The 72,089-nt window shown below is 40.6% G+C and overlaps 2 protein-coding genes across 3 annotated transcripts; one reads left to right on the top strand and one right to left on the bottom strand.

Annotated features, from left to right (window-relative positions):
• Positions 1 to 13,412: 13,412 nt before the first annotated feature.
• On the top strand, positions 13,413 to 44,297 carry LOC142139822 (uncharacterized). Its single transcript, XM_075197690.1, has 18 exons — positions 13,413 to 13,907; positions 14,369 to 14,577; positions 14,672 to 14,732; positions 14,810 to 14,905; positions 15,056 to 15,220; positions 15,384 to 15,509; positions 17,482 to 17,702; positions 18,241 to 18,275; positions 18,370 to 18,631; positions 34,500 to 35,034; positions 36,026 to 36,234; positions 36,399 to 36,459; positions 36,542 to 36,637; positions 37,078 to 37,242; positions 38,529 to 38,654; positions 42,027 to 42,247; positions 42,512 to 42,546; positions 43,871 to 44,297. Exons 1-18 carry the CDS (start codon positions 13,413 to 13,415, stop codon positions 44,011 to 44,013), a joined length of 3,261 nt encoding a protein of 1,086 aa, XP_075053791.1. The 3' UTR covers positions 44,014 to 44,297.
• Positions 44,298 to 50,567: 6,270 nt separating this feature from the next.
• Positions 50,568 to 58,398, bottom strand: LOC142141053 (uncharacterized). 2 transcript variants are annotated; one of them, XM_075199139.1, is made up of 2 exons: positions 56,647 to 58,398; positions 50,568 to 52,279 (listed from the first exon to the last, which is right to left on the bottom strand). In XM_075199139.1, the coding sequence occupies exons 1-2, from the start codon at positions 58,037 to 58,039 to the stop codon at positions 51,693 to 51,695; spliced, it is 1,980 nt and encodes a 659-aa protein (XP_075055240.1). In that variant the 5' UTR covers positions 58,040 to 58,398; the 3' UTR covers positions 50,568 to 51,692. The 2 variants fall into 2 exon arrangements, with proteins under 2 accessions (XP_075055240.1, XP_075055239.1); XM_075199138.1 differs by having other exon boundaries at positions 52,186 to 54,243.
• Positions 58,399 to 72,089: the final 13,691 nt, after the last annotated feature.

The raw sequence follows: 72,089 nt of genomic DNA, 5'->3' as shown, positions 1-72,089 counted from the left end.
GGAGTACGTCTCCAAGCCCAAAAACAAGCTACCCGCGGCAGTGAAAAAAAACCTGCAACTTCACAAAAAAAGAAGCCCAATTCCGCTTGTTATAAGTGGAATTGGCAACTATGGCAGTGAGTAGCAGATCAGCAGCAGTGGAATGTTCTAGACATTTCTAGCTCATAATAAACCATAAATCTTGAAAGCTGATATCTATCTATATGTGCTCTCTACAACTTTCTTTAACAGGTCAATGAAAGGCACCTATAAATTAGCATTACAGCATTACAGGCTGCATTAGCTGTAGTGATAAACAATTACTGGGCTATGGTATAAGCAAGGTTTTTTCCTGATAAAGTGTGTTACATGTGAAGTATGACAAGACATCATGGGATGGCAGTTGAGTAATTGAAAATTGTTTTTGATTTGTTTAGCAAATATATGAAGGAAAGGAAGAACAGTTCTCTGGTTTTTATTTCCAGTTCAAAATAAAATTAAAGTCACAAATTTTCAAATATTGTTGAAACAAATCCTCATGGGTGTCCCAGTATATGAAAAGACAAAATAACAGATAAACATTATATAGTGTAGTATTTAGGATAATATTTAAATCCCGGTAAATATGACCTTTATCGGTGCTATATCATACTTGCCAACTCTACCGGAATGTCCGTAAGACTCCCGAATTCCAGGATAGGTCTCCCGGAAAAATATGGCAGCCTCCTGCATCTGCCCACTTCACTAGGAAGTGGGCAGAATTAGAGTCAAAATGCCGCGATTCTTTGTTTTACTTTGTTAAGTATGATGATGCCGTAAAGGCCGTTAGTTAAAAAAGTTTATAGCATCTCAAGAAATTTACCTTGCTCCTCTTTATTTTCCCTCTTTCACGCTCTCTTCTCTTCTTCCTATCTCTTTCTTTTTTTTTTTTTGGTTAGCTTTGAGAGTGCTGGTTTGGTTGATTTGTTTCCATTGAAGCTGTATAATATGTAATACAAGATCATGCCAAAGACATGTTTGGAACAATTGCTTTTTGCTGATTATATACTCCAACTCTCTGCAACTCTTTAATATTCTGCTTTATACTTTATATTGTTGACAATAAAATTTAGAGTGTAATAAAACCTTTTGACATTTTTGATATTAGAGGTCCTGATGGGTACCGCTCTACCTCTTTCACAGCGCACATTATATATATATATATATATATATATATATATATATAGTGGCAATGGGACAATGGGAGTGGTTTGCCACAGGCCTCTAATAGTGGAATTAGCTATGGTGCTAACTGTCTGCAAGTAAAAGGCTGAAGACCAAGTTATATACAGGTGTAGCACTGGGCTTTAGTTCAGTAATGTACAGGTCAGAGACATGTTGTAAAGTAAATGTAAAAAGTAATTTACTTGCATGCTTTAACGTGTTTGTATCCACAGAGCTGATAGGGGTGGCTGTGCTGGTTAGGCGTTACAGAACACCTGAGGAGGAGTCATCCTTTAAAGACAAGGTGGGAGTGTCGCCTGTCAGTCATTCCAAGCCTGTGGGAGTAGACATCTGTATTTAATCCTGGAGTTGTGCTCTTGTCAGGGGTGACTGACGCTGAACTAGTTGGCCAGTCAGTAGTGAGCTGGGCTATGTCTAGTTAGTGTTTAGGGTCATCAGGAGGTGCAAGTAAAGGTATTGCTTGCTGGTGTCATCCTGACAGAAGTGTTATTTATTGTGATGCCAACAATAAATATGTTTGATTTAAAACAAGAAGTTTTGTGTTGCTGATGTCTACTGGGTATTCTTGCAACAGAAGGTGACAAAAGTGCCATGAGAAAGGGGTGTTTTGTTACATTATATATTTATATATATATATATATATATATATATATATATATATATATGTGTGTGTGTGTGTTGGCAGTGTTGGTAACGGTGATACATACTTAAGAAGTATGTGAATTTAATAATGCATTTTTACAAGATAACAATTTAGCATGGACTGCAACTGAAACCTGTAAAGTTATTTTATAGTGCGATATACTTTATAGTATACATATCCACACTTATTCATAATTGCTATGTAACAATCATAGTTCAAGGTCAAAGTAACAAGAAATGAGACCATAAATTGGATGTCAATTGCAAGTTTCCAATTATGTATCAGTAATTTAATTTTAGTGGTAACAGTTTCCTACTGATATTTAGAGGGTATGACAAAAAAATAAAGGTCATATTCACAGTTTGTGATCTACAGGGGCATTGGAAGTAAATTATGAATCCCACAGGTTTCCCAACACCTTTTGCCATCCAGCATAAATAAAAAAAGGAAAAACATTAAGATATTATAATAAGACGACACAGTTCTTCGCAGCTCTGTAGAGGAAAGACAGGGGAAGCAGGATATACATAAATCAGGGACATACAAGGCAGACAAAATAAATGTAGTCATTAAAACAAAGGGCTTGGAGGACCCTCCCCATTAGACAGTTCACATTCTGAGTAGAAGAGGGCACAGCTAAAGCAAGAGGAGCGAGTGTGGCTCAAAATGGAGATTGGCATGGTTGTGAGGGTGTATTAGTGGGAATAGTATAGATTTGAATGCTGAGGGAAAGCCTGATTGGTAGGGAATTCCATAGGTAGAGAGCAGCATGGGAGAAATCTTGTAGGCAGGAGTGAGAGGTGGTTACCAGAGACGAGACAAGGAGTAGGTCACAGGTAGTTCTAAGAGGGCATATGGAGAGTATTTTTATATGAGATTTGTGATAAGGGGTGGTGTTGTTGAGGCTTTGTAGGTGAGGGGGAGTAATTTGAATTGGATTCTGGAGGACACAGGGAGCCAGTGTAGGGATTTTCAAAGTGGTGCAGCAGATGTGGAGCGGTGAGAGAGGAAGATCAGTCTTATGGGTGTTGGGAATGCCAGATAGCAGAAGGTTGAGTAGTCAAGATGGGAGATGATGAAAGAATGGCTATTAGTTTTGGTAGCATGTTGAGTAAGAAAAATGGGGGTATTCTGGAAATGTTTTTAAGGTGGAGTTGACAGGACTGGGAGAGAGTCTGGATGGGAGAAATAAAGCAGAGAGCAGAGTCAAGTGTAACACCAAGGCAGCAGGCTTGGGAGACTGAGGGAATTGTGGTGTTATTGACAGTGAGGGAGATTTGATTGGAGGTGGTGACTCTGGCAGGAGGGAGGATAATAAACCCTGTTTTGGACATGTTGAGCTTTAGTTAGCGTTGTGTCATTCATGTGGAAATAGCTGAAAGACAGTTGGTTACACAAAATAATGCAGAAGGGGACAGGTCAGGAGAAGAGATATAGATTTGGGTGTCATCAGTGTAGTGGTGTAATGGAGGCTGAATGAGCGAATTAGTGCCCCAAGAGAAGAGTTGTACAATGAAAAAAGGGCAAAGAACAGGGCCTTGTGAGACCCCAACAGATAGTGGAAGTGGAGGGGAGGACGTGCCAGATGTAACACTAAAGGAGTGGTTCGATAGGTAGGAAGTCAACCAGGAAAGAACTGTGAATGCTGTGAAAGGTGTATAGGAGGAGAGGGTGATCAACAGTGTCAAAAGCAGCAGAGAGGTACAGGAGAATGAGTATGGAGAAACAACCTTAGACTTTGCAGCAAGTAGATCTTCCGTCACTTTTGCGGGAGCAGTTTCAGTGGAATGTTAGAGATGGAAGCCTGATTGCAGAGAGTCGAGAATGAAGTAAGAGGAGAGAAAATAAGACAGGCGTTTGTACAGTATTTTCTCAAATAGTTTGGAGGCAAAGGGGAGGAGAGAAATAGGGCAGTAGCTGGAGATACAGTAAATTATTTGGTGCTTTTGTAGTAGTCTAGGACTGCTGAGCAAGGAAATGATGTGGGATAATGTACTCCTCAACTGTAAATTGTATTGTCATTAGAAGTCACAGAGGAGCCTTGTGACCATATAAAACACAAGGCTTTATGCTGAGTGGTTTTATACAGGCCACATCAATGTTAGATATCATAAATTATAGTAAGAGGTGCCTTATTCTTTACAATTCAACCTTTTTCTAAATAAACATTGAAATCATGATCACAACTCACCAATTGGAGATAATGAAATCACAGCACATGTTTATACAGTTATTATTTACAGGAGTTTATACATATATTGTTGTGGTTGGGACTTAATAACATAAAACACATGAATATGTAAATGCTTATTCTCCTCCCCAGGACATAAATTATGAATATATTGTAGAGGGGTTAATTTACTTTTTTCCTTGTGCACTTGCTCTGATCCATGTAAGCTGGATATTACACGTAAAGGTGTTGGTCTTGTCACTTAGTAAGGAGGTATCAACAGGGTATTTTTATAGTGAGTTAGACTGGAGGGCTGTGTCACAACTTGGGAGCTGATGTTTTTGACACAGCGCTGCAGGGGTAGGGGGGGTGAATTCTTTTGAAAGCCACAAATGGGATACTAGCTGTGAAGTTCAGCATATCCTATATATTAAAATAGAAGAGTACATCAAAGTCCATCAAAGATATAATGTTCATATTCAGTGTTCTCCCTAGAAAATTTTGCCATTTTGATATTAAGTAGTAGCCGGGTGGCGGCGACTTTGCAGTAATAATGAAAAGTTGCAGGTCATTGCCCAGGAATGGTCAGACTGTTTGTCAGTGATCTGAGACACACTGCTGGCTATAGTGCTCACATAGTGGATGTTCTAATAGGAGAAACAATGGTTTATTCCAGTGGTTCCCAAAGTGGTTCCCAAACTTTTGCAGTTCGCGACGCCCTTAGAGTCTCCATAATTTTTTCAAGGCACCCCTCCAAAATAATTACCGAGATCCCGTTTTATAAGTAGTTGGGTCAAAAAAACGTAATAATTATTTAGGTCAGGACAGAAATACTTATTTAGTTGTATGCAAAAATAATACACATAAATCCAAGGGAAAAGAATATTTTTATATATTTTTTTCAATTATATTTCTATCAAATAATAATTTACAGCTAACTCACACTGTGCCCCCTTCATCCGCACACTGTACCCCCTTCATCCACACACTGTGCCCCCTTGATCCACACACTGTGCCCCCTTCATCCACACACTGAGCCCTCCTTCATTTCCACCTCTCACTCTGTGCCCTCCATCTCCATTCATCTAACTCTGTGCCCTCCATCTCCATTCATCACACTCTGTGCCCTCCATCTCCATTCATTACACTCTGTGCCCTCCATCTCCATTCATCACACTCTGTGCCCTCCATCTCACTCTGTGTCCTCCATCTCACTCTGTGCCCTCCATCTCCATTCATCACACTCTGTGCCCTCCATCTCCATTCATCATACTCTGTGCCCTCCATCTCACTCTGTGTCCTCCATCTCACTCTGTGCTCTCCATCTCCATTCATCACACTCTGTGCCCTCCATCTCACTCTGTGCCCTCCATCTCACTCTGTGCCCTCCATCTCACTCTGTGCTCTTCATCTCCATTCATTACACTCTGTGCCCTCCATCTCCATTCATCACACTCTGTGCCCTCCATCTCACTCTGTGCCCTCCATCTCACTCTGTGCCCTCCATCTCCATTCATCACACTCTGTGCCCTCCATCTCCATTCATCACACTCTGTGCCCTCCATCTCACTCTGTGTCCTCCATCTCACTCTGTGCTCTCCATCTCCATTCATCACACTCTGTGCCCTCCATCTCACTCTGTGCCCTCCATCTCACTCTGTGCCCTCCATCTCCATTCATCTCACTCTGTGCCCTCCATCTCACTCTGTGCCCTCCATCTCACTCTGTGCTCTTCATCTCCATTCATCACACTCTGTGCCCTCCATCTCACTCTGTGCCCTCCATCTCACTCTGTGCTCTTCATCTCCATTCATCACACTCTGTGCCCTCCATCTCACTCTGTGCCCTCCATCTCACTATGTGCCCTCCATCTCCATTCATCACACTCTGTGCCCTCCATCTCACTCTGTGCCCTCCATCTCACTCTGTGCTCTTCATCTCCATTCATCACACTCTGTGCCCTCCATCTCACTCTGTGCCCTCCATCTCACTCTGTGCTCTTCATCTCCATTCATCACACTCTGTGCCCTCCATCTCACTCTGTGCCCTCCATCTCACTCTGTGCTCTTCATCTCCATTCATCACACTCTGTGCCCTCCATCTCACTCTGTGCCCTCCATCTCACTCTGTGCCCTCCATCTCACTATGTGCCCTCCATCTCCATTCATCACACTCTGTGCCCTCCATCTCACTCTGTGCCCTCCATCTCACTCTGTGCTCTTCATCTCCATTCATCACACTCTGTGCCCTCCATCTCACTCTGTGCCCTCCATCTCACTCTGTGCCCTCCATCTCCATTCATCACACTCTGTGCTCTCCATCTCCATTCATCACACTCTGTGCCCTTCATCTCCATTCATCACACTCTGTGCCCTCCATCTCACTCTGTGCCCTCCATCTCACTCTGTGCTCTTCATCTCCATTCATCACACTCTGTGCCCTCCATCTCACTCTGTGCCCTCCATCTCACTCTGTGCTCTTCATCTCCATTCATCACACTCTGTGCCCTCCATCTCACTCTGTGCCCTCCATCTCACTCTGTGCCCTCCATCTCACTATGTGCCCTCCATCTCCATTCATCACACTCTGTGCCCTCCATCTCACTCTGTGCCCTCCATCTCACTCTGTGCTCTCCATCTCCATTCATCACACTCTGTGCCCTCCATCTCACTCTGTGCCCTCCATCTCACTCTGTGCCCTCCATCTCCATTCATCACACTCTGTGCTCTCCATCTCCATTCATCACACTCTGTGCCCTTCATTTCCATTCATCACACTCTGTGCCCTTTATCTCCATTCATCACACTCTGTGCCCTTTATCTCCATTTATAACACTCTGTGCCCTCCATCTCCATTCATCACACTCTGTGCCCTCCATCTCTATTCATCACACTCTGTGCTCTCCATCTCCATTCATTAAGCTCTGTGCCCTCCATCTCCATTCATCACACTCTGTGCCCTCCATCTCCATTCATCACACTCTGTGCCCTCAATCTCACTCTGTGCCCTCCATCTCACTCTGTGCCCTCCATCTTCATTCATCACAATCTGTGCCCTCCATCTCACTCTGTGCCCTCCATCTCCATTCATCACACTCTGTGCCCTCCATCTCCATTCATCACACTCTGTGCCCTCCATCTCACTCTGTGTCCTCCATCTCACTCTGTGCTCTCCATCTCCATTCATCACACTCTGTGCCCTCCATCTCCATTCATCATACTCTGTGCCCTACATCTCACTCTGTGTCCTCCATCTCACTCTGTGCTCTCCATCTCCATTCATCACACTCTGTGCCCTCCATCTCACTCTGTGCCCTCCATCTCACTCTGTACCCCCCATCTCCATTCATCACACTCTGTGCCCTCCATCTCACTCTGTGCCCTCCATCTCACTCTGTGCTCTCCATCTCCATTCATCACACTCTGTGCCTTCCATCTCACACTGTGCCCTCCATCTCACTCTGTGCCCTCCATCTCCATTCATCACACTCTGTGCCCTCCATCACACTCTGTGCCCTCCATCTCACTCTGTGCCCTCCATCTCACTCTGTACCCCCCATCTCCATTCATCACACTCTGTGCCCTTCATCTCCATTCATCACACTCTGTGCCCTCCATCTCACTCTGTGCCCTCCATCTCACTCTGTGCTCTTCATCTCCATTCATCACACTCTGTGCCCTCCATCTCACTCTGTGCCCTCCATCTCACTCTGTGCTCTTCATCTCCATTCATCACACTCTGTGCCCTCCATCTCACTCTGTGCCCTCCATCTCACTCTGTGCCCTCCATCTCACTCTGTGCCCTCCATCTCCATTCATCACACTCTGTGCCCTCCATCTCACTCTGTGCCCTCCATCTCACTCTGTGCTCTCCATCTCCATTCATCACACTCTGTGCCCTCCATCTCACTCTGTGCCCTCCATCTCACTCTGTGCCCTCCATCTCCATTCATCACACTCTGTGCTCTCCATCTCCATTCATCACACTCTGTGCCCTTCATTTCCATTCATCACACTCTGTGCCCTTTATCTCCATTCATCACACTCTGTGCCCTTTATCTCCATTTATAACACTCTGTGCCCTCCATCTCCATTCATCACACTCTGTGCCCTCCATCTCTATTCATCACACTCTGTGCTCTCCATCTCCATTCATTAAGCTCTGTGCCCTCCATCTCCATTCATCACACTCTGTGCCCTCCATCTCCATTCATCACACTCTGTGCCCTCAATCTCACTCTGTGCCCTCCATCTCACTCTGTGCCCTCCATCTTCATTCATCACAATCTGTGCCCTCCATCTCACTCTGTGCCCTCCATCTCCATTCATCACACTCTGTGCCCTCCATCTCCATTCATCACACTCTGTGCCCTCCATCTCACTCTGTGTCCTCCATCTCACTCTGTGCTCTCCATCTCCATTCATCACACTCTGTGCCCTCCATCTCCATTCATCATACTCTGTGCCCTACATCTCACTCTGTGTCCTCCATCTCACTCTGTGCTCTCCATCTCCATTCATCACACTCTGTGCCCTCCATCTCACTCTGTGCCCTCCATCTCACTCTGTACCCCCCATCTCCATTCATCACACTCTGTGCCCTCCATCTCACTCTGTGCCCTCCATCTCACTCTGTGCTCTCCATCTCCATTCATCACACTCTGTGCCTTCCATCTCACACTGTGCCCTCCATCTCACTCTGTGCCCTCCATCTCCATTCATCACACTCTGTGCCCTCCATCACACTCTGTGCCCTCCATCTCACTCTGTGCCCTCCATCTCACTCTGTACCCCCCATCTCCATTCATCACACTCTGTGCCTTCCATCTCACACTGTGCCCTCCATCTCACTCTGTGCTCTCCATCTCCATTCATCACACTCTGTGCCTTCCATCTCACACTGTGCCCTCCATCTCACTCTGTGCCCTCCATCTCCATTCATCACACTCTGTGCCCTCCATCTCACTCTGTGCCCTCCATCTCCACCTTTCACACTGTGCCCTCCATCTCCACCTTTCACTCTGTGCCCTCCATCTCCATCTGTCACTCTGTGCCCTTTATCTCCATCTTTTTTACTCTGTGCCCTCTATCTCAATTCGTCTCCACCTCTCACTCTGCCCCCTCTGTGTCCCGGGGGCCAGGAAAAGGAAAAAAAACAAAAAAAAAATACTTACCAATCCGGAGGCGCCCGGGACCTAGCATCCTCCTCCCTCCTGCCGCTTGTCACTGACTGTGATGACGTCACGCCCGACATTCAATGAGAAGCGAGGAGGGAGGATGCTGGGTCCCGGGCACCGCCAGATTGGTAAGTATTTTTTTTTCTTATTTTTTTTTCACTACCTCGCGGCACACACTTTGGGAACCGCGTATTTAATCTATTATTATAGCACTCTGTTGGGCTCTGGGTGGCAAGTAAAAACGTGTGGAGCACCTGGAAAATAGGTGCTGGGGAGAACACTGATATTTCATACTGGCATCAAAGTCTGCATTGATGTATAATCAGTGATTATAGGCCCCTAACACATGTGGAAATTATATACTAACTCCTTAGTGAAGGTTTGATAATAACATATTGTCCTCAATAATATGCTTAATATTGTCATATTCCATGTGTCACTTTGTGTAAATTTGTGATTGTTTGATTGGAGACAAAATCATATTCCTAAATGTGATCTTTAAGAATTCCCCACTGAACTTGTGTGAGCTGTGTAAAACATGAAATGGTGTTGTAAAACCCCATTGGCATACACAGCACTCTTCTAGTTACCTCACAGGATAAGAGGACTAGGCTGAAAAAGCATATTTATAAGATATATTATCACACATGGTTATATTCCTGGATGCCAACTGTTTGAGGAATGGTCCATACTTCTGCATCCTCAACACATAGGAAATTGGGCAAAAAAATGTTTTTTTCTATTTCTTTATATTGTTCCTTTATAAAGGAACTTTGCATATTATTAAACTTGCCTTGAAAGTCATTGCCATTTTAAATTTCCCCTGCAAAGTCGCCGGAAATCGTCGACTTGCAGAATCTGCTGGTTGATACATTGTATCAAAAGTGTTTAAAAATGTTGACTACATAATTGAGAATCGTTTGGAGAACAGGTTGAGAAAGGCTAAGCAGACTGTCCCATTGTAAAATCCAGTTGAGTCATTTAAGTATAAGTGTGTTTTATTTCTCAGTAAAGCATACATACTTACATCTATATTTGTGTCATACTAACATTACCATTATAGTGTATCAGTATAAAGTCTGAACCCAACCCAAAAGCATACACTTTGAGTGCCTATTTTCTGTCTTACACATACAGTATGTAGCAATTAAAGTGTGTGGTAACCGCATGAGTAATGAACTGATAATTTAGAATTGTTGTGGATTATACTGCACTTGCATTGTCAGACTTATTTTAAATGGGTCGTCATGATCATATGTTAAAAGTTGTTTCATCTTTTTATTTTGTTTCATCAGACTACAGTTCTTTTAATGTGGCTTCTTTACCTCAATCTTAAGTCTTGGAAAATTAAAACAAAATTCTTAAAATACAGTCTATACACTCATTACACTGAGCGGATACCAATGCGTTTATAGGGAGAAGGACATAAGGTCATATGCTTTAAATATAATCCAGCAACAGCCCATTCAGCATAAAGGGTAAGAGTGACTTACAAGGTAATGGGTTAAAATCAGTACAGTGCAGTGGCACCTATGATATCATATACCACTATTCCCAGTCAACTGTAATTCAGAGCTTATGTATCCCTCACTCATGAAACTAAAATAAGTTGTAATAATAATAATCGTAGCTTAAACTAGTAACACAAGGGATTATATAGTGTACAAGTTAACCCGTGCATGATACTCATGCATTCTAGTCAAATCAAGCTACTTAAGGTGTTAAAAAGGTTCTTGTCATCTTCATCACCACACACACACGCCGCTAGGCTTTTATATATTAGATAATGCTAAGAATTTAGTAGGTCAGTGTAGTATATAACTTCGCCCAGCAGGTGGCGCTGCAGCTTGAGCACTCTGTCACCGGGTAGTTTTTTACACACACACACACACACACACACACACTAACACAGCATGTGTGTTCATGAGGTAAAATTAGCTCACGAAAATGAGTTTGAGCCCTCAACTCGTAAATTTAGCCTTTACTACCCCTCCCACGGGGGGAAGGGGGGATGATGGAAGTTAACTGACTTCACTATTATAATTTTTTTGTCAAATAATGTCAGTATACCAAATTTCAGGTCAATTGGATGAGCCCTTTCTGAGAAAATAGTTTTTTACACACACACACACACACACACACACACACACACTAACACACACTAACACACGCCGCTAGGCTTTTATATATTAGATAATGCTAAGAATTTAGTAGGTCAGTGTAGTATATAACTCCGCCCAGCAGGTGGCGCTGCAGCTTGAGCACTCTGTCACCCGGTAGTTTTTTCCACACACACACACACACACACACACACTAACACACGCCACTAGGCTTTTAAAGATTAGATAGCAATCATGTGCTGCACTGTACTGTATCCATATTACACTATATAGTAAATTAATTATGAATGAGTAGATGTCCAATTGAAAATCCCAGTGTTCTTAGCTTGTACAGTAGATGTAGAGCGCTATTATGCAACAGGGACACCACTTAGAAATGGCTGCAGAAGGGCGTAGTTTTAGAGAGGGAAAGCCAATCAGAAGCTGCATTGTCCTCCCAATCATCAATCCCCTCCAAAGCAACAAGCTGCCAGGGTTTTCAGCCGAAGCTGTGAGCATCAGGAAATGGGTAGGAGCTAGTCCATTGGACATGGTAGTGCAGCTTTAATAATGAAGTAATAGTGATCCCTAAAAAACAAATACTTATAAATATTTTAATATTGTTCTGAAGATACTTAGTGCTTCACCAAAAAGTGTTTTATATTTAATGCATACTATATATGTGAATAAGCTTTTGTTAATTACTGTATATAGTGAGAATGCTACTAGTTGCGACTAGTTAATTTGCAAAGTAGATGGATAGCATTTTTAAAACTCCTGCTGCATGGCTGATATCATAATATTCACTGTAATGAGCTAGATAGTGGGACTCTTTGAAAACTGCTTTCAATAATAATAACTGATTCACATTATACTCTACTGTAGTTCCACAGCTGATTCAAATTAATTTTCAAATGTTATAACTTATGATGTCAGCCAGGCAGTGGGAGGTTTGAAAAGTTCTTTGAATCAGCTATAGAACTAATGTACCTAGGGGTAGATTTAACAAATCTTCGAAAAAGGAAAAGCGGAGGTGTTGTCCATAGCAACCAATCAGATTGTAGCTATAATTTATCTAGATCAGCAGTGGGCAACAGCCAGCATGCAGAGCCTTCTTCTGCAGGCCCCCTTCTAGCTGCACCCCAATCTTATGCTCTGCTTACTAAGCTGACTTATGCATCACATGACCTCCTCTGCACAGCGCAGGGAGGTCACACTGCATACCTGGATGAGGAGGACGGTGTGTACTGTGCGCACACATGCGGCCCATCATTGACCTAGTATATTCTAGAAAATGATAGCTAGAATCTTTTTTCTTTATTCTATCTTCTTGAAATTATCAGGGGACATTGCAATCCATTGAAATACAGTATATACAGTAGAGCAGTACAGTACAGCATTTAAATCCTTTGTGTCAGTAATTTATATAAGTTGCACTCATCGATCTATCCAGGTCTGGCCATCTCTCCTGATCACAAAGAGCAAAATTGAGTTCCCCTGTAACACATAACCATGCTGACATACGCTTGCATGAAAAAGCACAAGTTGTCCCAAAAAAATATATTATGTGCCTCAATGATTTTCCATTTTGTCCATTTTGCTAAATTACCTCTTAAGACTTTCCTGGAACTAAAGATAGTAACCATATGAATGTTTTTGCCCAATAAAGGGAAGCTTCTAAGAATATGATTACATAATTTGCTTAGTAAAATATCATAGAGTATATGAGACAAACAAAAAACATAAAAATAGCAAAGTAAGCCAACACATGTCATAATTTATGTTAAGTTTAATGAGGAAATCTTGATATTGTGTTTTTAATTATTCCTTATAACTTATACTAAAAATTAAAATCCTGTTTTGTAGGTGGTAAAATTACTAACAGTGAAAATGTTTTAACATTTTTATTTAGAAGGTGTGTAGCTGTTTCATTTTCTACAAATGATGGAACTCTGAAATGCAATGCCAGCACTTTAATCTAATAAAACACAATGATAGGGTATTTTCATATTCTAGAACACTGCCAAACCCACTCACTAAATATAAAAGGAGACAGTGGCTACATTTCAGTACTTTCTTAAGCTTGTACTGCAGTCAGCTCCATCAGTATTTTGTGCTGCCATGTCTCACCAATCCACTCGCAGTAACTCTGGCTACAGAAATTTTAGCTCTTCTTCTATGCCAAGGAATGTGAGCAGGCACAGTGTGAGCTCTTCAAGAAGAAATGTTAGTGGTGGTTCATTTTTACAACCACACTACAGCAGAAGTGCATACAATGTTGGCTCTGGAGGAACACGAAAGATTTCAGTTGCAAGTTATCATACTGGAATGAGTGGACATGGAGGGGCTGGTGTCGGAGGTGGTTTTGGTTCTGGTATGGGAGCTGGTTTGGGATCTGGCTATGGCTTGGGAGGAGCTGGTTTTGGGGGCTCTAGTTTAGGTGGCGCAGGCTTTGGTGGAGCTGGTGTAGGACATTGCATTACAAATGTCACTGTCAACCAAAACCTCTTGACACCACTCAACTTGGAGATTGACCCAAATATCCAGAGAGTACGGAAAGAGGAGAAAGAACAAATCAAGACTCTAAACAACAAATTTGCCTCTTTTATTGACAAGGTATGGTAAATAGTAGACACTCTCTTAGCTTTATATTAGGGGGCATTAAAATATTATGCAGGAATTGTAACTATGATAGAGTTATTTATAAACATATAAGTTTATAAATATATAACATCATATAACATCTGAGTTACTGTGCTTACTATTTACTGTACTGTGCTGTCTCCCATTGTATTGTAATTTGCTTGTCCCTGTACGGCGCTGCGGACGCCTTGTGGCGCCTTATAAATAAAAATTAATAATAATAATATAATAACTGTACATGCCAGATGTCAAAAAAGCGATAAAATAATGGTGCAATTTTGTTTTGTACATATTTTGTTACATTGCTTCTAACTACCTTTGATTATTTATAATGTTATATGCCCCACTTCAAGCAATACATACACATTATGACAATGTTTTGAAATATTAAGTATTAAACAACATGTTAAAGATTTCCCATTTCAATTTTATAGGTTCGCTTTTTAGAGCAGCAGAATAAGATGCTAGAGACCAAGTGGGCTTTCCTGCAAGATCAAAAAACTGTGAAAAGCAACATAGAACCCCTTTTTAATTCGTACACAAACAATCTCAGGAGACAGTTGGATACTTTGGGATCTGAGAAGTCACGTCTAGAAGGAGAGAAGAAAAACATGGAGGATTTAGTGGAAGACTTCAAGAAAAAGTAGGATGGTTCCTGAATGTGTCATAGTTATTAAAGCGCCATGTACAACCAGAACACAGATATTACAATGACTTATATCGAATTTTATTCACAGGTATGAAGATGAACTCAATAAGCGTACAGCTGCAGAAAACGAATTTGTAGTACTTAAAAAGGTACTGAATGTACACAATTTAAATAATTGGCAAGCATGGAACTAGATGTATAAGATAATCTATACTTCTTATTGCAGGATGTGGATGTGGCTTTCATGGGCAAGACTGAATTGCAAACTAAGGTTGAGTCCCTGACCGATGAAATCAACTTCAGGAGAACTGTGTATGACATGGTAATAACCTGGGAATAAAACAAAAACATAATGGTTAGGATGCTCTATGAAACAGATAGGTTCAGTATGATACAATGACAAGTTATTTTAACAGCTATTTTTGTCATGTATACAAAATTCTGATCTCTTAATGTAATTTAATTTTTACAGGAGATTGCTCAGCTTGAGTCTCAGATCTCTGACACTTCGGTCATTGTGTCCATGGATAACAGTCGAGACCTGAATATGGACAGTATCATTGCTGAGGTCAAAGCTCAATACGAGGAGATTGCCAAGAACAGCAGAGCTGAGGCAGAAACCTGGTATAAATCAAAAGTAGGTGTACACTAGACAAAGCATTGCAAACTAAGAAGAACATACACATAACAATATACAACATTGAGTTTAGTGGCACAGCTTTAAGGCCTAGTTAGTGCACTATTCCAGTGTGTAGAAACTGTTGATGGATTAACTCAAGATTTCATATTTTTTCTTGCAGTATGAAGAGTTGCAGGTTACTGCAGGAAGGCATGGGGATGATCTGCGCAGTACTAAAAATGAAATTGCTGATCTCAACAGAGTTGTTCAAAGGCTCAAGGGAGAGATTGACAATGCGAAAGCTCAGGTAATGTTCATCTATATTTTCCATCTATATATGGAATATAAACATAACAACAATATACAGTAAAATGGGGGAATTGTTTTAAGATTGTTTTGATGACCTTCACAGCTGAAAATGTTGAGATTCCCATTAATGTCAGCACTACTTTGATCTCTAGTGGCAGAGAAACTAGTGCTACCCAAAATGCATTTACTATGCTATTGTAAAGGTCTGTTTTGCCAAGCTACACCCATATTTTAGAACAGTAATGCTGAACCTTCTTTTGCTGGGGCTCCATTTGTCAGTGTGCCATTGTGATATTTTACTCAATCTGAAAAATACCAACTCTACCAGTATTCTGATCTATTCTATCATGAAATTGTTTATGAGTAATTGGCAGCCCCAGGTAACAGTCACAGAGAGTAAATTACAACGCAAACAGAAAGTGCATTGCAAAATAAATTAATTTTGCACTACTGCTTCTATGTGAACTGCCCAGAGCACTTAAAGGTGCACACCAATTTTCTGGCCTTCTGAAATGCTAAAGTGTGATTTTCAAACAGGTGGAAAAATCTGAATATGTGCACTGTGCAAAAGTGTAACCATATCATCAATGTCCAACCTCCTGGCACTTTAGAATCTCAGATTACATTAAATAAAAATATTGATTGGTTTAGACTAATTTATTTCTTAAAATGGTCAATAGAATTGGGGAGCAATGAGAATGGGTTTATTACAGGCAACATTTTTGTATATTTGAAGCAGTTTTTTATATTGGTCAATATGTACCTAGTGTAAGTGTAATGGTGCATTTGGAAAGTAAAAAACGTGGTTACACATGGCAAATAAGGTTCATTGTGTTTCACCTCAATAGAGATGGTTTGTCAATGGAAAGATGAATATCTAAATCTAAACAGCATGCAGTTGGCATAACTTCATTTCTGCTGACATGAGTTTCATTAATTATTTTAAGAATTTAATTTCATGTTGTTAAAAAAAGAAACACTTTGAAATCATGCATACATTTCCCTTTTAAAAGCATTGCAGTCTCTAAACATTGTTACATTCTTGAAATGCTTCATTACGAGCTAATACATCAGTACTTTCACCTCTTCACCAATCCTGATACACTGTCAACTGACGCAAAATAATGCCTCCAGAGCGCTATCATTATCATCAATACCATTTATTTATATAGGGCCACTAATTCCACAGCGCTGTACAGAGAACTCATTCACATCAGTCCCTGCCCCATTGGAGCTTACAGTCTATACCCCCTAACATACAGACAGACATACATACAGACAGAAATACAACATAACAGACAGACTAGGGTCTATTTGATAACAGTCAATTAACCTAATAGTATGTTTTTGGAGTGTGGGAGGAAACCGGAGCACCCCCACACAAACACAAGGAGAACATACAAACTCCACACAGATAAGGCCATGGTCGGGAATTGAACTCATGACCCCAGTGCTATAAGGCAGAAGTGCTACCCACTGAGCCACCTATGCTATGTAATGAAGTATGTGATCAAACCCCCTTCCGGTTGCATCGTTGATGCATATCTATATAAAGTTGGTAAATGGTTTTAAAATATGAAAAACATGCACTGGTACAATTACACTCCTTCAAAGTTTTAATGCTCTCATATTAAATGTATATTTGAACAGTAGCTTTATGCTTTTACATATATGCCTGTTTTACAGACATATACAGACAATAGTGTTAATAATGTTTCTTTTGTAAATTCCTTTAAATATTGTATATACCTTAGTCTGCAAGGTCCTTTAAACTTAAGAACTGAAATGATAAAACTCATAGGTTTTCTCAAGAACTCAGTTGTGCCAGGTTATCAGGGCAATGTCAATGTATAAACATACCGTAAAAACACATTTGCTAACAGGTCACTCTTTGTTTTTTTTCACATTTATATGTCAAATGGAAAGGCAATCCCATAAATTTTGCATGCATCATTATTTTGTGTCACTAGAGAGCCAAACTAGAATCTGCCATAGCCGAAGCTGAGGAACGTGGGGAAATGGCTGTTAAGGATGCAAAGAATAAACTGGAGGATCTGGAGGAAGCTCTTCAGAAAGCCAAGCAGGACATGGCTGGTCAATTGCGACAATACCAGGAACTGATGAGTGTCAAGATGGCGCTGGATCTTGAAATTGCCACCTACAAGAAACTGCTGGAAGGGGAGGAGGGCAGGTAAACATCTTCACATCACTTTAAAATGATCAGTGACAGATTCAAAATTGTAATATGAACTAGATTAGTGGTGGGCAACAGGTGGCCCGCCAAGCTTTCACCTGTGGGCCTCCAGCTGGCTGCTCACGATCTGAATGAGGCAGAATGGGGGTGGCTGACGTTTGCGCTGCATGACCTTCTCTGCACAATGCAGGTAGGTCACGCAACATACCTGGAGGAGAAGGAGGGAGTGCAGTGTGCACTCCCTCCATCCTCTGTGTAGCTCTTTTGAAGGCTTTAGGACTGCGCATATGGCCCTCCACCTAATCAAACTTGTCCATCACCGTATTAGATAGTTGCTAAAACAGTTTTGCATAATTGACCAATGGTGTATATATATTAACATCTTAAAATTTGAAAATCATTATAGAACTTATATTATAGCAGTTTGAAAATGCCTATAAAACTGGTAATGTTTAAAAATTAGTAAAGCACATTACTGCTCAAAAGCGTGATATAATTATATTCAATGACACTAAAAGTGCATCTTTATTTTTAGGCTTTCTGGAGAATGTGGTGGTTCCGTAAAGATCTGTGAGTATTGTCATTTGTATGCCACCAATGCATATTACTGATGGTTGTGTGTGCTCATTAACTCTAATGTTTCTGTGATTCCTTTTTTATACAGCTGTTGTTACATCTACCGTGGGAGGATCAACAGGAAGTGGAGGTGGCTACTACCACGAGGGTGGGATGAGCTCCGGTGGTGGTAGTGGAGGGGCAAGTGTTAGTGGAGGTGGGAGTGGTAGCCGATATAGTGGCGGAAACGGCTTTAGCTCTGGCAGTGGTCATGCCACAAGAGGTTATAGCTCTGGGCCAGGATATGCATCTGGAAGCAGTTCAAGTATGACCAGCACATCAAGAACCACCTCCTCAAGTTCAAGGAAGATGTAATCTTATTCTGTATTCATCCAGTTATTGAATGAAAAATATTTCTGATTTGCTGACTTCTTTAGCATATGAAACTATTTTTCTGCTTGATCACCTATTTAATCTTAATCAAAACATGACATGAGTGAATAACCTGTCAGCCAGTCAAAATAATCACCATACAGCCACAACATTTTCTCACACAACTACACTGAGAAATGCTGATCATTAAATAAATATTACATATTAGCATTTTTAATGGCAGAGAAATTAATTAGCACAATATGATACTTTAAATGTATTTGTCATTTTTGATTCCATCCAAAAGTAAGTTGCATGTGAAGAACATTTTAAAAGAGCACTAATGATGGCAATTAAAAAACATTTTTTTTTAGTTGCCATATTTGTATTTATAACTTAGAGATTTTTTAACAATTAACATAATTTGCTCAGCAATTACTAATCGCTCAGTTAAGTAAATAAGTTTGTGTCGGTCTAACTTTGTCAATGGCTGTTAAAATCCATTGATGAATTTTAAGTCCTAGATTTAAATATAAATATAGCCTCAATTCCAATTACATACTGAGATTTTCATCAAAATGACTTCTTTGCCTAATTATAACTTTAGAAAAGTAAGTCAAGTATTGCATAATTATTTTTCTTGTTAGTGCCCTTGCTGAAAATGTATTTACTTCTTCTAATGATAAACTACAAAGGTATAATCAAATGTAAATATTACATGACACTACACTAAGGTATGGTATATCAGTAAATTGTAGGATTCAATGTAATTTCCTACTTTTCCGTTGGAATGGCTTTCCCAGTATAATACATTTAACACTGCTTTCTAATTCTGCACAATATTTCATACTATACTATACTTCAATTCAATAAACTTCAGTTCATGAAAATTTGCTTTGTAATGTGTTTTCAGTTTATGTACTATGTACTATACATTATCAGTTAGGGGAAAACAGCTTTTTAGAGTTAAAATGGTAGCCATTGTTGCATTAATAATTTTTATCATTTTGACAAATATACATAGTGTAAAATACACTTGGTAGTCATTTTATTAGGTACATCTTTCTAGTAATAGGTAGGACACCCCCTTTCCCCAGAACAGACTGAATTAATTGGGGCATTGATTCAACAGAACTGCCGTACACTGGATTTTTGTTTTGCTTTGCGGATCATTATCTGTAACCTCTAAAAAATGTGTTAGATCAGCAGGTTCCGCAATTCCCCATTCTGGTGTTTGGTCCAAACAACAACTGATTACACCTTGCTTATCTTTGCTTGTGCCTGACCTTTTCAATATATGTAATTACATACATGGGACACAGAAACTTACACACTCATTGGGTACAAAAACAGACATATAAACCTGCCTGTGTCCTAAGAGAAGCTGAGAATGGTGTTGAGTGTTGAATACACAAATATTAGAATTTCTTTTTCACTCTGCTGAGGGGAAGTTTCAAAATAAATTTTTACCAGAAAATCAGTTTCTGTGTTTTCATGCATAGCTCCCGCTCTATGCTCCACGGTGAAGTAGAAAGGCTGTAATGCCAAGAACCATTATGTCACTGTTCACTTGCATCCATTTTAATGGTGCATGGTCCGTCACCAGAGTAAACTCCCTACCCAAGAGGTAATAGCGGAGGGCTTCCACAGCCCATTTGATTGGGAAGCGCTAATGTTAAACAGTCGCATACCTTTTCTCCCTAGACTGAGATGGGTTTCTCCTCTCCATCCACCTTTTGTGATAGTACTACGCCCAGACCTACTCCCGAGGCATCAGTCTCCAGACTAAATTTCTTATTGAGATTGGGTGCTTGTACATAGAGCCATTCTTAGGTCCTCCCAAACAGCTTCTGCTGACCAACTAAACTGGTCTGGACAGGCTTTCTTTAGAAGCTCCATGAGTGAAGTAGTCCAAGTGGCAGAGTTCGCCACGAGCTGGCGGTAGTATCTTATCAAGCTAAGAAATGTCCTCAGTTGAGTTTTCCTCTCTGGCTTGGGCCAATTCTTCACGGCTTTCACTTTATCAACCTGGTGTTTGACCTTCCCCCTTTCAAATACATAGTCCAGGTATTTTGCCTCTGAATAGCCAATGGATTGGAAGTAAGGTCATGTGCCCTCAAACACACAGCCTCCACTTGGGGAAGATGTGATTCCCAATCCTATGTACAGATGACTATGTCATCCAGATTCCCAGTAGCAGTGATCATTACCTGCACCAGTTCCACTGCCTTAAATACCCACCCTAAACATTGCTCTTTGCAGTTCCTCAATTGTTTGCTGCTTCTGGTCACTGTCAGTACTGCTGTGAATTGGGCCTGTTGTTCTCCTGATTTTCTGACTTCTGCCTGTTCCACTGTTTTGCACCTTTGTTTATGACCTCTGTAAGCTCCAGTCAAGCCAGTGGGCATAATGATCAATTGCTAGAATCTCCACCATACAGTCAGATGAATTGGTACCTGGCTGCAACCACTTTGGAGATCTCTGCCAGTTGTGAACAAACTGCTTTACCGTTAAGAAAATGCCAATCATGTGTTTGTGTGGGTTTCCTCTGGATGCTCCAGTTTCCTCCCACACTCCAAAAACATACTGGTAGGTTGATTGGCTGCTAAAAAAATTGACCCTATTCTCTGTCTCTCTGTCTCTTTGTCTGTCTGTGTGTGTGTGTGTCTGTGTGTGTTAAGGAATTTAGACTGTAAGCCCCAATGGGGCAGGGACTGATGTAAATGAGTTCTCCGTACAACGTTGCAGAATTAGTGGTGCTATATAAATAAATGGTGATGATGATGAATCATTGAAGCACTGAGCTCTCCCTGAACTCGTTACTCTCTTCCGGGTCAATATTTTAGCTTGTACTTGCTAATTCCCAAGATGTTTGTTTGTCAGACAAATCAACATAAGCCCGCTGAGCTTCAATGCTCAAATATGGTGTCAGTTTTTCTGCCCAGACTTCTGGCTGCCATTTAAGCCTTCTGATGGACCTCTCAAAGGCCAAGAGATACACATCCACATCATCGGAGAACATTTTCTGCAACGCCCCAGACACATCACCTACTTGCCTCACTTGAGCCAGTTCTTTATGCAAAAGCTTAATTTTTTCTACATGGGCTTCTGTGACTCACAGCATTTGGGCCTGCTGTGCATGCTATGTATCGGCCACATTCATCAAAGCCCCTTCCTGCTCCGGCTGTGTAGTGGCCATATTCACCAAAGTTCACCAGAATATCCTCCATATCAGTTTCTGGGAAAGCAAAATGTTGCTTCCCTTAGCATAAATTAACAGTTTTACTTGCGAAAAGGTTTTGTGTCACCTGTAAAACAGACTCGCAACCTTCAAACAGTTTTATACCTTTGCTTTGTGAATAAAGTTTGCATCACTTATACAGATCACCTATACATTTTCCACATTTGCAGCAAGTATATTTGTGATAACCAGATTTTGAAGCACTTGCAACCATCAAATTGCTTTATACCTTTACTTTTTCAATAATGTTTGCATCATCTATACTTTTTCCACATTTGCAGTAAATATATTTTTAGTAACCAGATTTTGCACCACTTACCACCCGGGATTTGTTGGCTGGATTGACTGGATTTGTTAGCTGGGTGAACAGCAAGATCTGGCTATCTTATGAGAATCCCACATTGACATCATTTTGTGACAAGCACACCAAACAGATGATGCTTACACAGGTTTGCTGCACCACTTTGTTGCACTTTATTCAGGGTTGTCAGTGTGGTACAGTCAGCAAGTCTTGTAGTTCCATCAATCAAACAAACAAAATTATTTACAATTTTCAGTGACCCTGCTTCTAGCTAAACAACTCACTAGTTATCGGCCAACTAATTCAGCGTCGGTCGCCCTACTCACAACACAATCCAAGCTATTTATGTTTTCTCCTCCAGCTCTAACTACCTAAACTAGAAATCAATCACACTCATGTGCTCCACCTGTGATCCTGTGCTCTGTGTGTAGAGAAGTGTGGAGAACTAACCCTGTCTGCAGCATGAGCCTGCAGACTCTCAGAGAAATAATGTCTCTCCCTTAACAGTCTGTGGCAAACTGCCCTTTATGCCACAATATATATAGAGATGTGTGCTGGCCCTCATGTTTCAGTTTTGGAACCTGTTTTGCCAAAAGATCGCGAAAGGTTATGGATCTGTATTTAATTAAAAATTGTGAAAAATAGGTAAAATAATGTCGTTTTGGACTGTTTTAGCTCCTATATTACTATTAAGCGACTTAACATTAATTTCCAGTCATTTCCAGTCTATTTTATAATGATCTCTTCACAACTGCTCCAATTTTCACCAGTGTTGGCCAAAGTCTGCAGTTAGCTGTCTTAATGAAGGATTTTGTAACTTTGGCATCATTGCATTTGCTTTCTCTGATTCAATTAAAAAAATAATAAACTGCATAGTGTTGATATCTCCCTTTCATTGCACTTAAACCTCCTTCGCATGTTCAGACTTACTATTACTATAATTGAATAAATAAATTACCACACGGACACCAATGTAAATTTGGTCAGTTTTTATTTAAACAAAAATGGTGGCAGAGAGAGCAATGTGAGTCAGTTAACAACTAATTGAAAAACCAGTGTAAGGTCAAATTGGCATTACACCACTAGTCCCAGGATATAATCCTTTTACAATCTTACGGCTTACTAGTAATGGCCATAAGCTTTTAGAACTAGCAGGAGAGGTCTTTACTTATAGAAGTCGCCTTTCATGTAGAGTTGGATGCAATCATAGTTACTCGGATGCCCCCAGGACTTAACGTAGTAAAAGCTTATGAGCAGAAACCCATAGCATGGGGATAGGAGAAATGGGGCCAAGAGAACGTCCCCCCACGTCCACTCAGGAGGTAGCAATAATTTAATTATAGCCACGTGCCCTTGCTGACTGTTAGTAGCATGGAAACAGCAGCAGTGTGCGGCGTCCCCGGATGCCCTGGCGTCAGAGCAAGTACTGCCCTTCTTGGGGACTGCCTCTGCTGCAAGTCTTGGGCAGTCCCCTTCACCCCGGGGTTGGATGGGTGAATGATTTTTCAGCCCTCCCCATAAATATGTATGCGTCGCCTGGTCTGAGTCAGAAGGGCAGCATTACGGCACTGAGCATATATATAAAACAAGGTAGGGTAGGAAAGTCCTGCTCTTGGATGTCAATGAATGCTCTGGTGAAGTATTGTGTGCGTAATCTTAGAATTTTTGTAGCATGGGTGCAGACCACCTTCATCTATTCACTTTTAAAAATGTCTAACTATTCATTCATACATCTGTACATCCAATGACCTCTGTCTGCTACTGTAGCTTCACTACCTATTATGGATGCCATGTAACATTCAGAATGTATTGTGACCGTAGTCTTTGAAATTTTTAGTATGAGTGTAGGCCACCTTCATCTCTCAGCATCTTCATTTATTTATATAGTGACACCAAATTAGGTAGCTCTTTACAATTGTGTATCCTGTCTAAATATCTGCTTATGACATCTAATGACATCTGATTGTTACTGCTATTTCACTGTCCATGATTTTCACTCTGAAATTTTCCATTGCACCTTACACTAAATTTGGTTGTTGTTTTATTTATCTAATGGGCTTGCTTCAGTTGGTGGCATGGCAGATGACATATTTTGTGCAGTCGCTGCAATGTTTTACAATGTTCTACGGTCACTGAATGTCGAAACTACCCAGAAAAAAACCTTCACACACATACACCCTTTTTAAACTATAGATTTCAGAGAACGACCCTTTCAAAATTGACAAGTATAGAAAAGTAGAAAACATTAGAATATATAGCGTTTTTTTGGGTGTGCAGTAGTGTGCTGACCCTCACACAAACACCCTTTTTTTAAATATAGATTTCACTGAATAATCATTTTAAAATTGTCAAGTATTAAAAAATAGAAAAGATTAGAATATAATAATAAATAGCCTTTATTTGGGATGTGCTAGTGCTGCTGAATCTCAAACGCAAACACCCATTTTTTATTTTTTTTAAAGTTTCAGTTGTCACTGCCCCACACAAGATTATATTCAGTAGCAAAACTTTACATTTTAAAATAAATAAATCTATCTGTTTTTTGGAATCTGCTGCTAATAGTGGGACAAAAGAAGCACAATTTTCCTACACTAAATAAATATACTACTTAGTTCAGAATGATATCTAATTCAGTCTGTATATACTGTCTAGTTCTATTGTATTTGCAATGCATTAACAACAACCAGTAGCCACTAGTCCATGTAAAGTCCAGTAAAGATTGAAATTAAAAGCAATTGATGAGCAAACTTTTCTCGCTGACTAATCTCTACAGAACTGCTTTACAATACTGATACGACTGTATTGGTCTCCATGTCCCTCTGTCACCCTGGATGCTATTTCCTGCACCTAACCTCCTCCCTACACGCTGTCTGTTCTAAAATGTCACTTGAGGAAACTAGAGAGGAATACATATATATATATATATATATATATATATATATATAAAATCCTCCCTAATTTCCTCAAGTGCCATTTTAGAACAGACAGCGTGTAGGAAGGAGGTTATATATATATCACACGTTTTGTAAAAATAATTTCTGTAAATTATGCTGTGCCTCATTTTGAGTTCCGATTTTGGCGCTCGAAACCAAGTCACGACTTGTTTTCACTCGTATGCCCAACATCAGATCTTTTCGGATTTCAGCCAATCCGAACCGCTCATCTCTAATATATATACACTATATGGACAAAAGTATTCGGACACTTGACCATTACACAAACAGGGACTGTAATGACATTGTATTCATATGCTTTAATATGAAGATGTTACCCCTTTTGCAACGATAACAGCTTCCACTGTAATTGGAAGGCTTTTCACAAGATGTTAGAATGTTTCTGTGGGAATTTGTGGCCATTAATTCTGTAGAGCATTTATGAGGTCAGACACTGATATTAGATGAGAAGGCCTTGCTCGCAATCTCCGTACCAGTTCATCCCAAAGGTGTTTGATTGGGTTGAGGTCAGAACTCTGTGCGGGCCAGTCAAGTTCGTTCACACCGAATTCATCAAACAATGTCTTTGTAGTGCTTGCTTTGTGCACTGGGGCACAGTCATATTGGAATAGAAAAGGGCCTTCCACAATCTGTTGCCACTAAGTTGGAAGCATAGCATTGTCCAAAATGACTTGGTATGCTGAAGCATTAAGATGGCCTTTCACTGGAGATAACATTTCCAACATTGTCCACAATTTTCAGCTTCCCACCTCTTTCTCAACAGGAGAAAACTAGCAAAACAGTTCATTTTTTCATTTCCCATTGATTCAATGCATTTTTCCACTCCGGCACCTAAACTTCTTACTCTCTCTTGGAAGCAATGACTTATATGAATCATTTTACATAATTCGTATCTAGGATAACATTACCAACATTGTCCACAATTTTCAGCTTCCTACATGTCCATTGTCATTTCCTATTGAAATAAATGCATTTTTCCACTCCTGCACCTAAACTTCTTACTCTGTCTTGGAGGCAATGACTTGCATGAATCATTTTACCTAATTCTTGTCTAGGATGACATTACCAACTTTGTCCAAAATTTTCAGCTTCTTACTCTGAAAAACAGCGCAATACCATTATCCCTCCTCCACCAAACTTCACAGTTGGTATAATGCAGTAAGGCAAGTAATGTAATCCTGGCATCCGCCAAAACCCAGACCCACCCATCTGACTGCCAAACAGAGAAGTGTGATTCATCACTCCACAGAACACATTTCCACTGCTCCACAGTCCAGTGTAGATGTGCTTTACACCACTCCATCCGACACTTGACATTGGTCTTGAAGATGTGAGGCTTGCATGCAGCTGCTTGGCCATGGAAACCCATTCCTTTAAGCTCCCGCCACACAGTTTTTGTGCTTACATTAATGCCAGTGAAAGTTTATAACTCTGCAGCTAAGGAATCAGCAGAGCGTTGGCAATTTTTATGCACCATGTGCCATAGCAGTCGTTGACTCCGCTCTGTAATTTTATGTGGTCTTCCGCTTTGTGATTGAGTTGATGTTGTTCCTAAACGCTTCCACTTTCTAATAATATCACTTACAGTTGACCGTGGAATATCCATCAGGGACGGAATTTCACGAAGCGTCTTATTGCAAAGGTGGCATCCTATCACAGTACCACACTTGAGGTCACTGAGCTCTTCAGAACAACCTATTTTGTATCACAAATGTTTGCAAATGAAAACTGCATGGCTAGGTGCTTGATTTTATACACCTCTGGCAACGGGTCTAATTGAAACACCTCAATTCAATAATTAAGAGGTGTGGCCAAATACCTTTGTCCATTTAGTGTGAGTATATCTATCTATCTATCTATCTATCTATCTATATCTATATATATATATATATTTATTTATATGTATGTGTGTAAATATATATATCTATATATATATATATATATATACAAGTTAACCCGTGCATGATACTCATGCATTTTAGTCAAATCAAGCTACTTGAGGTGTTAAAAAGGTTCTTGTCATGCATTTGGGCCATAGCCCAGGACTCACCCACCAACCAGTCCCCACTGTCACCCCCGCAACCACCAACCACTCCCAACTGTCACTTCTCCTTCAAGAAATATATATATATTTTTTTAAAATCTTTATAAACACTTTTAACAATTAAAAAATTAAATTAACAAATTAAAAACATCTTAGCATACCAAATTTCAGCCCTTTCTGAATTTTTTTTTCCACACACACTAAGAATTTAGTAGGTCAGTGTATAACTCCGCCCAGCAGGTGGCGCTGCAGCTTGGTTTTATTTTTTCCACACACACACAGACAGACTTACACACGCCACTAGACATTTATATTATAGATATATAGATATGTATAGATATAGATATATATATATCTCTATATATATATATATATATATATATACATATATATATATATATATATATATATATATATATATATATATATATATATATACCACAACAATGAAACAAGCTACCTAATATTGTGTAGGCCCCCCTCATGCTGCCTAAACAGCTCTGACCCGTCGTAGCATGGACTACATAAAACCTCTGAAGATGTCCTGTGGTGTTTGGCACCAAGATGTTAGCAGCAGATCCTTTAAGTCCTGTAGGTTGCAATGTGGAGCCTCCATGGCTCTTACTTGCTTTTCCAGCACATCCCACAGAGGACAAATCAACACCTTGAACTCTTTTCATGTTCCTCAAACCATTCCTGAACAATTTTTGCAGTTTGGCAGAGCACATTATCCTGCTGAAAGAGGTCAGAGAATGCCGTTGCCACAAAGAGATGTACTTGGTCTGCAATAATATTTAGGTAGGTGCTACAGTAGTTCTTCTGTGAGATTAAACCAGATGGGCTAGCCTTCATTCCCCACACGCATTAATGAGCCTTGGGCACACCAATTACCCTGTTGTCGGTTCACAGATTGTCCTTCCATGGACCACTTTTGGTAGGTACTAGCCACTGCCTACCGGAAACATCGCACAAGACCTGCTGTTTTGGAGATGCTCTGACCCAGTCGTCTAGATGTCATAATTTGACCCTTGTCAAAGATGCTTAGATCCTTGATCCCCATTTTTCCTGCTTCCAACACATCAGCTTTAAGAACTGACTGTTCACTTGCCACCTATTATATCCGACTCCTTGTCAGTAATTTTAATGTTGTGGCATCTGCATGAGAGCCAAGAATGATAGAGTGAGTGGGACACACTGAGTGATGGGATATGAGTTTTGCAGGCCCTGAGTGTTTAAATGTGAGATTCATGCGCAGTGACAGATTATGATATGAGCAGATGGTGGGACCACTCAGAGCTCAGAGTACTCGAGTGAACTAAGGCTCTGGGCTGATCCATCCTAGACCTGGATTAAAGGTCTTGGTTTATGTAGGGAAAATTGTACACTAACTCCCACAATCTAATTGACTAATTGTGACTGATTTAAAAATGAGTCCACATATAATCAAATTAATGGGGGCTCTGAGAACTCAAAATCAGGGGTTGCAGATGTCTTGTGAGCCTCTGACATTGCAGTTGCCTAAGAGGCCTCTGGTAGCATCTCAGAGATCTCAGACAGGGCAACAAGTTTGTCCTCAGGTCCGAAGGCCAGGACAGTAGTTGGAATCTCTGGCCTAGAGGCAGGGACTGGATCCTCGGGACTGGAGGCAACAACATGAACCTAGGAACAAGAAAGAACGACTGGAACCTTGGAACAGGAAGCAGCGACTGGAACCTCAGCCCTGGAGTCAGTAGCTGGAACCTCGGAACTGGAGGCAATGACTGGATGCTCTGGTGTAGAGTCTGGGGCCAGACACTCTAGAAAAGAGTCTAGACACTCTGGCTTAGACTCTGGGGCCTCAAATACCTGTCCCACTGTAACAGGTATTGGAGCTGAGACAGGCAGGATTTACTGGTATTCACAGTGTGCCCAGGTGCAGGAAATGTTCCTCTTCTATAATGAAACCTATTTAACATTTATTGTATTTTAAAATTATTATAGGTGATTCATCAAAAATGCCTTTACATTATAGTCTCCAATCTCTTTCCTCACCAAGAAGCTAATGTAGAGTTGGAAAAAATTGCTACATGATCATCAGCTGGAAAACTGCTGCTCGTCATCATCCTGATAGTATCTCATTGCACCATCCCTCCAGCACCCACAAGAGATATGTTTCCTGACAGGTGTATCTGCTTCTGCCAATTTAGGTAGGATTACATGAACATGCCTTACTTTATTCCGCCTGGCTCCCCCTTCCCCCAGTTCCATCTCTCCAGTTTCCTCTCTCCAAGTGTAAGGAATTGTAACTGTAAGATGCACCAAAATCTGCAAATGTACAATCTTTGTGGTCTCACCACTACTAACAAATATAGAGAGGGTTTCCTATGCTTTGACTTATCAGAGTGAAGTCATTCTGTATTAATTAAAAGCTGACAGGTCGACCAGCCTGCCAGTTGCAACATGGCTGCTCACAGAACATGTTATCGCCATACACAGGGTTTTTTAAAAAACATAACAATGGCTTTCCAAACAGGAAACAAGAAGAGGTTCCAGGATGTAGGTGAGCAATAAAGTGGAGAACGAGGATGTGTGGGGGAGTTATTCTTTTAAATAAGGTTTTTTTTTCCACACTGTGTGTGTATATTTTACATATTGCCAACTCTCCCAAAATGTAGATATATTTGGGTTGTATTACCATTTTAATCACGTTAATGATCCCAGTCACCATGAGGGATAGATTTTTCCAAGAATGTCACATAATTTAAGATATTCTATAATATCCGAATGAGGATGTATGAGACAGGCAAGTAGCCCTATGGCTAGGACAAAAAGTGCAGGCGATAGATGGGCAGCCTTGACGGCTTCTTGTGCCCAGACTAAATGGGGCAGTTATATAGTCATTAACACAAATTTGGCAGCTGGTGCAGAGTAAAGAATCTTCACCCAATGGATAAAACCCTCTCCCATACCAAAATGGACCAATACTTATCAAAGAAAGACCCATTTGACAGAGTCATAAACCTTGGCAGCATCCAAGGACATCACTGTTCTCCTTTCATCTACCGTCTGGGTCATCTGAATGTGCATATAAAGATGTCTGACATTGGTAATAGCGGATCTGCCTGGCATAAACCTTGACATGTCTGGGTAAACAACTTCAGAAATAACCCCATTGAGAATAATGGATAAATCTTTACATCCTTGGTAATAAGAGATATGTGGCAATATGAATCTTCACTTTTAAATTAATCATACCTTTACCCAACAAAAGAGATGCTATTTCTATTTCTACATAAAAAATGCAAAAATCTCAATTTCACACATTTGCGAATGCATGATACTGGTGCTGTATTACCATTGGAGGCTTTTTGGGGTACCCTAATAGCAGACTGAGATTTCTGCCTTTTTATGTAGAAATTGAAATAGCAACTCTTTTGCTGGTTATAACAGTGTGCTGGGGGATTTTTTTTCTCTGTATTTGTTCCTATTTGGATAAACACCACTCTTTCAAGCGCCTGCTACCAACCTATAAATTGATTGAGCAACTTCCACTTCTGTATATCTTTACCTAAAACAACAAAACTATCCACAATTTACACCCTATCCCACTCAATACTAAACTAACCATCAAAACTAACCCTATAAATTAATACCAGTCTAAGAGAGTGAATAAGAGAGCGGGCGAAGGGGGGCGAGGGACTACAAAATCCTAATGTCTGTAGCAGAGCCTGTCACTTATATATGAAGTCTCAATGCTGCTACAACTAGTTAGCCAGATATTATATTATTATCTGAAATCATTGAGATAATGAAGTGGTCATTAATGAGAACAACAGAAAGCATAGTCAGATAAACACAATAGTAGTTAGGCCTCAAGAGGCCTATCCGGATGTCTCCTTTCTATCCAGTTCACCACCTCTTGTGGAGTGGAAAAGAAATCCACCACTCGCAGCCTAGATGGAAACATCATTGTGTACAGAAGCTCACGCAGCTTTCTGTTAATTTGTCTAAACTGGGAATGACCTTTCAGTACCTCTACAGCGAAATCGGAGAACAATGAAATCACAAGGTCCTTGCTGTCTGGTCACTCAAAGAATAGCATCACGATCTTTGAACAGTAACTTAGCTATGCAAGTGTGTGAAGGGACATCAGCCTGGGGGGGAAGCACTTTCCATGGCAAAGTGAGGGGAAAGCCTCTCTACTGAATTCCTGAATAAGCCATTTCTCAAGAAAAGACTCAGAACAGAGGTGAACCTTCAGCCTTCTCCATAAGGCCAACAAACCAGAGATTGTTTCTCCACAATCTACCCTCCAAGACTGTCATTTTAACTCTGAATTTACTGATCTGTGCCGTCAGGCTAGACAGTTCTTACCTACTAGGAGCCATGGTGTCCTCAAGGGTAGATATTCTGTTTGGCCTCCCCAACCGAACTGCGCATCTTTTGCAGTTCGTGGTGAATCAGTGAAAGGTCGGCCTGCACCTCTTCAACTTTATCCATGACCCTCTTTTGAGAAGAGGTTATTACTTGCAGTTCTTGTTGGAGAGAGGTGGCTTCACCCAGACACTGACAGTCTTAATCCGAAGCAGAGAGAGAGGACTGAGGCACCCAGGTACATCACTAGCAGTATTGGTAGCCAATTGGCTGGGAAATATTTCCAGCATGATCACAGCAGTTACTGCATGGCCCTTTATCCATGTTGACAGGAAATGAACTACAGACAATAGATTAAGAGTTCCTCTACCTAGCTGTTACATTTCAGGCGCCGTTCAGGAGATAGTAATATAGACCCCAGGCAATGGCCCCCAGGTCCTGAAGCAGTTGTGAAAGAGGTCTATATACATAATAATCAATCAGTAGGGTAATAATGTGCTGTACTAATCATCAGGTATAGAGTAGAGAAGTACAATAGTACTGATGGTACAAATGTAGTTTTGTGAAAAGGAGGAAAATCTATAGTTGGTTGGTCTTTATGCAGTGTGTAGTACAGAAAGTCAGCATTAAATACAGTAGAAGTTATACACTGCAGTGCACCATAATAGTGTATTAGTAATAACAAAAGAGTCTGCGCCAGCTCCTGAGCCAAAAGACCATATGAACTTGTATCAGGAAAAAGTGATGATTGTATATAGAGAGTAAGTACAGTTCAATGCCCCCACACCTGTGAGTGTAGGCGGTCAGTACACAAAATGGTGGAGAGGGAACTCTATTTTCCCTCAAAATAACCCTACCAGGGGCTCCTGGAGATGATTAACCATATTACAATCTTTAAAATGTCAGGGGGGATTTTCCCCTCTCTAAACAAATGGTCTATGTGAACTGAGTGCACTCACCACACCAGACGAAGTCTTTGGATCACTGGCGCAGCCTCTCAGAATGACGTTGCTGGAGAGATGGAACCATCAACTGCTTCATGTATTGGTATAACAATCACCGCCGCTCAGGGGACACTGCAGCACAGCATACCAGATGATGATGATAACTCGCATCTCCATAGCGTGATGATATACTTAGTAGTATATCATCATGCTTTGCGAATTCACGCGTAATTAGGAATGTATGCTGATATGCACAGTTCTTAAGATTCATGACACTAAGGGCCACTCGTAATTGCTTGTTTCTGTGTAGGCACAAATGCATTCAACTCAGCATCAGGCCAGATAAGGCTAAATAGAAGTTGTTTTTGGGACTCCTATCCAGGCTCAATTACTAGGCAGTCTAATTGTGAGCCCCTGTCCTGGTGAGCTCAGTGTGAGCTGGTGTAAAGGAACAGAGCAGGTACAGAGGTCAACTACTGCTGTACTCATAAATTGACTGCAGGAAAACGCAAACTGATTTATATCAATATGTGCTTTCACCTTAAGTCACTGTTAGTAAAAGCAGTATTTGTTGGCTCAAGGCTCTGTGCCCTATCTCACATAATCATCTTCTCACAAATATAAAACAGTTAAAAATTTATGAAGGCAGCAGTAAATTACAGAGAAGTGTCACCAAACCTAGGACAGGGTTTTTTGAAGATCCACTGGAACACCATCCTAGATCAGCTGCAGGAGCTAATGAATTCAACTGTTAATGTCATTGTCAACTGTGTTCCTCCTCTGGTGATCTGCACAGCCTCATAGGTGCCAACAGGTGTTAAGATGGGAAACAGGTGTCCTGGTTCTATGTCCAGCAGTGAGCATAATGCCAAAGAAAACCTTTCAACCTTCCATGGTCTCTTCATATTCCAATAATATCACAATATTGGCACCTTCACAAAAAATGCTAATCGCCAATGGCAGGTTTAATATTGGTGACTGATAATTACAGTAGCCAGACACACTTCCCCCATCAGTAGCAACAATAGTTATTACCTTATATATTAATTGTTTCCCACTTCTTAGATTGTAAGCTCATGTAGGCAGGCATACTATGTATTTATATCATTTGTATCATAATCCCCTTAATATACATGACTGTGTAATATGTTGGTGCTTTATACATAAAGAAAAATAATAATAGTTATAGGAGGGATATTATTACTACTACTATTACTAATAATAATAATAATAATAAAACGCTCCTGGTTCCTAGATTGTCCATCTTTGCTCAGAATCTGTAACATACTTTACATGACACAGATACACACTTTTGGGCTCCATAATATGAAACACATACAATCATGACATTTGCCTAGGGATGTGTGTGACATGTTAGAAATACATTTTATTTTAAGAAATGCTTTTGTCATTTGAAAATCATCCTTGACATTTGCAGAAAACAAATACATATGAAAATAATATTAACCCCAAGAAAAATATTGTCTTATGCATTTACGAGACAGTGATAACGAAAAAAGAATTAACGATAATAAAATACAAAAACAACAATTACCATTAAAAATAACATAATAATTAAGTGCAGGGAACTTGTTCCTTAAGCTACAGTGTCTAATTAAATTGACATTAATACCCTTTTTCTCTTACTAGACATTTTATGAAGATATAAAATTAAGAGATTCTTATTAACCTGGAGTAAGTCGGGGTTTATGTGACTTTGTATGACAAAGTGAGGACTACAGTTCCATAAAGAATGCTTTACAAGCTGACCCCAATTTAATCATTTGAGCATCATACGTGTAAATGTGCCTTAGATGAATGGTGCTCGATTACTGAGAAGTCATCAGTCTTAAGTCCTTTTCATCTCTTCTAATATCCTAGGTGTGTTGCTACTTTGTATTTTATTTAACTGTTCTATTAAATTTCGTTAGATTAGGATGATGGGAATGTAAAAATGCCAAAATAGAAGCTCACAAGATGCAATTACAGGGTCTTAGTGCACATAAAAGTAACCAATCCCACTGCTGTAGGTGTATAAAAAGGGCAACTTTCTGTAGTGTGTTCAGAGGGACTCATTCGAAGCTTGTTCTGTTTTCAGTCCAAATACCACAGATCTCATCCGATTCCTCAAAGATGTCTTACCAATCTGGACATGGCAGCCATGGATACAAGAGCTACAGTTCATCCTCAGCTTGCTCACCACCTGTAAGCAAACACAGTTCCATTAGCTCTATCAGTAGTAAGAAGGTATCCATTGGCCACAAAGTGCATCCTTCTTTTAGCAGCAAAAGTGTCTTTAGCGTTGTGTCGGGCGGACATAAGGTGTCAGCTGGAATGAAGAGCGGACATGGATACAGTTTGTCTGGAATTGGACACGGATTGAGTTCAGCAGGCTATGGATTTGGAGGATCATTTTGTTCTGCAGGTATCACCCCAGTTACCGTGAACCAAAGTCTCCTGGCCCCTCTCAGTTTGGAGATTGACCCAAATATCCAGAGAGTCAGAACTGATGAAAAAGATCAGATTAAAGGCCTGAATAACAAGTTTGCCTCCTTCATAGACAAGGTAAGTCAAACATTACATTCCATCTGGCCATTATGAAGGTTGTACCACTCCAAACCATATAGACAACTGTAAAGATCAGCAACACCAAATACTAGTCAGGTATACCTGGTTACAGTACTGCTCTGTTATATCCTTGGTCGTGTTATACTGCTCTCTAACACCATATATTACCTGCACCACTCTCTAATGTTATCTAATACCAAATATAATGAATATGGGGGCAATTGTAAATATTAAATGAGGTCTGGGAAATTTATTTCACATTGTTTCTAGAGAAAAATAAATTATGTGAAGCTAAAAGGTTTATTATAGTTCAATAATTTGATACTTGCAACAGATATAACAGCTCCTATTGTGGCTTCATGCTAGTCACAGGGACATAATGTCTGATGTATACGTGAAGGATCAGGAAACAACATGGCATAAAGCAACAGCAGGTTTTATATCTGTTGTTTATTAATCTCAATCTTATTGCTTTCAGAATTCATAGCATAATTAAAAAAATACAGACAGGATATATGGAAAGTACATTTTATATTTGTTTTATGAGATTTTCTCATTTGTGATAATTAAGTAGCCAGAGAGTCAGGATTCTGATTAGAGACATTTCTGGCATACGGCAGACACCCCCTAAAGCTGTAATGTGAGCCAGCTCTTGGCTGCAGGTTACTGGGGGTTCCCAACCAGGACCCCCAATTGCATTACTGCATTAGCACCAATGGTGGACAACAACTTTTAAAATGGGATCCTCGGATTTAAAAAATTCCCCTCTTTATGTACTGCCCCCAATGTAACAAATACCCACAAACCGAACTGGTCTGTTTATATGCACATAGTCTCTGCAGCTCACAAGAGGACTTATTCTGTCCAATCCCAAACAGAACTTAATGGAATGTTTTATTCACATAATTCCCTTTGTTGGTTGATGCTGAGTATGGAATACAAATGCATTATCACAACATTTATTCATTCACTTTTCTATCTATTGTAGGTGAGATTTTTAGAGCAGCAGAATAAGATGCTGGAGACAAAGTGGTCTTTGTTGCAAGAGAAAAAACCTGCCAAAAGTCATATCGAACCTCTCTTTGAGGCATTCATCGGTAACCTCAGGAAACAGCTGGAGAGTCTGGGGGGTGAGAGAGTTCAACTTGAAGCAGAAAGAAGGAACATGGAGGATGCAGTAGAGGAGTTCAAAAAGAAGTAAGAAAATTAGGGTGACATCAAATTCAAATGTGAAGCTGCAATTTTCCAGCTTCAAATGTTGAATGGAGTCCTATGTCCTATGTCACATACTGTGCATGCTTTGCAGAGCGTAAAATACATTGCTGTTGTACAGACAATTGATTGTATGTGTAACCCAACAGATATGAAGAAGAGATCAACAGACGCACAGCTGCCGAGAACGAGTTTGTTGGACTTAAGAGAGTATGTATTAAACATAATTAAAAGATTACACTGTAATAATGAACATTAACCACATCAACAAATAATCTCATTTTCCTTAAAGGATGTTGATGCTGCTTTCATCAACAAAGCTGAACTGCAAACTAAAGTGGACTCCTTGACTGATGAGATTAACTTCCTGCGCGCCCTGTTTGATGCGGTAAATATTTCACAACCTGTCTGCACTTCTGCTGTTGCAGAACCATATATCCAATAAGGCTCTGCACCTATTGCATTATGGGAGTCCAATAACTGACTTTTCTTATCTTGCACCATATTTTTTTTGCTAGACTTAAAACCACTATCCAAGTACTTTTAAGTGAACAGCATGGAGGAACAATGGATAACATTGCTGTCTCACTGCACTAGAGCCCTGGGTTTCAATCCGACCAAGGTGCTATCTGTGTAGAATTTGTATTTTCTAAGCATAGGTTTTTAACTAAATTGGCCCTAGTGATCAGGAAATTAGGCTGTAAGCTTCATGGAGGCAGTTGTGAATGAAATAAACACTCTCTGTACAAGGCTGAATAATATGTTGGTGGTATAAATAAAAACTACTGTACAAAAGATACATAATTAACAGACAATATTTTCCTTCAGGAACTTGCTCAACTCCAGGCTCAAATCTCAGATATCTCCGTCATTGTGTCCATGGATAACAGCCGAGATTTGGACATGGACAGTATCATAGCTGATGTTAAAGCTCAATATGAAGAGGTTGCTAATAGGAGCAGAGCTGAGGCTGAGGCCATGTACCAATCAAGGGTGAGTCTGACATATAAACTTTATTACTCATGTCTGAATTATTGGTGCAGCCCAGGTAAATCCCTTATAATCCACAATGCATGTTTTATGATTTAGCAAACTAAAAGTATTGCTTTTTATAACCACAAGTTAATCTGTCCATATTACTGCTCCCAGTTAGATTTGCTATATAAATTAATTATACATACATTTTGCAATTAGCTGCATTAAAGTATTATGGGTGGATTATATTGACGTACTACCACCAAATTCAATGGCATTCCACGTTATAGTGGAAGTGTAAATTGTGTGTAGGGAAGGATTCAGAGCAATCATGCAAAGGGTCCGTAGCGCTGTACACATAAATGAGCTAAAGAGGAAATTCAACAAGAGCAAAGTTTGCAGATTTAACACTCCCTACCACTATCTAGTAGGGGGCGTTGGGGGCGGCTGATTAGATAAGTTGCAGCAGCAATCCAATAAGCTGACTTGACAACAACTGAATCATCGAAGACTGTGTTCATGGTTTCCCTGGTTGTTAGCTTGGTATCTGTCCCTGTAACTGGCACAGGCAGTGGTAGCTACTGAACTGATAGGATCAGATAACATGTTTGGGAAGCACCCGTCTTTCTGTCCAGCATAAGACTGCGTGTAGAAAAGGCTGATTCATTAAATTGTAAGTTGGCTCAATGTTGTGACATTGAGGGGCACCAAGAGGGGGTAAGGAGATACAAAGTACCGGGTCCCTGGCCTGCCTGTGTAGTTGGAGGAGTTACCATCCTGGTGTGGCCTGCCCACTGTGTCGACTATGGATGGATCCCCAAGAAGTTTCTGTACCAGGGCCTGAAATTCCTCTGGTGACATGAGGTTATATGATAATTAAATTAAAAACTTAGATTTGACTACATTAGAACACATATTGATATATAGAGTGGACAAAATATTTACCATAACATAGAAATTGCTGGACCTGATTTTGTACATTGCTCCGCAGCTGGAGAATGTTCATAGGGTCTATTGACTTTATAATCATGTATGCTGCATGTTTATGCTGAATTAATCAAATTCATGTACTATATACAGTTGAGTAAAAAATGACCATGGCACAACAAAAGATACAAAAGAAAATAAGGACATTAATGTTATATTTTCTTCCTTATGCCCCTTTAATAGTCAAGTGGCTCCTTAGACCTATGAAAGATGCAGCACTACTCAGGATACAGCAGTATTGTCTTATGGCAAAGAGCCATTGAAAGAACAATGTAGCCCTACATCTCAGTTTGCATTAACTTATCTTTTCTGCTTAGTATGAAGAACTGCGTATGACAGCTGGAAGGCATTGTGATGATCTGCGAAACACTAAGCATGAAATTACTGAGCTTACCCGTTTAATCCAAAGACTGAAGAGTGAAATAGAGAATGTGAAGGCACAGGTAACTTGAATGCAAATTATTTATAAACATTATATTTGAGTTCACAACAAATCTGAGGTCTTTGGGTGTGTTTGATAAGGGTCAATGCACCCATTGTATTCATTCTTCAATTCTTTCACATCCAGGCATAACCAGTTTTGAAGTAGATGGAATTAAAACATTTTAGAAGGAATCTAAGCATTATAATGTTTTATAAGGGCCCTTACCTACGTCTAACACTGGCTTTCAATCCCATAATGTATACTTGTGTTTCTTTGTTAACTATGTAATGCATAATATGAATTACATAGTTAACATGTATTATGTACGCATAATATGTATGTAATACATAGTGCTTTTAGTCAATGATAGTAGTCATCTCTAACATTTCCCATCATTTGGGAATCCTCACAGTGACTGTAGGGGAACATGGTGTCCTGTTTGTATGACATTTCTCTCCTTTCTATCTTGTGTAGTAGTGTTCCTTACAGTAATTGCTGTAGAAGTCATTTGATGAGCATTTATGTGGGTGTGAGTTTATCATCGAACAACAGCAATTAAGTACTTTACTTTAACTTTATTTTTATGGTACTATAGATGTTTTACTCATGCGACACTGTGTTGCAGAATTTCTTACAAGCATTAACAAGTAAAAATATATAAATAAAACTCTTGTTTTAGTTTTTCATAGTACAATAAAGCTGAAGCAGCATATATGAAAAGTATTGTAAAGTCTCAATCTTATGTGCGATCATGAACAAAAGAACAGGGAAAGGTGGAATGGGTTGAGATGCTAGGTGAGGCGTGGGAGAACTTGTTAAAGATGATGATCTGACATTGCTCACAATGTGGCATTGATTTACCTTGTCATGCATATGCCTGTGATTCACCTGACAATTCCTGTGAAACCTTAGTATGAAATGCGGACAATCGTCTGACTGATTATGATCACTTTTCTAGATCTGAGAAAAGCTGTTTTAAGTATCAATGATGACATTTATAAGGACAGAAAAATCCAGAGGTGCAGCATACCTTCTCTATGCGCAAATCTGCTTGTTTGCTACATGGGCACATATATTGGCACATACCCTAATTTTTATTGTAAATTGTTTAAACTAATTTATTTTAATATTTAAAATAATGTAAAAAATTAAAAATGTATAAATATAAAAATAGATAGATAGATAGATAGATAGATAGATAGATAGATAGATAGATAGATATTAAGAGTTATTTCTAGAAATGGACTAAATACAAACTGGAGAAAAACCTTTTGTAATTTGAGCCTATAGTTTAGGAATTTTCAAATATGCTGGCTCAGGGGAATACTATAATTGTTATAAAGGGCCCCTGCCCCTCGTCCTCCACATACACCACTGTGAGGAGAAGCGCACACCAGTGTGCAGACTAATGGCATTGGTGTGCTTTGCGCTGCTACGTTTATTAGCCTATAATGATATACTATAACCTAGGGAACCCTAATCTGATATGTGTTGTTCTGCAGCTCTGAACTCTGTTACTGACACTGATGGCAGCTTTCACATAGCAGTGCCCTTATGTCAGGATATTACCACTTATGCTGCCTGCTTTATGCAGGAAAACACAGCCTAAAAGTGTTCCCTAGGATTATATACATGAGTGCACAAAGTGTCAATATTTCGCTCGATTTAGGCAACTGAATGTCAGTGTCCATTGTGCCCAGCATGTCCCATAGCAGCCACTTGGCTACAGTTATGCCCCTGGCTCCATTTTTACACCACTTTTTTCTGACTTCACATTCTTTAATGCCTTTCTGTATATTTATATCATCATTTTGTCATTTTTACTATATGCTTGTCTACTATTGTAGTAGTAATTTAAATATTTTTCAACAAATATTTGACAATACACTTTATGTTGTTTAGTTTTGTTATTCAGGCATTTGTCTTGCTAAATAGTCATTAAACGACAATCCCTATAGAGAAACAGCTTAAACAATTGTAAAATAAGAGTAATATGGTGTAAGACTTTTATAATCACAGCATTGTTATAACATACAGTACTATGTAATTCTCAGTCCTGCAGAGGGAGCTTCAGACTTGGCTATGAGCTCAATCACAATCAGGAATAACAAAAGTGCAGTTATTTGCAGTGTAGATTCAGACTTGTTAAATAGCCTACCAGCTGCAATGATCTGTTTTACCTGCACAATTAGTCACATCTCAACTTTTATATTTTAATCTGCAGTAGAAAAATGACAGCTGGAGTTTGTGGTCTATTGAACTCTGGTGCTCGGTGGGCAGCAATAAGATTTCCTTTGTATCACTGCATACAAAATATCCTGCAGCTTAAATCTATCAAACCAGGGTTCATTGGGAAACCCTGGTGAACCCCCTCTCCCATCTAAACTAACTAAAACCGCCATCACCGGCAGCCTAACACTGCTGACGAATGGGACATCTGACCTCATTGGCTACTGCACATGCGCAGCGAAGGTATTGCGATGGGACCCGTCGCTGGATGAAGAGAGCTACTGCTATCTCAAGATGATGTTAGTCTTTTAAGGCTGGATATGCATTTGGTAAATTTTCGGCACTTCGCAGTCCCCAAGGAAGTCTATGGGGACTGCAGTGCGATGAGTCAAAAATCTGGAGAAAACAGCATTTTTTTCCCAAGATTTTTCGCAGATTAGTAAATAGACCCCTTTGACTGGTTGATGCAGCAGCAATATCCTATTGTAAGCTTAAATTATAGATGCAATTCTGGTACAGTTTGTTTGATGTTTTCTGTTGCGGGTGCTGGCAATCTGCACATGTCCTGCTGGTTTTACTTCTGCTTTTCCATGTTAGTTCTTATTAAAGATCCCACTGAAGCTAAGGCTCCAAACTCCCTTATAATTATTGATGCTCTTATCTTAAGGAGGTATGGAATAGCTTTTAAGAAAGAAAATGGAGATTTATCTCTTGGCTACCAAATTATTCTGCTACACTAATCTATTTCATGAATGAGATATTAGTTGTCATTAAATGTATATGAGCCTTGCAAGGATGACTGGAACCTGATGACTCACATCTCACACCTGTCTTCTATCATGTCTGATCATTTCCATTGGTGATCTCCTCCATGTTATGCTTTTTTGTATATAGACTTGTAGTTTTATGATATTTAATTCATGTAGTTTATGTTCTTATTTGGCTGCTTTTAGCTATCATTGTGAAAGTTATGTATGATGAGAGTGAATTGTAAATATAAAAGGGTAACGGATACTCGACGAATATTACATAGGAGCAATACAATGTAACATTTGAAAAACAATGTAATTATATTTTTGATTTCCCATTTTAGGGTTTTAAACATTTGTAACTGGATGACAAATAATGAGATACTTTCTATATGTCCTTCTGTGTTACCTAGCGAGCTAAGCTGGAAGCTGCCATAGCACAGGCTGAGGAGCGTGGAGAGGCAGCCGTCAAGGATGCCAAGAATAAACTGGCTGAGCTGGAGGCTGCTCTACAGAAGGCCAAGCAGGACATGGCTCGCCAACTACGAGAATACCAGGAACTGATGAATGTTAAGCTTGCTCTGGATATTGAGATCGCCACCTACAGGAAACTGCTGGAAGGAGAAGAGGGCAGGTGAGTGTGTGCATTATTAATTACAATTAACAACTTAAGTATAATTTATTTTTTTTAAATGACGTAGAAGAAAGATACAAGCATATGTATACAATCTCATAATATAATAAATAAGCACCAAGTAAAAATGAAAAAAGTATTTTACTATTTAACTTTATTTAACTATATATTCTTGTGTCTGATGCCTTTTTTGTTACCATGGTGTTTGCTTGCTGAGTTAGAATTTGTTCAAACATGTTAATTAACAACTTGTTTTAATTTTAGGCTGGTTGGAGAGGGACATGGATCTGTTAGCATCTGTAAGTACATAAAATTTATGTTTCACAACAACAACAACAACAATCATTTCCAAGACTGTAAAGCGCAACGATCCCATTTTCAAATGTGTGGCAGCTAAACACAGGATCTCTTTTTAATTTTTTGTTGTAAAAGTGTTCTATTAATTAACACATTATAGTAGGAAAAGCTAACAAAGTAAGAGAAAGCTTTCATTATAATACAGGCTGATAGTCACTACATTCAAATCGCAAACCCTAAATAGAATGGGAATCATCAGCAAATGTGATATTATAGCAACAATATGTGTGCTATTCTTTTAGAGTTTATAAACTGACAACTATTACAAACTATTATTTTGTTTTGGAAACAATATTTACTGGCATACACTGAATCTGCAGATTATTATATGTATAACAACTGTCAATATTTTTTTTTATTTTACCTCATGTATCTATCTATCTATCTATCAAAAAAAATATTGACAGAGTTATACATATAATAACCTGCAGATTCAGGTTATTCACACACATATATATATATATATATATATATATATATATATATATATATATATATATACAGAGAAGTCCCATACGTTGGTACAGAGGTTCTTCATGTTCCCTTCAAAAGTCTTATAAATGAATAGTAGAATTCTCACTGAGACAATGAGGAGGATTTTGAAGGTATTTGCCAGAGACAATATGCAAATGAGTCAGACTTTATGTAATTAACATTTAACCTGTAAACCGACCAGCCACAGCACATTTACATTGGGCTGGAGGGTTTTTCTGTCTCTAAGCTGTCGGTGGCAATGGCAGCTGTCACCCACGGGTTGTTAGTGTCAGACCAAGAGTGACAGGGGACAGGAACCAAAGTCCCTGTTCCAAGTGAACTAATTTTGCTGAACAATAAAGTGTACAATACTTCCGCATTCAGCAGAGATGAATGATGGGTAATGGTAATGGGATTTCCCTGTGTGGTGGATGTCCCAATAGAAGGGTAGGCAAGGTCCTGACTTGATCTCGCCTGACACTAAAATGATTAGATCCTTTGACTACTAGAGTATTAGATCTATTGATACCTTGATCCAGGAGCGAACAGATGCCAGCACACAAGCCTTTCTCACACTCTAAAAGCCAGATGGTTAGCAGGGCTTTCGAGGAAAATACTAGCCCACACTAGACTCCCCTCCCTACTCCCTATCACAATGTTTTTTTGCTGAATTAGAAACTGGACAACATTGATACTTAAAATACACCGTTATTTTGATCCAACCATTTTCATGTAGATATTGTGTATTATCACTGACCAATTTTATTTTAAAATATGCTTGTTCAATTTCAGCTGTGGTCAGCAGCAGCTCTGGACATAGTTCAAGTGGCCAACATCACCACACAGGAGGATTCAGCTCCAGCAGTCTTTCCAAGGGGAAGCATGGACAGCATGGACAGCACGGACAGCACGGACATCATGGATATAACTGTTAAGCCCAGGACATCACGATCAGGCTACAGTAACAATAGTCAACTTCACTATCTTCTACTGTGCTGAGCATGATCATTCTGGGCTGTACTCTCTGAAATCAACTTAATTGCAGTGATCTGTTTCCGTGTCTATAATAATACTGTGTTCTACACGTGTGTGTCTTTGTTTCTTGCGAATGGGCTTTTTTATTTGTTAAAGCTTAATCTTATTAAGTACATTCTGTATTGTAACTATATATATATATATATATTTACTTCTTTTCCTTTCCCATAATAAAGTGTTAGTTAACAGCAAACCTGTTTGGTCTGGCTTTCGTATACAGTTTATAGTCAGTTAATAAAGTGAGGCCTGTCTATCAGAACTGTACATATTATATAGGCAAAGTAGGCATATGCCTAATGCCGCACTGCTCAGAGAGCAGCATGGAAACGCTTTTGTGTTAGTTTTGTTTACTGTTTTCCTGGTAATTACTTTCTATTTGCTACTTGGGTTTTACAGACACCTATTTTCCCAGTAAATTCGGTATCATAATCATCATTTATTCGTAAGGCTTCACTGAACTCTGCAGTGGCAGACAATGTGTATATCAAATCATACATAAAAACAAATAATATATAAAATCAAATAATATATGAAAACAAAATAATACTAAAAATAGAGTAAGTACAAATTAGGCTGACAAAGAAGATGAAGACACAAGACATAATGTATAGAGAGTCCTGTTTGCGAGAGCTGACAGTCCGGTGGTAGAGTGCAATGCTGTAATAAAAGGATCTAGTGAGACTCAGAGTGAAGATTGGGGTGGTAGTGCCCAGGGGGAGTAGCAGGTAGGGGTAAGATAGACTATAGCAGTGATGAGAAACCTGATACACTTCAGGGGTTGCATGGGCAGCCCTGTAAACTAAAAAAGGGCAACAAATTATCCTTAATCTCAGTAATAATATAAAACAATCCATTTAATTAAAAAAAGGATCCATCAGTAATAACATATGAGCAGGTATCTTAAACAAGTGTTACAAGCTATAACAAACAAATCTGATAATAAATCATGAAGGAAATGGAGGCTGCATGCAGCCCTAAGGTGCCTGTTGCTCATACACAGACTATAATGAAGAGGTGGCTTTTGAGAGAGTGCATGAAATATTTAAGGATAGGTGCGAATCTGGGAAGTGAGTTCCATAAGTGTGGAGCTGCACAGGAGAAGTCAAGGAGCCAGGCGTGAGGGGTTGTAATAATGGGGTAGGTGAGGCACAGTATTACATAAATTTAGAGATGGGCGGGCTCGGTTCCCCCGAGAACCGAACCCACCCGAACTTTGGGTATCCGAGTACCGAGCCAAGCAGGATCGGTACTCTCCTGCCCGCTCGGAATCCAAATTGAGGCCGAACGTCATTGTGACATCATCGGATCTCGGTTCTCGCGATACTTGAAGATTATAAATACACGCCTCCACAGCAATCCATCGCCATTTGACAGAGGGAGAGAGCAGGGTGTAGTCACAGGCTGATTAGAGCAGGGACAGAGAATCCAATATTCTGATTCCAATTGTGCTAACAAAAATCGCTAGAGAAGAGAGGAGGATAGAGGAGTTTTTTTTTTCTTCAATATTTGGCACTCAAAGTGCTTTTGGGGTGTCCCCCATAATTGTGCATAAATATTTCTGGCTGTCAAAATTACTATCTGTCAGCAGTATCTACCAAATATTTTTTAGCACTCCCTAGTGCTTTTGGGGTGTCCCCCATAATTGTGCATAAATATTCCTGGCTGTCAAAATTACTATCTGTCAGCAGTATCTACCAAATAATTTTTAGCACTCCCCAGTGCTTTTGGGGTGTCCCCCATAATTGTGCATAAATATTTCTGGCTGTCAAAAGTCATATTTGTCAGCAGTATCTACCAAATAATTTTTAGCACTCCCCAGTGCTTTTGGGGTGTCGCCCATAATTGTGCACAAATATTTCTGGCTGTCCAAAGTATTATCTGTCAGCAGATTTACAAAATAATTTTTAGCACTCCCAAGTGCTTTTGGGGTATCCCCCATTCTTTTGCATTAACATTTTTGGCTGTCAAAAGTCATATTTGTCAGCAGTATCTAAAACAATTTGTAGCACTACAAGTGCTTTGGGCTCAGAATGGATTCAAAGCAGTCCACATATGAGCAGAATGAGCAACCAGGTTCTGTCACCAGTCCTGATGGTAGTGTTCCCAGTACGTCATCTGGCCATGGCGATATCAAACTACACAGTGTTTTGAAATCAGTCAAAAAAACACACCCCAAATTTTTTTTTACTGTGTTGAAGCGAAAAAGAAGTGTAACTGAGGAAAAGTTAAGTGCCGATAAAAAACAAATTGCCAACATGCCATTCTACACACGCAGTGGCAAAGAGAGAATGAGGCCTTCGCCTTTCTCTATTAGTGGCAGATCCAAAAATGTTACCGAGCCTACAAGGGGTGCACGACTACTGTTAGGCGTCAAAGCCAAGCTGCAAGATAACAGTAACGCATTAGAGGATAATGTTTGCTCTGAATCAGAAATGACACAAATCCCTGTGGAGAGTCCATCCACCAGTGGTATGTCTAATCATGAGCATTCTGTTAGTGACAGTGTACCCATAAAGAAGGTTCCTTTCAGCAGTTCTGCTGATGTGTGCCTTAACAGTCCGAATGTAGACGGTGATACACCAATTGAGGATGCCACTTTTGAATTAGAAGAGGATGAGGGGGAGATTTGTGTAGGCGACGAGGTCACTAATGATGATGTTGATGATTATGATGCAGACAGATACCAAATTGCCTTTCTCAATTTCTATTTATATTCTAGACTCTATAACGGCTGAATAGTTTTCTATTTTACTCCTAGTGGAGAGGGGATCTGATGCAGACAGATACCAAACTGCCTTTCTCAATTTCTATTTATATTCTAGACTCTATAACGGCTGAATAGTTTTCTATTTTACTCTTAGTGGAGAGGGGGTCTGATGCAGACAGATACCAAACTATCGTGGTCCATTTATTTTTACTTTCTAATTCCACAGTCTATGCAGGTTGCTTTTTTTTGTATTCAACTTCAAGTGGAGGGTGTAATATACACCCAAAGACAATGGCTACATTGCAAGGAATCAAAGATGGAGGAGGTAGACAACCAGGTTTGTCTGTATAATTTGCAGGCAAGTGTTCGCATTAAGGACGGCCTACCAGGGATTAAACTGTTTTTTGGATAATTTATTAGCTTTAGAATTACCTCACTTATCCAAGAAACTTGTTGAGCACTAAATTAGGTTATTTTAGACCAAAAACATAGTATTTTTTTCAAAAATGGCAAAACAAAACCAAAACCAAAACCAAAACACGCAATGGTGGTTTTGCAAAACCAAAATCAAAACACAAAGGTAATCCAGATCCAAAACCAAAAACAAAACCAAAACACGGGGGTCAGTGACCATCTCTACATAAATTATAACATGAGCAATATAGGCTGTATGTACTCACAATGCCTAGCACAGAGTCCACTCTAAATATAGTCTTGACTTCCATACATTTTATAGACAATCATGCTACGTTATATATGTTTACATTATATAAATTTACATTAGCAATAACTCCTTTTCTTACAATCTGAAACTTTTCCACTTGAGATTAATTTGTGCTAAAATTTGTTCACATGGAAGAGGCATATAATATGAGGCCTAATGAACTAAATCATACTTGCCAACTCCCGGAAAAGTGACTGGAGGGCGGGAGGGGGCGGGGCGAGGCCAATCGTGTCAATTTCATTTACATCACAGGAGGCGGGGCCAAAATGACTCGATTGGCCTCGCCCTGCCCCCTCCCACCCTCCAAAATGGCGTGAGTCACTGAGAATCGCGTCCAATGACGTGATTTTCGGTGATATCCAGGATCAGGGAGAAATGCCAGCTCGCCCGGGAGACTGACCCGAATTTCGGGAGTCTCCCGGACTTTCCGGGAGAGTTGGCAAGTAAACTAAATTATTAAATATTTTGTGAAATTGTTTATTTTGAATGAGACTGTCTTCACAGAATAAAAGTAAAAACTGTCATTGCAACTTTTTAAAATAAATTAAGTCAAACGACTCTCACAGTTTTGAATCAGATTTACATGTAAAAATACATAATTAAATATGACTTTGTTTTCTCTTAAAATCTTTTCTAATATAGATAATTTTTTCTTCACCAGTTTTTATGCTTCCTAAATTTACTGGCACCATATTGACTCTAAGAAAGAATACAGTATTAATGGACCATCATCATCAGCTATTTATATAGCCCCACTAATTTTTCAGCGCTGTGCAGAGTACTCACTCACATCAGTCCCTGCCCCATTGGAGCTTACAGTCTAAATTCCCTAACATACACACACACACACATAGACAAGGGTCAATTTGATAGCAGCCAATTAGCCTACCAGTATGTTTTTGGAATGTGGGAGGAAACTGTAGCACCAGGAGGAAACCCACACAAACACAAAGAGAACATAAAAACTCCACACAGATAAGGTCATGGTTGGGAATCAAACTCATGACCCTAGCGCTGTGAGGCAGAATTACTAATCACTGAGCCACTGTGGTGCCGTGACCACCAACCTTGTGTGTTTTTTTGAGCATTGGTTAATCCAGCTCTAATTCTGATCTACATTTACATGTTTTCTAAGAATCATACAGAGCTTTTGTATTTGTTATGTGTTAGTACTATATTTAAACTTTTTAGGCTTGAATCCAACTTGAATTTGCACAAAATTATTTTAACTATTTAGGATCACAGTAGTTTAGTTATTTTATTTATAAATGAAACCTGTTCCCCAAGTGAGATGATAACACAAAGTGATCAATGCAGGTCTTTGTATTTGTGCATGATCAATGCATACTTCAGTTTTGCACAATACCTGGATTAATTCTGACATCTGACAAAAGAATAATTTATGTGTATTTCTGAAAGACTTAAGTACAACGCAAAATACAGTAGTTTTCCCACAAACATGTATACCTTTATTGAAAATGGAATAATGGTAAGTTATAACTTCTGAACCATAGGACTATAAAATAGCATTTTCTTTTTTTTTTAACATCAATAATTTTTTATTAGCATTTTAGTAGTTAGGGATGAAGAGGTACAGAAAAAAGTGGTGGAGGGTATAGAGTGGGGAGCAAACATAACAATATATACCTAGTCAGATAATATTCAAGAAAGTACATAGTATCTGCATCTAATACCGCTTTCATACTACCGCCCCGGCAATATCCCGGGTTTTTAAAGCCGGATTTTTGCTGGGGCTCGGAGCGTCCCAGCTCAGAAACACCATTCATACTGCACCTCGGACCCGGGAATTTCCCGGGTTGACCCCATTCCTACTGCACAAGTCATCACCAGAGCAGTTTTCATTGGCTGAAAAATGGTGATGTCATTGAAAGGTGACTCTGCTTCAGCTTGATCTGCACTCCACCATCCACCATTTCTCCTAAACTCCTTCTCAAATCTTCCATGGGATCCCACCGATGACATCATCCTCCAGAGACAGGCAGACAGCCAATCAGCTTGTTTTCTGTGCAACCCGGGTTGAAAAACCCGGGTTGCACCGTTCATAGTGCAGGCAACCCGGGTCCGACCCGGGAATTACCCCTCAATAAATCCCGGGTTGAAGACCCGGGTTTTTAGACCCGGGATTTTTGACTTGTACCATTCATACTGCACCAAGACCCGGGTCGTTTGAGCTCGCCCGGCAAAAACCCGGAATTTTGGTGCAGTATGAATGGGGTACAATTAGTCGTGGGGTCTGAGGTTAGTGCGGTAGATAAAATAGCATTTTCATGCCTAAAAGGAAGAAGTGAAAACAATCTCTTCTATGACAATCAATTTACTGCGTCACTGCTATGCTTTATCTCATTTTGTATCTATGTATTATTGCAATAATCAGCTGTTAAGGTTAAAACAATTGATGGTGATATTCATTGTTATGTTTTTATTTATTGCTTATATAGCACCACTAGTTATGCAGTGTTGTATAGAGAATATTTTCCAAACACATCAATCCCTGCTCCAGTGGAGCTTACAATCTAAATTCCCTAAAACATGCACACAAAGACACAGACACACAGGGTTAATTTTGTCCAGAGCCAATTAACCTACCAGTATGTTTTTTGGAGTATGGGAAGAAACCCACAGCAGACACAAGCAGAACATATAAACTCCTCACAGATAAATCCTTGGTCATGAAAACTCATGCCTCACTGTTAGGCAGAAATGTTAACCACTATGCCGCTGTGCTTCCCACAGTTTCCATTATCATGCCATTAATACTATATTTAGCCTTTGGGATTTTGAGACCATGATTTTGTTTTTATTTGCCATTAAACTGGTGTTGCCACTCTCTTGACCATTCCTCTAGTCTATCAGGCAGTCCTAAATGATCCACAAGCCATCAAAAAGTTTTTTCCTTGAGCATAAATTTTCTACAAGTTGGCATCAAGCATTTACTTTGTATTAAAACGCATATGGCTAATGTCCTTTTCCTTCACGCACCTTACCAACCTTTGTACTTTAAAAGTGTTACTTAATCTAATGAAATAAAGACACAGACACGTATAGCTACTTTGGCAAAAGGTCGCAGTTTTTATTAATCATAAACCAATTAAATGAAAGTCACCTGGTGGTGGCGAGAGCAAACTGCAGTCAACTAAACAACTAATCATCTAACCAAATACTGCAATGCCCAAATGGCATTCAAACTAAACCAAGGAATACTCCCTTAACATTGGCCGGTGTTAAACAGGCGTCAGCATGACTGCTCCCCTCTGAACTCAACATTGACGGCCACGCAAAGCACGCCAAGGGATCCTCCACTCAGAAGGATCAAGAGTAATGTTACTTGAAAGGGGCAGTGACGTGCGGCCAAATATCCTAACCACCGTTGTGACTAGTCATTGACTGCACTGCTCTCCCACCAACTGCGCCTCCTCTGTAAAAAAGATTGTTAAATCAAACAATAACTAGCTGGGCGGGAGGGAGGCATCAGTGAAATCACAGGAAGGAAAGGTCTAGAAGCCCATGGGAGTTTCTAATGAGGTGACTGAAACCACTCCCCATGGATTCTATTGGCTGGGACTAAAACAACTTTAACCCCTAATGGGTAAGGACCTGAAAAACATAATCCATGCATTTTAAGTGCCCTCAGCTAAAATGGCTTCACTTAACATAAAACGCATATGGCTAATGTCCTTTTCCTTCACGCACCTTACCAACCTTTGTACTTTAAAAGTGTTACTTAATCTAATGAAATAAAGACACAGACACGTATAGCTACTTTGGCAAAAGGTCGCAGTTTTTATTAATCATAAACCAATTAAATGAAAGTCACCTGGTGGTGGCGAGAGCAAACTGCAGTCAACTAAACAACTAATCATCTAACCAAATACTGCAATGCCCAAATGGCATTCAAACTAAACCAAGGAATACTCCCTTAACATTGGCCGGTGTTAAACAGGCGTCAGCATGACTGCTCCCCTCTGAACTCAACATTGACGGCCACGCAAAGCACGCCAAGGGATCCTCCACTCAGAAGGATCAAGAGTAATGTTACTTGAAAGGGGCAGTGACGTGCGGCCAAATATCCTAACCACCGTTGTGACTAGTCATTGACTGCACTGCTCTCCTACCATAGCTGGTACCCTTTAACGGGTTCCCAGCCCGCCACCACGAGCACAAAACCACGAACCTAATTGCTCATAGATCTCCCTGATGAAAAACCCCATCCCCTCTTTATTCAAATGAACACCGTCCGGCCGGAACAGGTGTGTATTATCCGCCTTAATGGATGGGTGGAAAATTTCTACCCCCCCCAATTCTCTAACCAGTTTCCCCGTAACACTATTAATTTTTCTTAATAATCTAGTAAGCGTAGAGGGGCGAATGGGAAACCTCCAGTATAAACGAGGGACAATGTTGGACCAACAAATCCCAATTGTAGGCCATCGTGCCCGAATAGCACGTAAATCTTCTCTAATGCTTATTATGAGGGCCAATGATTTAGTCTTCCCCACATCATTCCCCCCAAGATGCAAAACAATAATATCAGGATGTTGTGATTTTGCCAATTCCTCTTCTAACCAAGACAACAGGAATGGCCAGCAAAGGCCCCTCTTCCCCATCCATTTTATATCCACCGGGCATGGGAAATTAGACCACTCATTCGCCAAATGATGTTTTGAAGCCCAATACACAAATGAGTGTCCCATTATCCAAATGTTTATCTTCAGGCCTGTAAACCGAAGATAGAAAGAATTGGTGATCTGGAGTAGTAACAAATATTCCAAAATATTCCTGGAATATAAACCAGGGACAACACAGGCCCTGTAACCTTTACTTTTTTCCTCCTATATGCATACATAACACCAAGACACACCAGCTCTGAAGAGCAATGACCCTGACCCCTGCATACTTTAAACAAATTGTCCATATTTGCAACCAACCGCAAAGGTTTAATACCAACTTCGTATGAAAATGTGGGACAGGGGGGGGGGGGGGGAGAATGGACCAACCAACCGGTTTATATGACTAAATATATGATAGAACTGCTTATCTAATAGCCCAGAAGACTAATATGGCCAATGATGAATAAAATTGCTTAAGCTAAAGAGAGGGGAACTACGTATGTGAGGCTATAAATGCCAACCTATTAGACTTATATTTTAAGGGGGAGGGGGCACTAATAACAGTATTACCTTTACCAATCTGATGAGGTGAATTGATGAATATATATGCTCAATGGGAATACGATATGACGCCTATACGTGCCTTGAAAACATACCAACCTTTAAAGGTTAAACAGGAGGTGGGAAATAAGTCATGGTTTACCGTATGTTACACCAACATGACAATATATTAATTCTATGGTTCTATGCCCGACTACCAACCACTGCGTGATTTATGATACAGACATGCAAACATACCAACCAATCATGGTTTAACATAAGCTATGAGGTACCAACCCAAAACGATTTAACACCCCTAGGCGGGAAATGTCACCAACCTAAACAGGTTTAATCAGATAAGAAAGTAAAGGAACGGTAACCCAGATGAAGGTGAACCAACCCAAAAAACCCCGGAGGCTCACCACTAATCAGGCCTTAATCCGTAGGAGAAATTGGGAAAAAATCCCTCCATGCCCCCGTTGAACACGGCAAGCAGCTCTCGCCCTGGATTACCGAGGAAGGGGGGGGGGGGAAGAGTAAGGAGGAGGGGGGATAAGAACCAGAAAGATAAAAGTAAAGCAAGAGAACCAAGTATAGACAATAGAGAAATAACATATGCAAAACATGAGCATATAATTGCCTTAAGGTCTAATGTACCTTTTATAATTATCGGACTTCCATCGCCCCAACAATTTAATATCGGGTACGGAGGCCCCTCCCATGGCAGCAGCTGTAGCTGCTCCAATACGGAACGAGTGCGTTCCATAAAATTTTGGGTCTAACCCCACCTTTATCACTGCACTTTTAAAAATGGCATTAAACTGAAACTTGGACAAAGGAGACCCATCCATGTGTGCTAGCCAAGCCTCGCTATCCTTAGGCCTTATTCCTGAAAATTTATTACACCAAGCCACCGGACATATACTCGTATCATTGCAAGGGGACAAGGTGACCCAATGACCCCTACTAAACTGATCCGTTTTGGATCGTGCAATTTTTATGGAGACCTGCGTACTAGCAACTAAAGTATATTTTCCCAAAAGGGCTGTACCTAGGGAAACTCTCGATTTAGCCACAAGTTCGCTAATTCTAAATGCTCCGTGAAACGCCATAGAAAAAGCTGTGCTGAATAAAGTGGACTCATAGGAGCTAGAAGTGACCTCCGCAAGCGACATAATCAACTGCCTAAGCAAGGGAACCGTAATGGGACGCCTAGAGTCAGGAACCGAAGGGCGGGTTCTAGCCCACCCTTTCATAGCCTTGGAAATAATAAAACCTCTTGTGGGATCAACTTTTGAATGTAATTTGGCCATAAAAGAAATGCCTGCTAATGCTGAGGCCATAGCCGCCTTTTTAACACCCGTGTTATATCTTTCCCACATAAACTCTAAAATCTCCTCCGCCTGACCTGATGTACTTGGGGCCCTGGATTGTAAGAAAGCCTCCCACTGACTCCACGCTGACTGATACGCACGTCTTGTGGATTGCGCCAAGGATGACTCCGCCAACTCGATCATTCCGACTCGACCCACTGCCATGCATAGAAAGGACAAGGGATGCCGGTTAATTGAGCCAAAGGAGCTAGCTCCCTAAAGCGGCGCCATTGGAAACGCGAAAGCGCATCTGCCACCTTATTCACCTCTCCGGGTACATGTCTGGCCTGGAAAATTATATCATTTTCCAAACATTTCAGAACAAGTCTACGTAAAAGGTTCACTGCCGGCAATGACGTAGCGCTTTGGCGATTTATTGCCTGCACAACTCCAAGGTTATCACACCAGAAAACAACATTCTGGCCCGCTAACCTATGACACCATAGATCAATGGCTAAAACTATTGGGAATAACTCTAAAACCAGCAAATTTGCCACCAAACCGCTCTGACGCCACCCCTCAGGCCAAGGAGCTGCACACCACTCGTCCTGAAAAATGGCCCCAAAACCATTCGCCCCAGAGGCATCTGTGTGTAATTCCAACAAAACATTCGAGACTTGTCTCTTAGGCCATATCCGCACTCCATTGAAAGACTGCAAGAATTTGGCCCATACTCTCAAATCTCCCTTTATTTCCGCCGATAGGCGTACTCTGGCATGAGGCCTTTTTAAGCCTGATGTGGCCATTTACAATTTTCTAGAAAAAATACGTCCCATCGGTATCACCCTGCATGCAAAATTGAGCGATCCGAGAAGAGACTGAACCTGACGCAAGGAGCTACCCTGTGAACTAATCGCCTCAGAAACCGCTGCCCCCAACTTGTTTATCTTTTCCTCAGGCAAACGACAACAACCTGCAATGGTGTCTATCTCTATGCCCAAGAATGACAAACATGTGTTAGGCCCTTCAGTCTTGTCATGCGCCACTGGGACCCCCATGATTTTGAACAATGCCGTAGCTGAAAAAAGCGTGTCTGCACACACTGCGGATGAAGGGGGACCTATAAACAAGAAATCATCCAAATAATGGGCGATTCCTTGATGACCCGTTCCTGCTTGTACGCACCAATGCAGGAACGAACTAAACTTTTCAAAAAGAGCGCATGACACTGAGCACCCCATGGGGAGACAGCGATCAATGTAGAAACCGTCCTGTAGCCTAAAGCCCATGAATCTAAAAGATTCTGGGTGAAGCGGCAGCAGTCTAAATGCCGATTCAATGTCTAACTTGGCCAATAAAGCCCCTTGCCCAAAGCCCCTAACTAAAGTCAAGGCCTCCTCAAAGGACTGGTAATTGACTGAACTGAAGCTAACATCTATTGCGTCGTTAACTGAAAAACCGGGAGGATGGGATAAATGCTGTATTAGACGGTATTTACCCGCAGCCTTCTTAGGGACAACTCCTACAGGGGAAATTATCAAATCAGGAATTGGGGGGGAATCAAAAGGCCCAATCATACGACCCAAGCTAACCTCCTTCATAACCTTATCCTTCAACACATCAGGAAGCAAGACTGCTGACCTAAGATTCCTGCCCGATGACGACCTAATTTCTCCTACTACTGGAAGCTGAAAACCATGATGAAAGCCTTGGGATAGACACTGGGCTTGAACAACATCTGGGAAAAAACTAAGCCACTTATCTAGAACTTTTAAATCAATAGGGGATGGCCCCTTAGTTAGCACCTCCTGGCGCACCGCGGCCCCTACCCACTCCTGATGACTGCCTGGTACAATCCTTAGCTGGGTGACTGCCTCGGCATTTGGAGCATACGTGTCTATATCTACAAGAGTCACCCCTTCCGCACGAGGCATTGTTATACGCGAAACATCTGTTCTTACTGTTTTGGGGAGTACTACGCCTCCCCTGGCTCTGAAACCTAGGTACTACAGGAGGCATAGCATCTTCAGTTGGCAGCATCAGTGCCATCCATGACTCAACGTCCTTACACCCAAATGGGATAGTATGCATTTTGTTTGCCTTGCTACGAAAACTCTCATCGTAACGCCTCCAAATTGTACCACCCGCGTTAATCCACAGATCATTAATCAGGTGTAGGTACCTCCACACATCCGCCCTGGTGTCCGGTCTCGACTCCACATAGATGGCTGAGAATATACAATACCCCCTCAACCAGTTTGAGAACGTTCTATAATTTTCTTCACCCATTCCTCCCTTACCACAGGCAGCCAGCAATTCTTTTTTGGCTGCAGAGGTGAGCATAAACAAATCGACATAGTACCCTTTGTCAATCCTATCCTTTGAACTGCGACGCACGCCTCTTAACAATGCTGTATTGTCGCATCGTACCATAGGACCGCCTAAAGCCGTGGGTGGAGCTATGCCTGAAGGGGTCACCCTAGCGGGCTTCGCTAAATGCTCTGTTAAGATTTTTAAAAGCTTACGCGGACCCTGACCTTCCTCATCGGATTCTTCACTAGTGGTAGCTAAAGGAGGACTGCGTGTATGTGAACGATGTGCCAAAATAGAATCACACTCACCACTTTGCGCAGATGTCCCTGGTAACGCAAGTGCTTGGGTTGATGTTTCTTCTCTTGAAGCCGAATCCCCTGCTGGCTCCGTCTGTAAGGCAGAGCTCCCCGTCACTGTGATAACTTCTGGCAATGGCGCGGCCGCCCCTCCGCCCGATACTGCCGTCACTGAAACAGAATGTATGTTAGCTACTTCAGACACAAACGACTGGTTAACCCTAACTCCTGAAATGCTGTTTAACGACTCTATTGGGACAGGCGTACCAAAGGAAAAACCTGGGGCTGGTGGGCGGGCCAGATCTTGGGAGGAACCAAACCCAAAGGGGGAGCTATTGAGATCAGGGACGGGTATATTTGTAATGCTTGCATTAGAAGCATGCCCATAACTTGAAACATAAGGAGGTGGATACGGTGCCATCCAATTCTGCATTGGCCGCTGGACCCTATCTGGATTAGGAGGAGGATACGGTAGTGACCAGGGAGGCAGGTTCCCGTGGGGCGCCTCCACCTGTGCTACTGCTGGTCTTGCCCATGGACTAAGCGTTGTGTTTGGGCTTTGCTGAAAGCTCCCAGACTGAACCAGCGCCGAGGGGTGACCCCCGACATTGATTGAATCGCTATATGGAAGCCTCTGCAGAGGAACATTAGCAGCTTGTATTGGAGATATGAAATTATACTGTATAGGGGGCCCAACCTGAGGTGGTGAGGGTGTGTGTAATTGAGAAGATAACATGGGCTGAAAACTTACATTATGAGCCATATGAGGGCGCACTCTACCCCTGATCCATCCCTGAGGCATAAGTGGGGGGATAATATTAATTTGAGGTATACTGTCACCACTGCTGCTGTGTAACCAGGGTCTGTGACTTGTGGCAGAAACAGAGACATGCTGTGACTCCAAATTTACCTCATTCACAGCTATCAGGTGATTACCAACGGGGGAACTGTAAGAGGAAGCCAGTGCCTGTAAGCTTCCCTCTCCCCCTGCTGCCCTGGGGGAGACCTGACCTGCCAAATTGGGAGGTGGAGAGCGAGGAGGAAGGGAGGACTGGCTGGACCTAGCAGAGGTAGGAGAAGGAGATCTCCTCCTCTGCTGACTATGCTGCACAGCAGCGCTGGCGTCCCCTGAGGCAGCCAGCGCCGCTGATCTCTCTGGAGCCCGGGACCTGCGAGCGCCGCCCCTCCCCCCCTGCCCAGATCTCCGTTGAGACCCAGCGACAGGGGAGTCCCCTGCAGCAATATTAACAGCGCTGGGATGCACGCTTTCAGGCAGCGCTCCCAGCGCTTCACTAGAGGGGGCAGAGCTGGATAAAGTAACAGGCGGGCGCAGACTCCCGGCCGGGAGCTGTGACCCGTCTGACAGACGTGCAGGGGGGCCCGCTGATCTCCTAGGTCTGGACATTTTTGGCAAGGAGAAATACAGGGGAACAGAGAAAATTGAGAGAGGGGAGGAGAAGAATGAGGGAATGGGAAAAAAGGAGGGGGAGAAGGAAAAAAGGGAAAGAGGAGAAATAAATGAAGAAAAAGAAAAACGAGGGGGGTTAAAAGATAAGGTGAAGGATGAGATTAAACAGAAAAAGATGAAAACAGGGAGTTAGAAAAGATAGAAAGCTAAAGCAATAAAAACGATCTTATCTGTCTCCAGGGAGCTCCTGCATCAGTGAAATCACAGGAAGGAAAGGTCTAGAAGCCCATGGGAGTTTCTAATGAGGTGACTGAAACCACTCCCCATGGATTCTATTGGCTGGGACTAAAACAACTTTAACCCCTAATGGGTAAGGACCTGAAAAACATAATCCATGCATTTTAAGTGCCCTCAGCTAAAATGGCTTCACTTAACATTGTGTCTCTGAACTTGTATCCTGTTTTATCCCTGTGCTTTCATAGGTGTAGTGCCTGTATCCCTTAATAAACAACTCTGACTAATGCATAGGTCCTGGAGGCAACGGAGGACCAGTAAGCACAACTACTTTTAAAGAAAAGAGGTATCTACAGATGAAGAGCACACTAGCCTCATAACTGTTGTTTACCAATAGGGAATCGGCACAGAGGTGACACCTCAGTAATTGTGGACATAGTTTAACCAGTTTGGGTAAGAACAAGTGCAGGCTTTTACCTGTTCATAGGCTCTTTGCTTCTGGCATCACAAGGCAGTAAGTTTGTATTGCCAGCTGATAAACCTCAACTGCTTCTGACCCTATATGAATGTACTCTATACTACTCATCCTTTGAAGATTCTTGGAGCAAAGCCCTTGCCAGGTTTTCAAGAGCATGTTTTTTATCTATTTTTTTTTACCAGACACTCCAGATCATTCCGGAATAAGACATTTCTTCAAAGGACATGCTGCACAGTCTGCTCTTATTGTATAAGCTGTAGCTGTTGACCACATCTTAAAGTTGTTTCATTTTGATACACCTGAGAATACATTGTCTTTTATCTGTATATGCCTCAGCAATTCCTCTCTCACTGCTCCACATCTTTTACACTACTTTGCAAATCACTACACTGGTTTCCATGTCCTCCAGAATCAAATTCAATTTAATCACCCTTACCTACAAAGCCCTCAACGAATCCGCCTCTTTGTACATCTCCTAAATTCCCCTATCACCCTGTTAGATATATGTCCTGATCCTCTGTGGTAACCAATCTTCACTCTCACCTAGAAGACTCAAGTGTCTCTACCCATTTATGGAACTCCCTACCACGCCTGATCAAACTCTCCCACAGCCTTCAAATCTTTAAACACTCTCTGAAATTAGATTTTTATTTTCCTACTCTCATCTACACTAACCACACTAAAGCCCCTCACAACTTACAATCTCAATTTTGAGCTACACTCCTTTTTGTTCAGGTGTGCTCTCCTACAATTAGAATGCTAGCTCTATCTACTAGTTTACTTTTATTTCTATTCTTTAACTGCAAATCCTGACATTTTACTCAAGTCCAACACTCCTATAACATGTTTAAAATCAATTTTATGTTCAATTTTCTAATACATCTATCACATACATGCCAACTTTTATGTGACAGGGGGTAGAGGAAGGGGCGTGGTGGCGTTGTTGCGTCACCATAGCCCCGCCCCCACTATAAAATGCCAAAATTCATGGCATTGCATAGCGGGGTGGGATTTCATGACGCGATTAAGTTCCGCCTCCAACATTCAATGTTGTGAATTTCTGCGAATCAGGGAGGTTTGCTTACTCTTATGGGAGTCCTGGAGGACTCCCTGCAATTCGGGAGCCTTCCGGAAATTTCGGGAGAGTAGGCAAATATGATCTATAAGAAAGTTGCAGCATTTTCACTAAAGAAATGAGAATGAAATAACACACAACCAATATATTAGATGTTTTACTATATAGAGCAATTGCCAGATAGGCCACTTGATGTCAGACTTCCACACTCCACCAGTTTGAATTTTTGTAGCAAGAATAGTTCATGGCATAATTATTGTTATTAGCATTTATTTAAATTATTACATATACAACAGGCATATACCACAGTTACAATTGGTAACAAACACAATAATAAAACAAGACAGGCTATTAATAAACAGACAAAGAGGTAAGAGGTCCCTGATCACAAACTTGTAGTGTATTGGGAATTAAGATTTCAATATATGAAGTTAAGTGTCACAAATTGTATATTGGTCCAGCCAGATTGTAGTGGGAAAAAGTGAATAGTGGGGTTATATGTTCCAGTCACAGAGCAATGTCTGTTTTTGGGTCAGAAAGCATGAATTGTATGAACTAAAGAGATTAAGAGGTGGTTGCCATGTATAAGCTTAGGCAATAGATGTGTATTTTGGGGAATGGGTTTAGGGTTTGGAGGCTAGGTGAATGTGTTGTATGAGGTAGAGGCTTGTACAGAATGAGTGCAGAACAAAAAAGTCCTGCAACCCCAGAAATGAGATCAAATAATGAGAGTGGATGAGATGAGAGCAATGGACAGTTCAAAGATGACACCTAGGCAGTGAGGTTGATGGGTAGGGTCTATTGATTTGATCAGCTTCTGTTGACTGGTGTAAAGATTATTACCTAAATTTTTGAAAGATTGAGTTTGAAGCAAGAGGGCATCATGAAAGATATATAATAACACAGGCAAATACAGGTGGGGAAAGATACAGAGAGGACAGATACATTTGGGTGCTATCTGCCTAGATGTTACACTAAAACCCGAAGGAACTTATTAGTTCAAGAGAAATGGTAGAGGTGGATCTGAGCAAAGGGTAAATGACCAAGATACTCTAACTGATAGAGGAAGTGGAGTGGATGTGGATCCAGTGTAAAATGCAGCAGGGAGGTCAAAGATATTTAGAAGTGAGTAGTGTCTGTGGAATGCCTAAGGTCCAAAAGTGTTTGAAAAGGAAGTTTGTGACCCAAGTTTCTGGAAGCCTTTCAAGAAGCTAAGGGACATGGGAGTTGAGAGATGGGGAGGTACAAAGTTCACATATCTTTGTTTTCTTTCAGGGCATGAAGAATAACACTTGCTTGAAAAATGATGGATATATACAAACATAGAGTAAGAGATTACTGATGTTAGTTAGGGCTGAGATGAACACAGGAGCCAGAGATTAGGTATAGGTTACCATGGAGATATTGGGGCCTGCTGCATGGCAGATGCAGAAGATCAGGGGCCCCAGTTCCCTCATCCCCGCCTCCCTGAACTGGGGTCCACAGCTCGCTGGTTCCGCCTCTGACGCCGATGACTTTTAACTTTACCTCTATTCCCCTGACCTCTCATGCCAACTCAAAATTAACATTGCCAAAACCGAACTCATTGTCTTCCCTCCTTCTAGATCTTCATTCCATCTTGATCTCTATCAACAACACCACCACCATCTCATCTGTTCCCCAACTCTGCTGCCTGGGCGTCAGCCTCGATTCCTACCTTTCTTTTGACCCCCACATTCAATCTCATGTCCAATCTCATGCCCAATCCTGTCACATCAAACTTCTAGGGATGGGAATGTCTCATCAGAACCTTTGTTTAGATGGTTCCGATGTTCCATGGTTTACCCTGCAATGGTGAGGATCCAATGTTTCCTCACCATTGCTAGATTTCTCCTCTGATGTTTTCCAATGCTTCCCAATGGTGGACATATATAGCGACACAATATTTGACAGCTATGGCAACTTGACTTCCTTCAGAACGCCTATGCTCTAAGGCTGGTGAAATTAAAAGTAAAACCAGAAATAGGATATTTAAAATTTACTATTTCTGCAGAGCGAGGATGAGAGAATATGGGGGCTAATTTAAAAGTGCACTGGACTAGAGTCCCTCACAGCCACATTTCCAGATAATTTTTTAAATATTATCCTCCTATGTTCATTTTTTTACCATCTGTGTTGTTAGGCCCATTATTATTATTATTATTATTATTATTATTATTACAATTAATATCGTAGATCTGTAAGGCACCATAGTACCATACAGTAGGGAAGACAAGGACATACATATAACAAGACATACGTAAAACAAGCACAGACAGGGTAGAAAAAATGAATGGAGACATGAAAACAAAAGGTATAAAGGACTTTAAAGAGCTTACATTCTAAATGGAAGCGGCCACGGTTGAAACAAAAGGAGCGAGTGTGGCTCAGAGAGGAGATTGGGATAGTTGTGAGGGTGCATTAGTGTGAATAGTGTTATCGAGGATAAGGTCACCTGTAAAAAAGAGATAGGTTTTCAAAGAGCATCTAAAGATTTGAAGGCTCTGGGAAAGTCTGATTGAGCGTGATAGGGAATTCCATAAGTTGGGAGAAGCATGGGAGAAGTCTTGTAGGTGGGAGTGAGAGGTATTTATCAGATATGAGACAAGGCTCAGATCAGAGGTAGATCTAAGGGGGCGGGAGGGAGAGTATTTTGATATGAGATTTGGGATGTATGCAGGGGTGTTGTTCATTATTGCATATGGCTAATAGCACTGTGCCATTGGCCACTGATGGAGCAGGTCCTGGGCTGGGCTGTGCGTCCACCCTGGTAGCTCCTCTGGTGGTTTCCCGCACGGTTGTGTCCACGCTGTCCTTTATAAGTACACAATCCAATCAGAATGTAGTTGCTGCATCATCTGACTTGAAGTCTTCTTTGTTACTGGTGACCTCAACAAGGCCAGTTGTGTCGTGGAGTTTTGATTTTTCTTCGGGTAGCTGTGATTTTGTTTGTTCTGCTACAGGTTCAGCTGGTCATATCTTGTCGAGACATCAGTGACATTGCGCAGCTGGCTTTGAAGCAGCGCCTACATCGCCTTCATCTCAAAAGGTCAGCAAAGTACACAGGGAGCCTGTTGCAGCTGGTGAAAATGCCTATAATGTGGTTTCTGGGCTCTTCTTCAGATAGTAATGTTACTGTACTGTTACTGTGGAGCAGCAATGAGAGGTTGATTCGACTCCTTGAGAGAAAGTTGGGCAGTTCCTGCCACCGTGCCAGTGATGCTGGGGAGGGCACCCTGCAAAGCAGGTGAGGATGGTGTGCGGTGTGGTAATACAGTGGCCGTTCGGGACACTAGATAAAAGGTGCGCGATAGAATTCGCAATGGCAAATTTGTTGACATGTTTACTATTACTAGTAATGCTAAGTCTGTCTTGTCTGCTGCAAAATCTCATTCTGGAAATGGCGAAAAAGCATACCACAATTTTTCAAATTGGTTGGAGGGTATGCCTGTGTTTGCAGCATGTTATTTGGTAACCAGGACAGAGGAGCACATGAATGTGATGAAGTGTGTACCTGATTCAAGGGATGTACATACACTCCAAAAGTAGCATGTGGAGAAGGTATGATAAGGCTTTTCTTCAAAAGCAAGACAGGCTACAGGTAATGGATTTGGGATGCAAAGATGTGGAAGTCTGGCTGGAGGTGACAGCCTAGAGTGGGGATGTCTGATACACCTGACGTGAGAGAGCAGAAAGCCCCTGTGAGACATGGTTCATTCTTTCAAGGCCGCGGCAAATGTTTTGCCTATACTGGAGGGCACTGTGATGGGGCAATTCAGCATGTCTGTTTACCATGTGGTGAAGGTCATCCCAGGAGAGAGTGCACTAAGAAGTCAGCCCCTAGGGCCAAACGACCCAGTGCAGGAGTACCTGCTCATTAAGGCCTTTTCCCAGTTGTTTTGCCTGAATTGCTCAAGTGGTTGAGTTGGTACCCCAATAAACATGCAGCAAAATTTTATATAATTTCATTAGGCTCTCTGAGGAAATGAGCCTATCTGGCCGGTGAATGGTGCACCACTCTGTGGCCCCCTTCTTGGCACGAAGAGGGGTTCACAAGGAATCTTTTGCTTTTGGAATTGTTTTCAATAACTGCGGCAGTAGATTTGTGTGGGAAATGCTTGCATGATAGGAATACCATTTTTTGGTGCTAAAATTTAGGGGTAGTGCATTCCATTAATAATCAGAAGGTGACTTATCCCCCTGCTTTAATATGTTTTAATATTTTTTTCAAAGTGAGACATGTTTCAGGGTCTTCTAATGTAATTGCCGACGCTTTATCGAGATTTTAGTGGGCTAGTTTTTGTTCCCTTGTGCCAGATGCTAAAGTTGTCAGGGTCCCTTTTCCCAATGTTCTTTGGCAGATTATCAGGCCCGTATAGAAGTCCTAGTGGATAATTCATTAGCCCTTCCACCTTGAAAAAATATGGGGAGTCCTGGTCCTCTTGGAAGGTTTTCTGTTCGTCAAAGGAAGTTAGAGGTAAGACAGAGGGGCAGTGTATTCTTGCTTTTGTGTGGAATGTTTTTTCTCTGGGTAAGTCTAAGGGCTAGATTTACTAAGCTGCGGGTTTGAAAAAGTGGGGATGTTGCCTATAGCAACCAATCAGATTCTAGCTTTCATTTATTTAGTACCTGCTACAAAATGATAGCTAGAATCTGATTGGTTGCTATAGGCAACATCCCCACTTTTTCAAACCCGCCGCTTAGTAAATCTAGTCATAAGGCTTTTATGGTAGCGGCCCTTGTGGGTATTTATTTTTTTCTTGCAGTTGAAGGTGTTCACAACGTTACTAAATCTTTTCTAGTGCACAAGGCTTTAAAAGCTGGGCTAGGCTTTCCCCGGTTCAGGATAATAGAAGGAGACCTATTGACAAAGAAATTTTAGGCCGTTTATTGTAAGTTTTCTTTTGGACATAGCTAGTCTTTGAGGTTGCCCTTTTCATCTTAGCTTTTTCTATGGCATTCTTTGGAACTTTTAAGATCCGTGAATTCGTGGCTTCTGGTAAGTTGTCAGCTTGTTCTGGTTTGTTGTATAAAAATTTGTGTTTAGGGAGGATACCATAGTTTGTACGATCCACCAGTCTATGACGGACCCATTCGGTAAAGGACATTGGAATACTTTGTTAAGAATTTCAAAATCCACTTTATGCCTGATGACGTTGGCCTCATTATATCGGAGTATGGAGTCAGCATATGGCAGTAGTTGGCTAAGGCATCCTGATGGCTTTCCTTTAGCAAAATTTCAATTTAATGTAGTATTCAAAAAGTGTTTAGTTAGCCTTGGTTTGAGCGTTACAGATCACAGGTCTCATTTGTTTAGAATTGGCGCAGCTACTGTGGCGGCTTCTGAGGGTAGTTCATTGTAAAGTATTATGGCTTTAGGTAGGTGGAGGTCAAGCTGTTTTAAAAAAAACATTAAGCTAGTCACAGCGCCATAGTTAGTTGGTATGTTTCTAGCTAGTTTGACACATGATGTGCGTCGCTTGTCTTGTTCAAGGGAGGCATGGTGAGATTTTCCATTATTTTTCCTCTAATAGGGGGCCTGATTTGCTGGTGGCCTCCTAAGACTTTCAGTTTTACCTTCATATGGGTCAACCGATGCATGTGCGGCAAGTGCTTTTGCTGTGTTTCTTATTTGTTAGTACTATATGTTCGCTTTAATGGGTGTTTCATGTCTTTTTCTCCTCTATGTTTTTAGTTACAAGGCAGGACGTCAAGTTGGTTTGGCTGGTGGGCCATTTATTTCTTTTTTGGGCCAGTAAAAGTGGTCCAGCTTGAGACTCGGGCATTTTCCCCCAAGCTAGATCTTTTTGCTCTCTGGGTTTTAGGGGGCTTCTCATTTTTAGATATCCTTATTTTAGATATCCGGGCTGCCTAGAAGTGTCAAAATATTTAGTTCAAGAAGTTTACGATTTATGGCTGAAGGCTGATTAGTCTTGCTATTTATTGGCAGCCATTCTCATTAAAATTTAATTTTCAATAAAATCTTTGTGACCTTTCATGCTCCAAACAAGTCTCCTGTGTCTTTATTTTATACTGATTAAGGTAACGCTTGGTAAGTGAAATAATGTAAAAGATAAAGTGATTAACAGCTAGGCTGGCTAAAACAACTTTGCAAGTAGTTTTTGAAAAAGTTATTTTATTTTGTGAGGTCGTCAGAATCTGCATACACACATTACTTTACATTTTGCAAAGGTCACAAATGTTTGCTAACCATTACATTTTCTTGCATTCTAAACAAGTTGTATGGGAATGCAGATGCATCCGCACTATATTTCATTGCTGTATTTCTACAGCATTGTTTTGCATCTTGTATGCTACTCTGTGGTTGGGGTGCCGGTGGCGGCTTGTCTGTCTCCAGAGAGAACCCCATATATAGCAAAAAAAGAGAAAAAAGGGTTCTAGTGCTGAAAGCACACTATTTATTGCTGTAATTGAAAAATAAGAATGTATATGTTTTTGATACATTATTAAAACAAAGTTTATTAATCAATATTTAAGAACAAAAGGCTGATACAGTGTCATATCGTCTCAAGCAAAATATATTAAACAAGTTAACCCGTGCATGATACTCATGCATTCTAGTCAAATCAAGCTACTTAAGGTGTTAAAAAGGTTCTTGTCATGCATTTGGGCCATAGCCCAGGCATCAACTACCAACCACTCCCCACTGTCACCCCCGGCAACCACCAACCACTCCCAAGTGTCACTTCTCCTTCAAGAAATATATATATATTTTTTTTAAATCTTTATAAACACTTTTTACAATTAACAAATTAAAAACATCTTAGTATACCAAATTTCAGCCCTTTCTGAATTTTTTTTCCCACACACACTAAGAATTTAGTAGGTCAGTGTATAACTCCGCCCAGCAGGTGGCGCTGCAGCTTGGTTTTATTTTTTACACACACACACACACACACACACACACACACACCGACAGACTAACACACGCCACTAGACATTTATATATTAGATTGTTAGTCATGAAAAAATAATTAATATAATGTGAATTAGATTAAAATAAGGAGGAGAAGAAATTTCCCCAGAGAGGACACCGCCAATGCTGAGGCAACACCCAGCAACATGACACTTTTATAGAGAAGCATTTATTAGTGGGGTAAGAGAAAGATGGAGACAAGCTGGGGTGAGTCTTTCCAGAAAACTTGATTATTTGACAATGTACAGTAAGAACTAACTAAAGTTATTGCTTATTTTAACAATAAAACTGTCTATGACTAAAAAAATTATAATCCTGGACTTACACATCAAAATCTTGTTCTGCATACTACTGTACACTTTAGTAACACAGTGTAATGTTTTCGAGTTCATGTTACAGGAAAATCTTTTATAATCGGTAACTAAGTAAGATGCATGATATATATTTCAGGAGTACCAATTGTCTTGGAATGCCTAAAAATACTCTTGCAAAAGTACTGAATTATTTGTTCTTAGTGCAATAATAAAAGATATATATCCTGACAACTTATGGGTTTCAATCAACCAATAAGCAAGCCATGCTTCTTTGATTCCCATTTTTTTTGTTATAGTAATATTTTTCTGCTTTCCTTACTTTTATTTGAGTAATCTTAATTGTCTGAGGGATTTATTAATTCTAGACTTGACCAGGGCTTACTAATAGTATGTATTATGTTCAGAGTGCAGGCCTGCAATGTCAACACTTGTCTGATCCAGTAGTGATTGGGTGATGATCGTGACTCTCTGGGGATGCTTTTGAGGTTGACCAGTGCTTCCTCAATGCACGATCCGTGAAATGCTGGTTCTGAGTGTGACTTCTGATGCATGGCTCAAGAGGCTGGCCTGACAGCGTCGTCTTGGTCTTCAGTGGCCTACCTGTCAATATCCAAACCTATTCCTACTACTGTGTTCCCTTACAATAAGCAATGTTACAAAGAACTAAGCTCCTGACTTATTATGCTATTTTACAGCTCTGCTTAACAATCCCTTCCTTACTCTACTGGATATTTCTCACTTTCCTCTTATTTACACATTTCTAGTGTTTTAAGATACCTTTAAAATATATTGCTTTTCATAACCAATTAAAGTTACACCTTTTGAGCAACAATAATATAAACCCAAGTGCCATATTAATAAATACTATAGATCTCACTGTTTTTCTGTATTTCCCTATTCTCTCATACTGTGGGGTCTGTCAAGGATTTAAAGGAATATTTCTACATTTATAGGGCACTATACTTGGTACATAGTGATATTTGTTGTGACAAAGTGAATGTCTATCCTCAGCATCCCTCTGAGGATCACTATTACATTGCAGTACTACTGTCTCATCATGCTTGTTCTAAAACAGCCATGAATAGTTATCATCACTTAGTTGTAATTTACCAAGTCCAGATTTCCTTGTACTAGAGATGGCATTAAACAAAGCTCAAACAAATGGGTAGAGCAGCCAAAAATAGGTAGTAGTATGGCAGTTTATGAAAAGCACACATTGACCAACGATTGTCAACAATGGGCAAAGGCTTCAGCAAAATTGGCTGGCTGAACATGTTACCCATACCCAATATGAAATAGATATTTAATTGGTTTATAGAAAACTAGGTTGCCCTGTCCAGTACAATCATTGACCTTGCTTTTTTTGCCTATTAAATAGAACAAATTTCTAGCCTTAAGGCAGTGTTATGTCTTAGTTTCTGCTATTATGAACACATACAAACTCTACAAGATCGTTCCTTGGTGGGAATCAAACCCACAGGTCCAGTGCTGTGAGGCAGCAATGCTAAGAACGGTGCTAAGAACGGTGCCACCTATATGCTTGGTGGCAGCCTCCATAACAAAATGTTCAGATTCAGCATCAAAAGCTCTAGCACGCAAGCATTCTTCCAGGGAAGACATGGTTGTGTTTGGAGAGTTTTATGTGCAATCAGGGCTTGATAATGATGAGTTTGAATTTGTTGTCACAATTATATATTATGCCCTCGGCCTATCCTTACCCACATCTATCCAACTCCATTTCACATCTCAAAGTGTAAGAAGACACAAGTCTACAATATGCAAAAATACCTCAACTATATGTATGCATTTTTGGTGCGTGTTCACAGCATGGAAATGCATATTTTATGCAAAAAAATCTAAATGAGCTCCAAAGTGTACAGGGCAGATATTTTTGACTAAAGCAAACACTTTTATGATTTTGTTATAGCCATAGATTTTGTAACCTGGGAAACGTTAGCAATACATGTAATTTACAGTAATATAATGTGCAAACACAGTAGATACAATTTTACTGACATCATTAGTGCATAAATAAGGTCATTATGGAATTGTCATCATGTATGGTATAATCAAGAAGACAGATCCTCCCTCTGTGTAGATTCAAATAATATTACATTAAATTACATTTAATGTTTCTAATTACCTTAAAATAACATACTTTTGATGACTAAGGCTATTATGCGTTCTTTTACGTGTCTGCTCATACAGAAACTTAATTGAGAGGGCTAGCATTAGAAATGTTGTTCTTAATGTCTGCGTAAATCAGTGTCAATATATACATGAATGCAAATAGTTGCAATTAAGCATTTATAACTGATGCAGACATAATTTTGTAGACAAAAAATAGACGTAGGTGAAGTCTCTCTAAAGTTTCATGCATATCGCAAGGACTACAGTGACAGGATCAGCAGCATTGATTTTGGGGCGCCCCGCCCCCGCACCGATCAATAATGCAGCTGAGCACTTTCAAGGGCCCCCTTGATGTCCGAAGCCCCTGGGCTGTAGCTCAGTTAGATCTCGGGTTAATCCAGCCCTGGTGTGACTGATGGAATTATTCAAATTTGCACAGGACATATGTATGCACCCAGTTACTGTACATGCACAGAGAGATTTCTTGCAGGATATGTCCTACTCTGCATAAGCCCCTTGGTGTGTATCTGGGAGAGAGTGAAGTAATGTAGGAGTGTGGTGGGTAGCAGCAGGTAGTATGTGCATGTATAGGTGAAGAGAGTTAAGCAAGTGGGATAAAGGGTGATACAGCTAACACCCTTTGTTGTTTACTTAAGATTAATTTAAGATTAGCTTAAAATAAATTTTTGACTTGGAGCTGTCAGTGGAAACAATAAACAGCTAAACAAGAATGCTGTCAAACTTGCTCTGTTTTCAAAGTGACACAAAACACTATTTGACAGCAATGGGCTCTTCTATTTATTTATTTTAAAAAAAAGCTGTAAATCATGGTGCTGTGAGTTCCTCTTTACACAGAAATAAAGAATATATCCTGAAATTTGCATTCAGCAAGGAGAGGCCAACATTCACAAGGTACTTGCAGTTGTACCATCACTGAGTGATTGAAACTAGGTTTATGCTGGGCTCATCATTAAAAGGACTACTCAGAAAATTAAACTAATTAAATACATGGGAAATGGTTTGAAATAATTCCCGCCGTTCTAGCCGAGACAAGGGGGTAAATGTATCAAGCTGCAACGACTTCAAATCATGATGACCAGTAATTTAATGTGCAAAGTCGCTATTTGTATTAATCTGCGATATTCACATTCTAAAATCCAATCTCCAGCCCACTCAATACTTTGACCTTTGCATTCTAGCTGGTCCATTGTGCAATATGATGTAGCACATGACCTTGTGTTTCAAACTCCCATTGTCCTATAGATTGTAAGCTTGCGAGCAGGGCCCTCTTACCTCTCTGTCTGTATGTATTACCCAGTATTGTCTTATTAATGTTTGTTCCCAATAGTAAAGCACTACGAAATTTGCTGGCGCTAAATAAATAAATGTTGATGATGATGATGATGTGTGCTGATTTTAAAACATCTATTCCACCGGCGTTTTAGTCAAACTCGCCGGAGATTAAACAGAAACTCGCCCGCGATCCAACAGAAAACAGCAAAAGCATGCTATTAGAGCTATCTGGCCATTCTTAACAAAACAGTAGGCATAAAACAAGTTTTAATTATTAAGGTAATCATGGTGTCAATTTTTTTTATTAATTATCTTACAGGAGCAGAATTATTTTATGAATAAATTGGTGGGCCAAATTTGATTAGTGATTATATGTAAGGAACTTGTAATGCCACAAGTATGTACAATCTGGAAATAATAAGTGTTGCACACACATATCCAGATAACGTTAGTAAACCCCTCCCCCAAAAAAACACTTAGCTATCCATGAAGAAACTGCTCCTTACACCAGCAAGTGTGCAGAGCCAGAGGAATGGAGATCACATGAGAGGAGAAGGAAGTAGTGGGGAATAAAAGAAAGGGGTAGGGATTTGGAGGATGAGTGGAAGGAACAAATCTTTGATCCATGCCACAGTGCATTGGAAAAGGTCCAACCTTTGAAGCAGAACAATAGCAGGTCCGCCCAAAATTGTGCACCCCATGGCTATACCAAAATGGCACAGCTGACTTTATATCCCAGCTGGGTGGAGGAGAGCTTTGAGCAGGATGGAGGAACAAAGCAGTTGTACCCACTGGTGTAAATTGTGAGAGAGGAGGAAATATATGGAATATAGGATACCTGGAGGGAGTGAAGTCATATTGAGAGACAGTGACTCTAGAAAGAGAGGGACAAAGTGAGAGAGGGGAGCATCATCAGGATACCAAATCTGGCCTGAGACCAGCGAGAATGGAGGTCTGGAGAGAGACAGAGATGTAGGGCATGTATAGGGCTGACAGTGTCCTGAGTTGGGGACAAGTTTTACAAAGGACCTGTGCCAGTGAACCTCCAGATGAGGCTAGTGAAGACCTACTGTTCTGACCATTAAAAGCTAGTCCCTGTCCAGAGAGGGAGTCTACTGGCCTGGAAGAATTGAGAATGAACACAGAGAGGACAACAAGCAAGAGGATGTCTTGCCCCTGCTGAAACTTGCCTCAATGGTGATAGATAAGTGTGCTCGCAGTTTATACACATATACATGATCAGCCACAAAATGAAAACCACTGACAAGTGAAGTGAATAACATTGAGTATATTGTAACAAATTGCACCTGTCAAAGGGTGGGATATATTCGGCAGCAACTGAACAGTCAGTTCTTGAAGTTGATATGCTGGAAGCAGGAAAAATGGGCAAGCTTAAAGATCCGAGCGACGTAATGACTAGACAACTGGGTGAAAGCATGTCAAAAGCGACAGGTCTTGTGGGGTGTTCCCAGTATGCAGAGGTTAGTACCTACCAAAAGAAGTCCAAGGAAGGACAACCGGTGAAACAGCGACAGGATCATGGGCGCCCTTGGCTCATTGATGCATGT

The sequence above is a fragment of the Mixophyes fleayi genome, chromosome 2, assembly GCF_038048845.1.
Source record: "Mixophyes fleayi isolate aMixFle1 chromosome 2, aMixFle1.hap1, whole genome shotgun sequence".
Classification (NCBI taxonomy): domain Eukaryota; kingdom Metazoa; phylum Chordata; class Amphibia; order Anura; family Limnodynastidae; genus Mixophyes; species Mixophyes fleayi.
Note: the sequence above shows the minus strand (reverse complement) of the source record. Positions and strands in the feature narration are given on the sequence as shown.

Coding starts and splice junctions, on each gene's coding strand:
- LOC142139822 (XM_075197690.1), top strand. CDS start 13,413: ATGTCTCACCAATCCACTCGCAGTAACTCTGGCTACAGAAATTTTAGC. Junction 14,578..14,671: donor GTGGAAGACTTCAAGAAAAA/GTAGGATGGTTC, acceptor TTTTATTCACAG/GTATGAAGATGAACTCAATA. Junction 15,510..17,481: donor TTGACAATGCGAAAGCTCAG/GTAATGTTCATC, acceptor TTGTGTCACTAG/AGAGCCAAACTAGAATCTGC.
- LOC142141053 (XM_075199138.1), bottom strand. CDS start 58,039: ATGTCCAGACCTAGGAGATCAGCGGGCCCCCCTGCACGTCTGTCAGAC. Junction 54,244..56,646: donor AGGGACATCTGCGCAAAGTG/GTGAGTGTGATT, acceptor TATGCATGGCAG/TGGGTCGAGTCGGAATGATC.